General features: G+C 34.3%; 7 protein-coding genes across 7 annotated transcripts; 2 read left to right on the top strand and 5 right to left on the bottom strand.

Annotated features, from left to right (window-relative positions):
- Positions 1-2,054: 2,054 nt before the first annotated feature.
- LOC139093684 (dynamin-1-like protein) lies at positions 2,055-3,360 on the top strand. The gene is made up of 3 exons (XM_070644487.1): positions 2,055-2,183; positions 2,292-2,645; positions 2,704-3,360. Exons 1-3 carry the CDS (start codon positions 2,076-2,078, stop codon positions 3,229-3,231), a joined length of 990 nt encoding a protein of 329 aa, XP_070500588.1. The 5' UTR covers positions 2,055-2,075; the 3' UTR covers positions 3,232-3,360.
- Positions 3,361-3,963: 603 nt separating this feature from the next.
- LOC139093695 (dynamin-1-like protein) lies at positions 3,964-5,069 on the top strand. The gene has a single exon (XM_070644499.1). It carries the CDS (start codon positions 3,989-3,991, stop codon positions 4,937-4,939), a length of 951 nt encoding a protein of 316 aa, XP_070500600.1. The 5' UTR covers positions 3,964-3,988; the 3' UTR covers positions 4,940-5,069.
- Positions 5,070-35,477: 30,408 nt separating this feature from the next.
- Positions 35,478-38,022, bottom strand: LOC139093636 (uncharacterized). The gene is made up of 2 exons (XM_070644410.1): positions 37,194-38,022; positions 35,478-37,135 (listed from the first exon to the last, which is right to left on the bottom strand). The coding sequence occupies exons 1-2, from the start codon at positions 37,490-37,492 to the stop codon at positions 36,478-36,480; spliced, it is 957 nt and encodes a 318-aa protein (XP_070500511.1). The 5' UTR covers positions 37,493-38,022; the 3' UTR covers positions 35,478-36,477.
- A 716-nt stretch (positions 38,023-38,738) lies between these two features.
- Positions 38,739-39,913, bottom strand: LOC139093645 (uncharacterized). Its single transcript, XM_070644422.1, has 2 exons — positions 39,559-39,913; positions 38,739-39,433 (listed from the first exon to the last, which is right to left on the bottom strand). The coding sequence occupies exons 1-2, from the start codon at positions 39,861-39,863 to the stop codon at positions 38,827-38,829; spliced, it is 912 nt and encodes a 303-aa protein (XP_070500523.1). The 5' UTR covers positions 39,864-39,913; the 3' UTR covers positions 38,739-38,826.
- A 913-nt stretch (positions 39,914-40,826) lies between these two features.
- LOC139093700 (dentin sialophosphoprotein-like) lies at positions 40,827-43,255 on the bottom strand. The gene is made up of 2 exons (XM_070644512.1): positions 42,914-43,255; positions 40,827-42,853 (listed from the first exon to the last, which is right to left on the bottom strand). Exons 1-2 carry the CDS (start codon positions 43,083-43,085, stop codon positions 40,827-40,829), a joined length of 2,199 nt encoding a protein of 732 aa, XP_070500613.1. The 5' UTR covers positions 43,086-43,255.
- A 70-nt stretch (positions 43,256-43,325) lies between these two features.
- Positions 43,326-47,281, bottom strand: LOC139093676 (uncharacterized). The gene is made up of 2 exons (XM_070644475.1): positions 47,018-47,281; positions 43,326-46,959 (listed from the first exon to the last, which is right to left on the bottom strand). The coding sequence occupies exons 1-2, from the start codon at positions 47,187-47,189 to the stop codon at positions 44,627-44,629; spliced, it is 2,505 nt and encodes an 834-aa protein (XP_070500576.1). The 5' UTR covers positions 47,190-47,281; the 3' UTR covers positions 43,326-44,626.
- Positions 47,282-61,149: 13,868 nt separating this feature from the next.
- Positions 61,150-69,811, bottom strand: LOC139093610 (collagen alpha-1(IX) chain-like). The gene is made up of 23 exons (XM_070644379.1): positions 69,512-69,811; positions 68,028-68,446; positions 65,121-65,312; positions 65,042-65,053; positions 64,909-64,980; positions 64,745-64,846; positions 64,635-64,644; positions 64,390-64,429; positions 64,256-64,313; positions 63,621-63,720; positions 63,342-63,438; positions 63,103-63,118; positions 62,898-63,029; positions 62,817-62,830; positions 62,712-62,743; positions 62,630-62,654; positions 62,539-62,567; positions 62,450-62,476; positions 62,353-62,388; positions 62,109-62,167; positions 61,710-61,752; positions 61,465-61,510; positions 61,150-61,405 (listed from the first exon to the last, which is right to left on the bottom strand). Exons 1-23 carry the CDS (start codon positions 69,582-69,584, stop codon positions 61,300-61,302), a joined length of 1,740 nt encoding a protein of 579 aa, XP_070500480.1. The 5' UTR covers positions 69,585-69,811; the 3' UTR covers positions 61,150-61,299.
- Positions 69,812-71,941: the final 2,130 nt, after the last annotated feature.

Raw genomic sequence — 71,941 nt, forward strand, 5'->3', positions numbered from 1 at the left:
GTTAAATAAATGGATGTGTGGTCTTTTGTTAAATAAATGGATGGAACTGATGAATATGAGTATGGTGGATATAAAAGATTATGGTATAAATTGAATTTAATTTGAGGAATTACAAAATCATAATGTGTTGTGAGACGTGAGATAATAGCTTAAAAACATGGGTTACGACAGCAAATTAGCGTGTACTAGTGTAATAGCTAGCTATAGGGTGTATTGAGGATTCATAGGAAGGGGATCTTGCAGGTCAATACCATCCACTTCTGTTTCAAAAGGCATTATTCAATTAGCTTACGTTTTTTGAGTCTGGAGACAAAAAGCTCAACTTCTACGCCTGCCTCTGACTACACTCCTGTACTAGCTGTTTGAGTAGCCTCAATCAACGAGTAATCATGGCCAATACCGGTAATATTCATCCATATCCACTCAATTTTAAGAATTCTCCATTAAACCCCAAATATACAAAGAAATTCAAATCAAAAAACTATGCACAACTTTAACCATTAATGAATCTTCAAAAACTTCATAGATTTTCCAATTCCTATTCAGCATAGCAGCACCGAAAGTGCAATGAATAAAACAAAAATTCCTTTCCACTTCTTCATCTTCAAAAATGCCCTAAATGAATGAATATACAGAATAAGAGACTGAGGGATGCACAGGATTGAGTGAAGAAATGCAAGTAGCAAGTCTTCACCTAGTCTGAAACGATTAAATGTTTATACGTATAAATTTTTTTTTTTTTTGGTGTTTGCTGCTTTGTGGATTTTGTGGCAATATCTCCTCTTCTCATAGATTAATAAATCATGAGCAATGAAATTTATTTGCTGTTATGTGAGGATGAAAGTGTTGGTGCATAGCTGAGAAAATAACTGAGGATGTTTGCTACGGAATTGCCTTGAATAATTAAAATTTTGTGAAATTAAAAATTAATTTATTCTTTTATCTTAGTTGTCTCTATTTTAACAATTTTTAGTTTTGTATGTGTGTGTGGATGTGTTGTTGAAACAGAACAGAGACATGCATTTATTCATTTTTGGAGTTAGAATTTGAGGATCCTTGAGTGGAATTAGTCCGAAATAAAGAACTAACAGGTTAAGGCATAAGTGGTCTGAATGGAAGTATGTTGGTCTTACGTGCCGTAGGTCCTGGGTTCAATCCCAGGGTATGAGTCATTTCTGAGGCCTGTTTTCCATTTCACGGTTCCTTGGTTCTTGTGTTGAATGCAGTTTTGATGTTTTTGGCAGATAATCTCTAACAAGCAAAGTCCCTGCGATGTGCAGTGCTTGCAAGAGTTTCTGATCTCACAATAAACTGTAGTTTAAAATAGATATGGTAGAAAAGATTATAAATCAGTTCACAAGAGTGATTCCCCCAAATATTTATAACATTATAAAATGGCCTGATTACTAATCAAGTAGTTTGATTTTTTATCAGCGTATCAAATGATTCATTTTAATGGGTAAAACTAAGTACCGAGCAGTTCAAATTAAAACGGTTTTAAAGTCTTCGTTAAAGCTCTGTCAGGGAGGTAACTTCATTTAAGGTGGTGAATTTGTAAGGACTTCGATAAGGGTCCATCTTAAATCTTCCAGACAACACCATAGCAATGTCGAGATGGCTCCATCTAAAATGCTTAACTAAAGAACCCCAAATGAAGCAGTGACAGAACTTAATTGATTTGTGCTACCCAGAATAATCACTTTCAAATTTCACTGATTAAATAATATCAATGAATAAGAAGTATTTCAGCATTTCCGTAAAGGTTTTTATCATATCACTTAACTCTGCTATAATTTTCAATCTATATCCGAATTGTTATCAGATTTCATTTCCTCAGTGCAATAAATAAATTAAGTGATTTCCCAGAAATTTATCTTATCGAAAGTTATAAGATAGTGCTATCACATTCAAATCGACCCGCCTTAAATTCTAAAGCATATAAAGGCAGTGCTAATTTTTATCAGTTAAACTGTTCTAGTTGAACTGTGAGGTTGTGAAGAATATAAGTCAAATATCGAATATAAGTATCTATTTAAGTGAAATTGCATGCTATGGATTCCTTAAAAGTGCCTGATATGATGACCAACTTAATTGTTGCCATCAATAAGATTCAAGATATTTTCAACACATTAAAAATACAGAATTCTATTAAATTACCACAGATTGTGATGCTTGGTGCCCAGGTAAATATTATTTCAAGACATGATCTTAGTTCCTTCCTCAAAAAAGCCCAAAAATCTCAAAAAAAAGCCAATAATTCATAAATAACAAACAAAATTTTAACTTTTCAGAGTTCAGGCAAAAGCTCAGTTTTGGAATCAATTGTTCATCGACCATTTTTACCTCGTGGATCAGGTATTGTCACTCGATGTCCACTCGTCCTCCAGCTTATAGATTATAAAGTAAATGGCATGAAATATCGCGATGATGAAAATGATTCTACAAAATTTCAAGAATGGGGTGAATTCCTGCACATGCCAGACAACAAGTTCACGGATTTTGAAGAAATTCGAAAGGAAATTGAAAGACGAACAGACGAACTTGCTGGAAGTAATAAAGGAATTTGTCATGAGCCAATCAATTTAAAGATTTATTCGCCGAATGTTGTGACATTGACACTTGTGGATTTGCCTGGTATTACTAAGGTAAAGACACTCATGGTTCAACTTTAGGACAAACTAATTCCTTAATATTTTTCAACAGATTCCTGTTGGTGATCAACCTGCTGATATTGAAGCTCAAATTAAAAAGCTAATAATGCAATACATCAAAAATCCAAATTCAATCATTTTGAGTGTCAGTGCTGCAAATGCTGATCTAGCAACAAGTGAAAGTATCAAGTACGCAAAGCTAGTCGATCCTCAAGGTATACGAACACTTTCAGTACTGACAAAATTAGACTTAATGGACAAAGGAACAAATGCATATGATATGTTAGCTGGCAAGGTTATACCAGTGAAGCTAGGAACTATAGGAACCATAAATCGATCACAACAAGATATTAACGATCTAAAATCAATTGATCAGCAAGTTGTGGATGAAAGAGAATTTTTCGATACTTATTACAAAGATATTGCACACCAAAACGGAGTCGCGTATCTATCAAAACTAGGGGTGTCGATTATTTGGGTTTTCAGGATTTGTACAAATCCCAAATACCCAAATCCCAGGACCCCAAGTACTTGTACAAATCCCAAATCCCCAATAAGAACAAAATATCATTATGAATAGGCGTATTTTCTGGGATTTTAGGCCAACGCATCTAGATGCAAGTCAAATTTTAACCATATATTGTTATTTACTATTGTAAATCTTGTTTAAAATCCCTAAAACTGCGATTTTTCACTTGATTGAATTTTCTCAAATGGGTTATAAAACTCTCGAAAAACTCTCTTTATCTTGATTTTTTTTAATTGCAAAATATGGCAATTTTGGCCAAAATTTTCTTAAAAATTTCAAAAATCCTGGAAAGTTATGGCTTTTCACCTCAAATTTCTTTTATCAAGGTGAAAATTTATGGAAAATTGTAATTTTTGACAGGATTTTCCTACATTAAATTGAAAAAGTCTCGTAAATGGAATTTTCACTATGATATACTTAAAATTAACCAAAAAAAATTTTCATATATAATAAAAATGCATTTTTAACTACGGGTCGGCAAAAAAATGCCGATCTGTAGTTTTTTTGGCCAACCCTAAATTTTTCTTATCAAATATTTATGAAAATTGATGAAAATATTAATGAATAATAAAATTTTGAAGAACTAAAAAAATAATAATATGAAAAAATATAATAATATAGGAAAAATTCTATTTTATTAAGATTTGTACAAGTACTTGGGTCCAAAACCCAAGTACTTGGGGTACCCCAAATCCTTACAAAATACCCCAAATCCCAAATACTTGGGATTTGTAATCGACACCCCTAATCTAAACGTCTGAGTCAACTGCTTATGGATCACATTCATAAATGCCTTCCAGATTTAAAAATGGAAGTTGATGAAAGTTTAGATGAATATAAAAAGACTTTCGAGGCATGCGGGGAAGTTATAAAGGATAAAAATTTATTCATCATGACAATCGTCACTAAAATAATGCAAAGCATGTCTGATCTAATCAATGGCTTAATTTTAAAGAAGTATGAAGATACAAAGTCATTAATTGGTGGACCAAAAATTCGCAAAATCTTTGATGAATCATTTACCGCCGTTTTAAAGAATGTAAAGCCAGACCGAACTCCTTCGGATATTTTCCTATATCTTTTAAATCATGGAGGTCCAAGACCATCAGTTTTTGCATCCGAAAGTGTCTTTGAAAAACTCGTCAATAGCGAAATTGAAAAGTTACGAGTACCGTCAATTGAATGTGTTCATAACACCCACGATGAAATTAAAAAAGTAATTGCTAACGTAGTTCAAGGTCAGCAGGAATTTAATCGATATCCAATTATGGGAAAGAAGGTTAATTTCCATTTGAAGAAATTCCTTGAAGATCGACTGCCTATAGCGAAGGAACTAGTAAACGAGTTGATTAATGTTGAGCTGTCATCAATTAATACAAATCATCCAGACTTCTCAATTGAAAATGCTCTGAAGATTGAAAATAATCTATTAAAAAATGCCAAAATAGCAAGCTCGTTCATGAATATTAAGACGGAAAGCAATGCTGAAGTTTTGTTTAATTTAATCGGAAATTACTTCCCAATTGTCAAAAAAACTATCCAAGATCAGGTTCCAAAAATTATTATGTACAAAATTATAAATTATATGAAGAGTGAAAATGTCCAAAATGAGCTATTAAACAATTTATTGAATGAAAATGAAGTCAATCTGCTGCAAGAATCCGAAGAGAATGAGCATCAACGTGAGTATGCTAAAGCTATGATGCAGGCATTATTAGTTGCACAAGAAGCAATCGAGGAAATCAAAATGGGAGTTTAAGGTTGGATTTTCGTTCTTTTGGGAATTACTTTTAATGACTAAAGACCACAAGTGTCTGAATTAGGCATAATTTTTATTATACTTTAAAGCAGTTTTTGATTAAATTCTAAGAAATACAAGTGTGACGTGCTCAACCGCAACTTATCATAAACACTGATTAAAGAATAAGAGTTGTAATTATCGCAATTTACAATCATTTTATAATATATGTAAGGTAATAAATATTAGATATGAGTTGTTGGAATAATAAAGCAATAAAATATATTCAAGTTTTATAAAGTTTTAGATTTTTGGAGTTTAATTCAAAAAGTGTCAATTCTTTGGCGCAAGTCTAAAGCTCTAAATGGAATCGAATACTGTATTTAAACAGTAATGTCGTCTTCATACAAAATACGAATCAAAGCATCAAATCCATGGTAGAGTCAGATTTTTAACCCGAACCTAAAAGAAGCTAATCATAAGTATACTCACGAAATTGAGCATGCCTGACTATAAATAATGAATATACTCATGAACACGATCATTGAAGTGAGTATACTCTTTGTGTATTAGAGTAAGAAGATCACTCTATTGCATCCAAAATCCTAATCGACCATGAGACATAAACTCACAAAAACCGAAGATCATAGTATCTAGTTCAATGATGGGCATCCTTTGAGTAGCCTGTGTTTCCAAAAATTCTTGGAATTACAATGAACTGTGTGTTGTGTGAGGTTTCAGTTCAGTCTTACCACCAAGTTGTACCGTGAAAAATAAAAGGTTCCGACCACTGATCTAGTCACACCATAAAATCTACCCAAATTCTCTACAAGAGCAAAATAATTCTTTTCTCAAAAAGACTTTCAACAGAAGCTAAAAATTCATATCTTCTACTTTTACAAATATATTTGTCTTTGTTACTTCTCCACTCCGACACAAAATTTCCAAATTATTGCCATTGTTTTCCAAAAGATTCTTGTTGTTGGACACAAAAAAATGCAATAAAAATTTTTTCTTTTCGACAATAAATTTTTGTCAACAATTTTTTACTTTTTTTTCGAACGATAATAAATATTTGTCGTGATGCTATTGAAAGTTTAATGTCCTCATGGTTTATGGCAATAAAATTTAGTAGATGATAAATTTTTAATTTATATTATTATGTTGAGATTAGATTGAGGAGGTGTTGGGCATTATGTTTGAGACATAAAATGCAACAGTTGTGGGATGGAGTGATACTTAAAAATACTTTTCTTACTCCCGGCCCTACAGATCAATTGTGAGGCATTGTATACCTCAGATGATGCTTGTCTGCTCTATCGTTGACTTCCGTCTGCCAATTTCTAATACCAAGTGCAATACTGTCTCTATTAGTATGCTCTTTCAAAGTAAATTCAAGTACAGGGTATATCAATGCAACGTACCTAACCACAATTTGAATGTCATGAATCATACAAACCGAGTTGGTGTGACTAGAACAGCAAATAAGCACCCGAATCCAACTTAACTTTCTCTGGGATCGAACCCGGGACTTTTGAGTCGATTGCCCGACTTCCTAACCAACTTGATCATTGTCGCTTTTTCGCTGCTTCGAGACCGTGACCAAGACTACCCATTCTTAAGACAGCGACCAAAACTTCGAAAAATTCGTCAAAATCTCGACGTCGGGAAGCTTTACTTCCAAATCCGAATCTCATTTCAGAGCATCAAACATTTTTCATTCAAAATTACATTAAATTATAAATCTCTCAATATCCATTAATAATCAATTTCCCAATCAAAATTACCTAACCTGAAAATCATATTTAATTTAAAATCCTATCAAAATCCGTTACACAACTCCCCCAATCACTTTAAAATTCAAATCAGTAACTTGAATATTCTTAAGCAAAATTTTCACAACAAGCCATTCAAAATTTCATTTCTTATTTATTTCCCATAGCTTAAAAAAAAGAGTAGTAAGAATATTCAACAACATCAAATTCCATCATCTCATGCTCACATGTACATGGAAGGCATACACACAATATCACACATGAGGAAGTGAAATGGAGAGAAAATGAAATGATTTTCATGTGCAAAATAATTTTAATGGAATGTTTAATAATAAATGACATGAATATAAATAAATACAATTTCTACTAAAATTTTAGTTTGTTGCCTTGAAAGTGGTTATTGCTGTTTTTCTGTTACGTAGACGTAGATGGGAGGATATATGCATCCGCATGACAAAATTGTTTTGAATTATTAATTGTTGAAAATAGCAATAGGGACATCTCAAAATTTTACTAAATTGCCTTTAACATACACAACATAGATGTGTATATAGTCATAGATACTTACAAATTTATTAAGATATCCTTTTGATTAGTCATTCCATTTAAGAAAACGTTGGCTTGAGTTACATGTCTCATTGCTCATCTGTGGTATATATACAAGATGATAGTACAGATGGGGTGATGATTTTCGCACTCTAATGATGTTGATGGTGACCAATTTTGTTGTTATGTCACAACTTACATGAATTACACAAACCAATAAAACCATTGAATGTCTGACTTGATGTTGTTGATTGAGGGTTTTTTTTTGGGGGCAGAGATGTTACAACAGATGTTGAACATTGTTTAAGACTGAGACGTTGGTGGGGGATGTATTTGACTCCCAAAACAACTCGCTCTCCCCTAAATATGCCCCTGGTTTAAGAAGTGCTGGCTTAATTTCCGATATCAAGACAAGACTAAAGCTCTGAGCAGCAATATACCAAGAATGAATCAGAACTTTGAAGTTATGTGGGGTTTTACGTCTCTAAAATCAAAACCATTGTTTGCAGCTTCCCAATGCTTAGATTCTCCAAATCATTCCCATTCCAAGACCCCAATCTGCAAAAATCATTCAACAATTGAATCATTAGCCAAACAATATTCAATATCCTAATTTTCCGACTCCTTAAACACTCAAAAAAACATAAAGCAACAACTTTTAAAATGCTCATTCAAATCAAAATAATCATTAAAACATGACCACCGGCACCTTTTTATACCGCAAACAACCAGAAAAGAAGAAGAAAAAATTAAATATAAATGAAATGCGAAAAACAATAAAAATAAAAATAAAAATAATGAGGATAAAGAAAGGAAGGTACGAAAAAAAGTTTGAGGGAGGATACATTTTCATGTCAAAACCATAAACACTTAAACATGAAAACAATAACAGCAAGAGCAAAAATACGAGAGGGCAAAGGCAAATGATGTGATAGGGAAGGAGGAGAAAGACACAAAAAAAAAGTAAACGATTTGTGATAAGTGTTTGTTAGGTCTCGGCCTACATCAAACGCCCGTGCACACATAAAGACACGAAGAATGAAAATAAATGAGAAAAGAAGCTTAATGGCTTCACTTGACAACTTCTTAACATTAAGCATTAAACATTTAATCTTTCGTACAGATTGTATAAAGAGAATATTCTACCTTGACTGGATGGCACTTCACTTTTGCTTTTACGGGTTTTAATGTATTTTTATGCTGCTTTTTTTTGCAAGTAGAATTAATGGGAGTGGTTGTGGTTTAGCCTTGCTCTTTGTCTGTTTGTTTTACTCTTTATGCAGCATTTTTAAAGATTTGCATGAATTTAAAATAGGTTTTGAATCGGTTCAATCCAGTTTGACCTCAATTTGATTTATTTTGAACCAGTTCAATTCGTTTTGAACTCTGTTTGATTTATTTTGAACCGGTTCAATCCATTATGAACTCAACTTGATTTATTTTGACCAATCTATTAAATTTTGAACACAATTTGATCTATTTTGAACCGGTTCAATCCGTTATGAACTCAATTTAATCTATTTTGAACAGGTTCAATCCGCTTTGAACTCAATTTGATTTATTTTGAACCGGTTCAATCCGTTTTGAACTCAATTTGATTAATTTTGAACCGGTTCAATCCATTTTGAACTCTGTTTGATTTATTTGAACCAATCTTAAATTTTGAAAACAATTTGATTTATTTTGAACCGGTTCAATCCTGTTTGAACTCAATTTGATTTATTTTGAACCGGTTCAATCCGTTTTGAACTCAATTTGATTAATTTTGAACCACTTCATCGAAAATCTTCGTTTATCCAGCTTAAAAAACGCTTCTGTCATCTGCTGTCGTCAATTTCACACTTCCATCTCTTCAAATGCTCACTACAGAATCAAAGTCGTCATCATCATCACCCTTTTATGTTGATACTTGAGGAACATTTTTACGGTTAATTGTGTCATTAAAATTAATTGCATGAATGTTCGTATGTGAATTATTTTTACTTTGATTTTTAATCCTAAAATTTCTTATTTTTCTTAAACTTTCTCTCCCAATGAGTCATGAATGCATATTTTATACTTTAAATACATGCAAGATTTATTAGATTTTCTGCATCTTCATTAAATAATTTAAATTATGTGCATCGCATTCGACTAATCTTTTGCGATGTGATGTGATTTCTTTTCTTTTATTTATGCAACACAATGAGATGATTAAAGGAAGGAATGAGATTTTTGCTTGCGTGTAAATATTTAATTTAAACATACTTAAAGTGAGGAATTTTTGTGCACATACTGAAAATTCTTGGAGGTTTTATTGTTGTTTAGAGTTGGTTTGTTTACAGCTTGTTGTTGCAATTGAAGATTATTGGCTGTAAAAGTTGAAATTTTAAGCTATTTTTGGAAATTTGACGTTTTTTCAATCAATAGCTGGTTGTTAGATTGTAAAAAGTGTATAATCAAATATACAGTGACTTCCTCAAACTTTACAAGCAATATTCCGTAACTGACTGTCTTTCTGAACTATCCATAATAAACTGTTGATTCCAATAAGTTCAATTTATAACCCAAACTCCAAAAAATCATCAATAAATAACCCAAAATCTATGAAAAGTCTCTCGACAGTTAGAAAATCCACCAATAAATATTGTACAGACTAATTAAAACTTTTTTTTTTCTCGCTGATATTTTGTTCACACCTTTTCACCCATTGTTTTATAGACGTAGACAATAACAGCATAGACGCTTATTCCTTCTACTTTTTTCCTATAATTTTCTTTATAAACCCGCTAATAAATACACAATACAAAGATCTCATTTCAAATCGAGTGCCTTCTTTTTCATCATCATGAACTATTTTTATGGTTCATTTTACCTGCACGATGAATGAAAAAGAAGAAAATTAAAAGAATAGAGAAAGTTAAGGGCTAGACACTCAATGAAAATTGCGAATATTTTACGAATTTTTAACAAGTTGAAAAATTTTGTTCAGAAAAATTTTAGAAAATTGGACAATTTTCACATATTAATGTTTGAGTCCCGAGTTACCAAAAGGCTTCCATCGTTTGGCGTCCCTATGGCTGTCAAAAATAGACGGATTCCGTATAGTGTTAATAAAAGAGGGTTATAGGAGCCTTAAAAGCTCCGTGGTAGAGCCTTCTTCATTTGTGCCGTTCCAGAGTGTCTGAGCCTTGTATAGACGAGAAAAAGAAATTGGGCATAATGCCAAACGAATTTTTCCTGACTTTTTCAACTAGACTGTAGATGGTTTTAGATGAAAAGGTTTTGGTGATGCACTTTGGGGCTGAAGATTAGTCGACTAGTCTCATCAATGACTTAGAGTTCAAAAGCAATTATTACAAAACTGCGTGTAAGATTGAAGACAAAGATAGATACTTTATCGATTAAGGCATGGAATTTCCATGTTTTACTAAAAATAGCAGATTCAAATTGGCAGCCTAATTACTTCACTTTCGAAAGGAGCAGACTTGCATTAGTTAACATTATGTCTAGTTAAAAACTTGATATTTCTTAAATTTGCCATAATTGTCAAGTTAATTACAGGACGTACAGTCAAATAATCGCAACCTGTAGAACTCATCCATACAACTGTCTTGAATTTGTTAAAAATCCGACGAATGCATGGATAATCAAAAAATGCGCCTTATGTCCTCCCAACAGCATCAAATGCAATCCAATCCCTCTTGTATTTGTACATACATCTTCGACTTCTAATCACCACACGATGAAATAAAAATTGAAACCAGAAATTAAGCAAAGAATGTAAAGAATGAACTTAATTTATGAGGTTTACCGCTGTTTGTTGAATGGTGATTATTAAGCACACAGCAAATTCCTTCTTATTATTTGAAAGAAAATCCCGTCTAACCGACTCATGAACACGTCTGATTCACAAAATCTGTACAAAAAAAAGGCCAATTTACTCTGTGTGATTCTCATTCTGTCTATTTGAATGACTAAATAGAGGATATAAATTTGCTTACTGGCTATAGTCATAACAGTCAGTGGCATAATATTTTTTTCTATCTATATATTTCCATAAAAATCTTTTTAATTGAAAAATGGACCCTCGAGATATGCTTTGATATCGGTTTTGCGATAGTTCCTTTTATCAACTATTCAGCATGTACAATTTTTTTTTATTTCACTGTTGTGTTAGGTTTTTATATGCATTTTATTTCCATCCTTTACACAGCATTCTCTACTCTCTATATCTATCTACATCTGACTGACTGTATGAATGTCAAAAGGAATTTCGTTCTTTAAAAAAATATTTTTATTTCACAGACAAGGAATAAAAGAAAAATTATGTTTAACGAGAGTTTATAGAAGAATAAGGAAGCTTTATGGAATGATAACTTAATGGTCAATTTGTAAGAGGCGCATTTGGAGCTTACTTATATGTAGGAGCTCATTTCTCAAAGTCAGGGAACTCATATTTCCAAGCAGAGTTGGCAAAAGCCGTGTTTTTTCGTTTGCCAGTCAAACTTCCGTCGATGACCCCTTCCATAGACTACTGACTTTCGCCGATGGCCGCTTCCGAAAGATATCACTTTCCGCCAAAGGCTCATTTCGCAGGTTCCAATCTTCCGACGATGGCTCCTTTTTTAAATTCCCACCTTCCGACAATAACCCCTACCATAGGTTCCCGTCTTCCATAGGTTCCCGTCTTCCGAAGATAGTTTCTTTTGCAAATTCGTCCGCTTTTTAACAATAACCCCTACCACAGGTTCCCGTCTTCCCACGATGGCTCCTTCCACCATCTTCTGCAGATGGCCTTCTGATGTGCTTTTGCCGATATCGGCAAGCTTTTAAATAATTATTGGCTTTTTTAACAGAATTTTGTAAAATGTAATTAAAAGGTCCAAGAGCGGAAACCAATAGCCAGTCTCAAGGAGCAGGAGTCTATATTTACAGTTTCACTAGATCGAATAACAGATCCTTAAAGCCAAGCATCTAATAAATAATTCAGCCAGTAACTAGAATCACATCTTAAAGTTAGAAGATCCCTAATATGGAATATTAACGGAACACAACATCCGGTACATAAGAACTCACATCTCAAAGTCAGCAGATCCATAAAATGGAGAAAAATTGCAACCACAAAAACTTCCCATTCCTTGACAAAAACACAAAAATTTAAAAGAAATCTCTCTATAAGTAAATTGAAGTGCTTGAAGCATAAAGCAAGGAAGATACACAGATTATTATTATTTTTCTATCTGTTCCTTTCTTTTGATTATTTATGACACATAATTATGATGATATTCCTCATGAGAAAGAAAAAAAGGAAATTTTTCTTCTGTAATTTGACTAAAATGAGAAGGAAGACAAAAAAAAGTTGAAATGAAATTTCCCGAGTACATAAAAATAAAAGTTGGGGTTAAAAAAGCATGAAAGTGAAAGGAGGTAGATGAGAAATTACTTTGCAATTCAATGATGAAGCATAAAATGGTAAACGAAATTAGGTATTATCATCGTCAAGAGCATTTAACATAAAATTACATCAGAAAATGCGACAATCTTGTGAATGTTTCATGTTCACCTTTTTTTCCATAACTTCCCTTTGATGTTTTTTCGTTCCTTTTGAAGCCTTTCAATTGCGAAAAAAAAAATAATTTCACGTCTTGTTGAGCGCGTAAAAAAAAGAATTTCTGCACGTAATGCGTTGAATTTCCATAAGCAGGAAAAACACTCAACTCATCTTACATAAACGATATATGTGGTATATGATGTTGATGGTATTTATGCATGCAAAGCCGCTGTTGTTGAGGCTTTACACAAAATTAATTTTGAAAGTTGTCTCTTCAGGTGGTTCATGTTGTGTTTCTCTCCTCGGTTTCCTCATTTTGCTTATTGAAATATCGATTTTTTTTGTAACTGCGATAACATTTTTGTTTGGATGCACTGTAAGATCATAAACAATTTATGCGATGGAGCTTTTTTGGTAGTTGTCATAAAAATTTGTACACTAAGTTCCGTGGAAGGTTTTTTGAATAAATGTTTATTGTTTTTGTCAGATTGCCTACTCTCATCCATGTTTAGATCTGATATTGATATTAAGTCAAATTTCAGCACTTACTTACTTTGCTGTCCATCCCAATACTAAGTGCAATACTGTCTCTATTGACATTTTCCTTCCAAGAGTTCTTTGGTCGTAAACGAACTCTTTTATCATCTAAAAAGTTAGATTTTAAGACCAAATTTAACGAAGCTTCTGCAGATCATCTAATAACATGTCCAGCCCCTCGATGCCTGTTCATTTTGACTCGGTTTATAACATCATCCTAACAGGCAAAGAGCATGCTTTCATGGTACAGAAATACCATTGCGGTAGCTAGAGTTGACACAATTCTGCGTTGTTCCTATATTCATACTGATCTTTATTTCTCTTGAGTTCAGAAAATGACTCTAAGGAACCTCCTCTCAAAGACACCAATTGCATGTTAGTCTGCAGCAGTTAATTCCACGATGTTTTAACACAATTCTATCTTTTGTTGATTACCATGTGAATAGCCAGGTGTAACTTGATAGGTCAAAACTTCAGTATTCCTCTTTAAACAAAATTATCTTCGTCCATATTTCGATAATAATTTTAATATCTAACCTCAAAAATTTCCTAGAATTCAAACTGATTTATTTCAATTTTTCGATATTTTTTGGCGGTTGTTGAGGATACACCAAAACAGCGCTATTTGGACATTGTTGGTTTTATCAAGGACATAGGCATTTTGTAGAGAATTTGGGATGGTACAACAGATCATTGATCGCAGTGCAGTTGCTATAAGTAAACCCAACAATTCTATTCTATGATGCTTCTTAATTCATTCCATGCAATATTTACATTCCTTGAAGAGTAGCAACCTCTTCTAGATAAAGAGATAAGTTCCACATATCCAATCATTAATCACAATAAATGCACCTCAGTCAACATATTCCATACATCACTTCCCCAACTTTCCATTTCTCTCAAATGAATTTGCATTTTACATCACAATTGAAATTTTACGTTTTTCCCTCCCTCAAATTTTCTCATACATAGTTTTGAAAAATAGAGATAGAAAATCGAGTAAATTTTCAGCTCATGAAAATCTGCACAGCCACACACAAATGACAACAACAAGCATGCAATGGGTATCAAATTGAAATGCATTGTTGCTACTTTTTTTATGTTATAAAATTTGAAACAAATATTCATTAATTATGCAATGAGGTAGAAAAATAGAATAAATTTTTTTTGAGGTTGATTTTACTACAAATTTTATATCCCCTCACCTCAACTCGTACTCGATGTTTTATTGTTGCTGTCATTGCATATTTTAAAATCAGAGTTGGCAATCGGTTGTCCATTTTGTTGTCTTCTACAATCGGTAATCAACGACGATTGACGGCAGGTGGCAGGTGAAAACGACCACCGTTGACTTCCGCTGGTGCATGTGACAACCGACAATGTTGACCGCCGTAGGTGGCAGGTGACAATGACCACCGTTGACCGCCGCAGGTGACAGGTGACAACGACCACCGTTGACCGCCGCAGGTGACAGGTGACAACGACCACTGTTGACTACCGGTGATGATATTCGCGAATTGTCGTCAACCAATTGCCAACCCTGTTTAAAATTGAAATGAATTACCGTGAGAGACAATTGAAACAACAAACAAACTGAATGTACACGAGGAAGCGTTGAGATGAAGAGTGAAAATAAATGAGATAAATAAAATTCAATTTTTCATATCTACATAACCAGCATCAGCATTGCCAACAGTTTGCACATGAGAGAATACGAAAAATAATATAAATAAAAAAATCCTCGGCTATTTTACGTCGATCAAAAAGAAGTTAAAGGCATTTAATCTGTAGATGATGTAGGCGGACAATAGGATGATCATTATAAGCAATTGAAATCTTTCATGTTTTGTGGCTTTTGAGAGAATTTTTTTTGTTGTTTTAATCTGATTTGTCACATAATGAGATGTGGGATATAAATTAAATTTTTATTGTTGAACATATGGATTATTTGACTATGAACATTCTGTCTAGAGTCATTAAACAATTAGGAAATGATTATGAAGTTATTTGGCAATAAAGTTGATAGCTTAATTGAAATTAAGTTGGATTATCAAGAAATTAATTTAATGGTCGTAATTATTTTTTATTTTTATAAGAAAGTGTTGAATATTGAGAACAGTCTGGTTATTAATGGTGTTGAGACTACTTCATGCTTTTATACTACTTAACCCGATTAACAGCCGTATAATTTTTCAATAACTGCTGTTTTGCATTAACCGCATTTTAAGTTATAAACCGATTTTATGCTGTTAACGGTTAACCGCTATCCTAAACCCTACTCATGAGACTACTTCATGTGTACTTCCCGAACAACACAAGTCAGTAAATTGATCTTAAATCTGGGATTGAGTTGGCGTGACTCTGACATGGTGTTAAATTCACACTGCGTTCCGCAATCAGTTACGCCGACCTGAATCCGAATTTTTGATCACTTAACCGATTTGTGCTATTCGAGTATATGCTAAATTCCTCATATAAATCTGTTTGGGTCGTTTATTAAATGCATTATGCAATAATCCGTTTTTAGTCCCTACATCTGTTGTAATAACAAATCCTTAAATTATTGCAAAACTACAGACCCATCCTAAAAGCATAATAAGTGAACGAATCTTCAGTTAACAAAATAGTATATTCGAATATCCTTGAATCATTCATTATTCGAATGATCATTCATCACACACACACACACACATATATTAACTTTTCATCATTTAAATATTACGAAAAGTAAAAATCAACAATTATTATTGTCTGGTATGCTGACAACAGTCGCTGCTATTTTTGTGTAAAGTCTGACAAGTCTAGAGATGCAAAATAAAATGTCATCGAGTAAAATTGTTTTATTAATAACAGAAAAAGCAACAAAAATTGGAAAGTTTAAAATGTCATCTTTGATGATATTATGAAGAGTTTTTTGGCGCATATTTTATTAAGGATGTTGACTTTAAATGATGTTGCTAAAGATGCTGATCAGACATTTTGAATTTCGTTCAAACAATACAAGTCTTTCAATTGATCCGAAATGCAGCACCATGCCAGGATTATGCCGGACTGGGGCAAAAAAGACAAAACGGTTAGAAAATAAATGATCAGCACATAAAGCAGTGTTACTTAAGCTACGATCTCCGATGGGAATCTTGAATCAAAGCAATCCTTAAAATATGCAATATTTTTGGATTTTGGACTCAATTTTTCACCAAAATGAGGTCTTCATTACTAAAATAAGTATTTAAGACTCTTGCTTTCTGGAAAGTATTGCTACCACTGATCTACAGCAATACTTCAGCAGTATCATCACCCACCAAAATCAGCACAAACATTTCTCATCATCATTATTCGTTACTTTTTCCCTGTCTCATTTCATTGTCAAATTAAATTGGTCAGTGAATTTTTAATTTGACATCGCGAAATACGAGAAAAAAAATAAATCATGCAAATGTGCATATTCATGCATGAAAACAGACGCAGATGACAACGTGAAAAAAAAGATGAAAAATAATGAAAAGTTGTGAAAATTGAAAAAAAATATTACATTGTTCAACATTCGCACTACATCAGTCAATGTGTGTCAACAGCTTGGTGCAGCTGATAGTCCCACAAGTCGAGATGTGCAGGCATGAGGCAGCAAGAATTAATTAAAAATGAAAAATGTATAATTTTTTTTTATTTGTATCATCATGAGGCATTCCCTTAATCTATCACTCGACGATGATCTCAAAAAAGATATATTTTTAAACCATTTTGGCATCAAGACTGGGGATCGTTTGGATGTCATGTGACATATTTTAGGGATATTAAGTCAGAGTATTGTTGAGTTGCATACTTTGTATGAATGACATGGCATTCTCGAGGTTGACAAAGAATTGATAAGATTGTTGTGAGCAACGATGCAAAAGTGCTCAGAATTATAAACTGTGCAGAAGTTATCTAAAGACAGATCCAGCTTCCGACGAATTCTGAATGCGGTCCCGTGCGCCTTCACTAAGGAAGTAAATAAGTAAGAGATCTCAAAGAAGACCAAATAATTTTTGGATTGGATATGTAGAAAAGGACGCTAGTTTTTAAAATTACGCACTGGCTGAAGTTCTCGAAGGTTAGAGCCTGCTTTAGACATTCTAAATGGACGGCAATGGACTTCGTTTGTCCCAACCAAGAAAGTATATGTCATACAACACACAGACAGTCCCCATGGCAAATTAAAGAAGATTCTTTTCGTTTCACACAAAAAAAAACTTTTCATCTCGCAAAATTTCATTTCAACAAAGCAAAAGGAAATTTTTCTAATTGACCTTCCTCATCCGTATCGTGTGTCGTCGAACAATATGTCGTCTTGCTCATCATCGATATTTTTATTGATTGTGGTTTTGGTCGTCGTGTCATGTTTTCATTTTATTTAATTTCTCTTTTCTTTTATTGATCTTATTCCTTCATTTTTTTCTCGTGAATTTTGTGTCTTTTTCTTTTTTTATTTATAAAACTGGTGGTTTAAGATGCGAGAAAAGAGGCACCGATGATGACGAAAATCAAATGAACTTCGGATGATTGTTTGTTTTGACATTAATGAAACAACATGAAGAAAAATCGAGAAATAAATTATTTGCTACATCTGCAAAAAGTGCAGACGATGTTAATGAAAATTGTCAGTTGGTTGAAATTATCGTGATTTTTTTTAGGTAATTGGTGCCAAGACTAATAAAAATAAAGTGAATGATATAAAAAGTCAATTGTCGAAGATGAAAAGAAAATTGAATAATTAAGAGAAGTAAATGTTATGGAATTATTAACGTTCTTAAAATCGTTAAACGCAGAATAACAAGTTTGATATCATTTTTAAAAATAAACTGAACTTAGATGCCCCAAAAACCGACCCAAATAGAGTTTACTAACTCTAGCATGTATAAACGTGCTCTCAAGAGCAGAGTAAGGTAAGAACAGCACTCACGAGTATGTTTTTTGTCTGTTTGGTTAAAATGAATTTACAGCTCTCGTATTTTTCTAATTCTAACAACATCATTCATGACCCGTTCTTAGATCTCACATTGCCTAATTCTTGGTTTTCATCATTAAACTGCTATCATCTATATTTATTTTTAAAAGGTTTTAATTGTGATTTGGAAACTATAGTATTAGGAACTTTAATCATCCTTTCTCTACACCTAGTTCTTGTCATTTTTCTGTTTTTATCATCAAATATACAAACTTTCTAAAGACATTAATTAAAAACGTAATAAAATCTAATTTATCGCTTAAGATGGATGCAAAACGACAAATGATGCTCCAGTTCTTGGCGAGAGATGCGGATGGCAAGAGATCGCAAGGAAAACCAAAGAATTCGTGGATATGTTGAAAAAGACACTAGAGACTGTCATACTGACAGAATTGTAAATGATTGCAAAGGATAGAGCTGTCTTAAGACATTTCATACGCGCGGCAATAGACCCCCGTACTCCCCAGCCTTACTTCCTTGGTAATAAAGCAATATCTAATTAATTTGATAAAATTTTATGTCAAATAATCGAAAAAAAAATTAAAATAAAGCTAGCGATTGTCAAAAAGTCAATAAAATTGTTAAAGTGAATATTTTCACCTCGAAAAAGACAACAACCTCTTATTGACTTTTTTTTAAAAACAGAATATATTCAATAAAGTCACGAACAATTTTCATTGGTCATAAAAATTATATTTTATCTGACAAGACCGAGGACACAAAAATTAAACGAAAAATATCACGAAAAAATATTAAAAATTTCAATTAATTAATTATAGCTTAAATCACTCCAATAATTATTAAACATTTTTCAAGGAACATATTTTAATCAACATCATTCCGATTCGATATTTTTTTCATTATTAACAAGAAAAATTCTTTTTTGCGATTGCATTTTTTGCACATTAAAATGAGAAGAAAATGCCCAAGCATGACAGCAATTAAACGAAATTAAATTAATAATCACACAATTATAATCAAGATTTATATCTTGATGTCTTTTTACACTCTTTATGACATTTTGTATAAGCATTAATTAACAGTAAAAAATTGTCATAGTCGCCATAATGAATATTGTAATGATTTAGAGTTGGGTCATATGAAATTGAACTTTTCGAGAATTTTTGTAAAGAAAATTGAGCAATTATCAAGAAAATTTGGGAAATTATGGATAAATTTGACACAAGTAATGACATTTGTGTCTAAAGCGCATTTTCCAATCAATACATCCAAAATTCATGACCATAACCCCAAAAACACCACTTAAATGCACTTAATTACTCACTTATGTCCCTCACCCAATTTCCTTAAAAAACATGAAATATTTCCCAATTCTTATTAACACACCATACACAAATTTCATTCCTGCCACAAAACCACATCAATCATCTTGACGAAATGGCTATTTTTGTAAATTTCCATATCAAAGATTCGTGATGAAAATGAAAACAACATAAAGTATGAAGCAAAAAGTTTGTCAAGATTTTTATCCGCTAATTATTTCTGTTATTGATATTACGACATTTTGTACTGTATAGGAACTGTAAAAAAACTATATACATCCGGGTGTGTAAAATAATAAAGAAATATAAGGGAAATTATTATTACGCTATGAATGAAAATGAAATGAATGTGGAGTGGAATTAAAAAAAGGATAGGATGGAAATGTTATATTGCCCTTATTGCCTGTAATTCTTTTAAGTTTATGATGGGTTGTAAAAAAGAATTTCACAGGGGGGAAAAAAGTCTTGTCGAGGGAAATTGGGTGAGAAAAATGTTGAAGTAGGGATTAAAAATGATTCGGAGTAAGTGTTGAAGTATTAATAAGGTAGAGTACTGACCTGTAAGTTGTTTGAAGGACGGTTCTTTTGATTTTGTTTGATTTTATAGCATTTTTTGTATATTTCATCAAAATTTCACAATTTTTGATATTTTTCCTCGTAAGTTAAATTAATTTCATCAATCTACACTGTTTTACTGTCTTTTAAGTCACTTTTTCACATCATTCAACACTTAAAAGACATTTCTTCTAAATATTTTTGAGTTTAGACAATTTTTTGCAAATTTCATCAAAATTTCACAATTTTTGTTATTTTCACTAGTGAATTAAATTAATTTTATTAATCTACACTGTTTAATTGTCTAATAAGTCACTATTTCACATAATTTACCACTTATTTATTAAAATTTTAATAATTTCCCACTTTTCAATTAAAATTCTTTGTTTACTTTGATTTTTCACAACAAAAATTCAACTGAACGCTCAAAAGTTCGTTCAGTGTGTTAAAAAATTCAAAATTCAAAAAATTTCCGTTAAAAAACTGTCAAAACGCATAAAATCCAATCCACAACTCTACGCACATGCAAAATTCAAATAATTTAGACACATGTGTTGCAATAAAAAAATTTCTCTTTAAAAACAGGAATTTCCTTTCATTTAAATCATTGTAAAATACGAGTAGAGTGTTTAAATGAAACCAAATAGTTTACTTAATAAATTTACTGTAGAACATGCACGAATTAGTGAGTAAAATTAGCGATATTTCTTTCAAAAGCACTCAGCAATAAATCAAACTCATTTCTTACATTTTTTTGCTACTTTCTTGCTTTTTTATTTCATAGAAATAATATTTTATAGTCATGTATCATGTTATATGAGTCATCAAATCATCATTTTTATTGTCATTTGTTTTCACCAACCTTGAATTTTTTAAATTTTTATTTCGTATTCTGTTTTATCATCATAAAGTCATTGGGGATATGGATGGACGATATGTAGGCAACATTTTATGATGTTTTATGATTTATTTATGTTGTAAACTTTTGCTTTAAGGTCTAAATGTTGGAGATTTTGTTGTTTTTTGCTGTGATTGAGGAAGGGTTTGGAAATGAGGTCATGATGGAATAATTGAAGAGGTTTTATGGGAATTTGTTAGGATTTACCTTTTTAGGGAGGTGGTCTTGGTTACTTATCAGGATTGTGAAGTGATACATCCTATTTTTTGTTAGATTTTAAGGGATTGTCCAAAAATTGTAGGCTTACATGTCCTACGTTTTAGATGCGCATATCTGCAGTTTATTAGCGAACCCTTCCGAACAGCACAGTGTGTTTGCTAGGTCATTACTACGTCATCGTAGTAGGACATAAATTTTCCCAAAACCACGACGATATCATAAAAGCTGACTTTGACACATTTTTAATTCAAAGGTCGTCGTATTGTTCTGCCGAGTATACGATATTTTGTTAGAATTTGCCCAAAATCTCTGGGTTCCCTTGTATGTATAATTATGAAATTGGATTAAGTGTGTCAAACTTTGACAAAATCATAACTTCAGGGTATTGTTTGTCTATAACTGGAGGCTTGCATGCAAAAAATCAAGGCCTGTAGCTTCGGACGAACTATAACATACATCTAAACACTGCAGTTATTGACCAAATCCTACTACAGAGTCTATTATAGCTGCAAGTGACACATAGTCTAACATAGTCACTAGGGCACAACTGCGTCGTCCTGTGGACGGCAAAATGGCCTCAAAAGCAAGTTGACATCTGTTTTTCCTCAACTGACAACAAAAAAGAAATTTTCGGCAGCATGCAGCCTAGAATCTTTGCTTAAAATGGACAATTTCTATGAATTCATTATATTTTATCCCTAATTTCCTCAACATCCTCACATCCTCATCCAAAAATTCTTTAATTAAACCAAAATTCACACATTACATTAAGTTAACAACATCCTTAAACCCTTTAAAACTCATCACTAAACGACTTCAACTCATTAAACATTCATCAAACTATAAAAAGCATCAACACTTTCCAAGAGGAAATCCAATCAAAAATTATCGTAATAATGCTGAATAATTAATAAACTAAGTTTAATGCATCAATGAACATTAGATTGTGTATGATTAACACTTAACATTTTGGCATATCCAACCCACAAAAAAAGGGTCAATGTTTGAATAACTCATTACATTTAATTAAATGCTCAATTTTGGGTATATGACTTAAAAGATCAATTTCAAATGCAAACATTAAAAGGATTAAATATTTTATTAATTCACAAAGTGAAAGGTGTATAGGATGGAGAAGTTAATCCGCTCAATTTCACATTTTCAAATTTTATGTTCCTCTCTTTTCATGAACATTTTTGTATTCTCCCCTTTTTGCTGTAACTTCTCATGTCGCTCAAATGCTCATCGCGTTTTAGAAAGAAAATGTTTTGTAGACTTTTGAGTGCTGTGTGCTGTGTATTAAATGAAAATTTTGTGTTTATTTAGTTGTCAACTCATGTTTGGGGAATGCGCACGTGGATTTTTTGGGGAAATGAAAAATTAGAAGGAATTTTGAATTTTACGTAAGATTCTGACTTAACTGTTGCTTGATAGGAGGCAGGGAAAAGGTAGCAGCGGCGTAGTGGCAGGAGTGTCGGCCTACCGACCCTACCGACCTGGGTTTGATCCCAAGGATAGTCGGTTGGCGAAAACAACCGGATTTGCCAAGTGGCAGCCACTTGGCTTTAAGTACACGACCGACTCGTCGCCGTGGTGGCAACATTTCAATTTGTGTCGATCGGGCTAATCGGATTTGGGTGATTATTCGCTGTTTCTGGTCACACCAACTAGACAGCGAAAGAGCGGCAATGGTCAAGTAGTTAGAGTGTCGAACTACCGTTCTAACGACCCGGGTTCGATCCCAGAGAAAATCTAGTCGAATTCAGGTGCTTTTTTGCTGTTTCTAGTCACACCAACTCGGTTTGTGTATTCGCGACACACAAATTATGACTATATTGAATTTCATTCTATCATAGGTATCCCAGATATCCTTGGAGCCTAGACCATGCAACCGTGTAGAGTTGGAAGAAAGCAAATTGTCATTAATGGCAAATAAATCATAATTCATTGTACTACGTAACGCTCGAAAAGGGGAGGGAGAGAGGATGGGTGGTTGGGGTTTTGTTTGCGTTCCGTAATAAGTGAACGGCTCCTGAATTAATGTTAAAAGTAGGTAGCTTAAGTTCTTACTATTCCGATTTCGCAGAAGGTTTTGAATGATACAATCAAAGTTGAGAACTAGTCTTACTTACTTCGCTGGTGGTATGTATCAATTGTAATCCATTAGAGTGTACAATTTGACATAATGTCTAGTTAATAACTAAAAACTACGCTCGACTAATTCTATGGAACATTCCGAGGAAACTGCCATTAGTCGACCGTAGGTCTAGTTATCAACAAGACAAACTTGACACTATGCCAAGTTGTCTACTCGACCAATGACCAGTTTCCAATACCAAGTGCAATGCTTTCTCAATCGACAACATCTCTCAACGAGCTCTTTGGCAGCACACGTGAGAGAATAAGCACAAATTTGACTTTTTTTCAAACAATTTTCCAAGAAGTCTTATAAAGTCACACACCTTACCACTTACTGTCTTTTATATAAACCTTATAAAGCATAAGAAATCACTTCAATAATCCTCACATTCAATTATTATTATTATTTGTACAAAGCATCTTCTATTCTCAAATATTCTTAAATAAGAAAAAAGTCTCAATTCTATTTCTCTCCTCTAGGTCCTCATAATAGATATAAATGGTAATTGATTCGAACAATTGAATACTTGAATGTCATTCTTGTTAGATATTGTATAACAATAATAATAAAAAATCATCTTTTGAATAAGAAATCTGTTCAATTCAACTAATGAATAAAATATTTTCGATGGCAGTGTTGAATGTTCAAGGGAGCTGCTTCCTTATTCAGAAAAAAAGGAATCATATAACAGGTATGAAGTGAGTACAATATAATTTTTATTAGATTTTCAGGGTAAAAAAAATGTGAGATAAGATCACATGTCGGTAAATTGAATTAGACATCGTGATTGTCAGCTGATTATGGAGCAGATTGAGATTTAGATAGGGATGTTTTGTTATGAATAAGTGATTATATCAGGAGATGTCTAACTTGAACTCTACTCTTAACCCGATTGTCACAAATTTGGTTGTTTTCGCTTAGTGGTTGCCATTTGGTTCTAAGTATACTTTCACCCATAGTAGCAATATTTCAATATGTGCCGATCGAGTTCCTTCCTTACTTACTGGAACCATGCTCCGACTTGGAGCCTTGATTGCTACATCTATCTGGCTTTCTGTCTGACTTTATTTCTGGCCGAAAATAAAAGCCAGAATGTGTCTTTCTCAAAAACGACCGTTAGTTTTTTCCAAAAAATATTATTTGCCGTTAACATTCAAATTTTTTTTGGCCGTTACTTTTATTTTTCTTCGAAAAGTTCGAATTTGACACGGCCACACTCTGATAAAAGCTTGATATACTAAGCTTGGGTAACTTCACCCGGTTACAACACTATTCCGCTTTCGGAGTTATTAAAATACTATTATTAGTGTTATTTCATGTCAGTCACTTAATTCTAACAAATAATGGCATTAAAGCTAGGGTGGCCATCTGCTGTATTTTTGCCGGGACGCTGCCATACTTTTTTACCTTGCTGCTGTGTCCCTACAAAGTCTCAAAAAGTCCCGATTTTTCAACAAGTCGAAAACTTCATACAAATATTAGAATTTTTGACAAATTTTGAACATTTTCCATTTGAAGGTCCGAGTTCAAGCCCAGGATTGAAAATATTTTTTTCGGAATTTCAATTATTTTCTGCACTTTTTTGAAAGTTTCGTACGTAATTTAAGTAGTTCTTTGAATATTAAGACTCAAAACAGTCCAAAAGAACCCAAAATGTGCCAAACATAGAAATGTTCCGATTTTTCTCAAAAGTGTCCCGATATTTTGCAAAAATCCTCTGGTCACCCTACTAAAATCCAACAAATAATAGAATTAAAGCTGATCAGCATCCTAAGTGCATCTCAAGTAATTAAACAGAGTTTCTTGAACTGTCTACAAAAAAAGTACAAAACTCATAAAAATAGTATTTTAAAATTTATTTTATGCCATTTTCTCCTCTAAATCAAGAAAAAATTTCATGACTTATTCTCTATAAATCTTGATGTAAATAAGTATGTAAAAAGAAGTCTAGATGTAGGCTATAAAAATATCCTACATAATAAAAAATTCTAAATTCACAAAAACTACAGCAGAATAGAACAGGAAAAAAGTGAAAACACAAATTTTCCACTACAAATGAACATGAAAACAACATGATGAAGAGTAACAAGTAACAGAAATGAGAAATAGTAAGGCAGTAAGGCACAGTAACTCTCTAATTATAATTTATTTTATCCTGTCTCTTTACTACTGCTGCTGCCTCTTTACGGCTGTATATGTGTATATTAATACTTTACAAACCAAACAGGCAGCATAACGCAGTCGAATAACCTTTTGTGTAGACACTCATAATTATGATTTATTACATATTTTACAGACTGATTTATTTTGTGGCTTTTTATATTCATATATATACACAGTTACTAGAGTACTCAGCAGCTAAGTTGTTTGTTATATCATTTTTCAAAATATTCATTTTGCAGGCTGTTTCGCACATTTTTTGAGGCATAAAAATTACTGTTACAGTCGTGGCATTTTAAATAATAACTCAATAATTAATTAATAGGTTAATTAAGTAACAACACATAAATCTGTCCGTGATTTTTCGCACTTATTCCTCATAATGATGAAAAATTAATGAAAATTATTTAAAAATTTTTTCTCTCTCTCATGTCATGAGTTAAAAAGGCAGCACAGTGGGAAATGGCAAAAAATAATGATTGTGGATTGTTGGTGTGAGGCTGCGGATGAAAATATGTTGATGTGGTTTCTACACAGTGGTAATTTGTGAATGGAGAGTTTTCATTTACTGACAACTGAACGTTGTGGAGTTGACTTGTTGGTTGCATACCTAGGAGGGAGAGTGCTGTGGATTACTTGTCAGTTTGAGTTGAATTTTAGATCATTTGTTTTATTTTGAAATAAAGTATGTAGTTTTTTATGAATAATTTATTTAATATACAGCTGCTTTGTACCAAAATATGAAGTCTAACCTTCAAATGTAGATATTTGCCTCAAAATGTCAATCTTAACCTAAAAGTCTAAAGAGTCTAACCTCAAAACGTCATACTTAACCTCAAAGTGTCATACTTAACCTCAAAATGTCAAGCTTAACCTCAAAGTGTCAATCTTAACCTCAAAGTGTTGATTCAAAATCAAAAATATTGATTTTAGTCTTGAAATGTGAATTCAAACCTCAAAATGTAACTTCTTATCTCAAAATAAGGTTTTTAACCCCAAAATGTACATCTTAACCTTAAAATAATGATCCTAACCTCAAATTGTGGATCTCAAATTCAAAATGTAGTTCCTAATTTCAAAATGCACATTCTAAATTCAAAAATATCGATTTTAACCTCAAAATATGAAATTTAATGCAAGATTAACTTCAAAATGTTGATGCTAAATTAAAAAACGATTGATTTCGTAAATAAGGATTCTTACCTTAAAAAATCTTAACCTCAAAATATACATCTCAACCTCAAAATGTTGAACTTAACCTAAAAATATTGATTTCATTCTTAAAATGTAGTTCATAACTGTCAAAATGTTGACCCGAACTTAATATTGCTTTTAATCTAAAAATGTAAATCTTAACCTTAAAATTTGAGTCCTAACCTCAAAATAGAGTTGTCAGGAAAGTGGAGTCCGACTACATGAAGTTCGACTTTTTTTCCTGCCAACTCTGCCTCAAAATGAAGTTATTAACCTCAAAAAGTGGAACTAAACAATCAAAAAATTTGATCTAACCTCAAAATGTGGATGTTAGCCACAAAATGTGCATCTTAACCTCAAAAATATACATCCTTATATAACCAACAATCTTCATTCCATCGTGCAAAAACCATCCAATCATAAAAACCAAACAAACTTCAAATTACAGTTATTAACACAAACTACATAATATTCAGTTAGAAATCGAATTTCATGTTCTTGCTGACCCGCCTGCAATTTACGCTGTCATAATTTTTAAAGGCTGAAAATTATGGCATGCAGCAAATCACTAACATTAAAGAAATGTAAACAAATGAACTTTAATTTCCTTCATACAATATGCAATTTAAAGCAACAAAAAAATGCATCACTTCCTCTCCTATCATTCTTCTATGTCTGACTAGCTTCTTCTCTCCTCGTTTTGTGCTGTGTTATTTCACTTTGTGTTGAATGGATTAAGGTAAATTGTATTCACACCAAAGCATTAAATATTCATGATTATCGACTTTTCTTTTTACCTATTCAACATATTTATGTTGGCTTTTGCCCACCCTCATCCCCCTTTTACACTTCTTTCTTGCTTTTCACTTTTATCTTTCAAAAGAAATCATGCAATGTAATGCAACAAAAGCAGAGAAAAAACTTTTAACCTTTACCACACAAATTTACATGTATGCAATGTGTAGCATTTTCTGTTATAGTTGTACAGATAAACATAGTTTGTAACTTAGAAGATTAAAGCATGAGGAACAAATTGTTTACCAACTATTGCTTTTGTTGGTTGTTGCAAACCCGAGTGATGCAATATAGTCAGTGATGTATCGCTTCTCTCTCTCTCTCTCTCTCTCTCTCTCTCTCTCTCTCTCTCTCTCTCTCTCTCTCTCTCTTCTCTCTCTTCTCTCTCTCTCTCTCTCTCTCTCTTCTCTCTCTCTCTCTCTCTCTCTCTCTCTCTCTCTCTCTCTCTCTCTCTCTCTCTCTCTCTCTCTCTCTCTCTCTCTCTCTCTCTCTCTCTCTCTCTCCTGACCAAGACCTGAACCAGAACTAAAAAGAGAATTCTTCGAAGACTGAACAAATCTCGAGAATAGGAATCCCTCGTCTCGGTCTCGAGAACCCTCGGGGGACATGCCACTCGGGAAGGCACTTTGTGCACTTTTGAAGATTTTTTGACAAAATCCAGTACACAATACCTTTAACAATATTGAAAGCATTACATCACTCAAGTAAGCAGCTGAAAAATTTGTGTCATTTAAAGATTCAATTCCTCTCGTCATGCGTTCGTTAAACTTTTTTTCATATTTTCTTCTCATCCTTCAAAACAACAAAAAATGCTATAAAATCTCTCGCAGATTATGATTATGATAATGCTTAAATTATTCATAAAACATATTGAAATTTAATGGCGTAAGAAATGAGTCTTCTCTTCTCCAACAGAACTAGACGAAAATCAATGAATATGATTGACTCATAAATCATCGTTAATTTTCATGATGAGAAATGACAGCATATTAGAATAATGTCGCTTTATATCATCAATAATTTTCATATTTGAAATTTATTCTTGGAAAATGAGAGGAAGTGAGGAGACACAAAGTGATAAAGAAATGCGTTAAGTCATGAAGAAGCAACAGCGAGATTGAATTGAGGCAATAAAGGGAGAGATTTTGAGTGTCATGGCTTTAATCCATCCGAAAAAATTTGGTTTAAATCGTTCCGAAACTAATCTGATCGAATTTGACGAAAACTGACTCGACTGACGAAGATTGACTCGACCGACGAAGACTGACGAAGATTGACGAAGACTGACTCGACCGAGGAAGAATGATGAAGACTGACTCGACTGACGAAGACTGACTCGATCGACGAAGATTGACGATGACTGACACGACTGACGAAGAATGACTCGACCGACGAAGATTGACGAAGACTGACTCGACCGACGAAGATTGACGAAGACTGACTCGACCGACGAAGATTGACGAAAACTGACTCGACTGACGAAGACTGACTCGACTGACGAAGACTGACTCGACCGACGAAGACTGACTCGACTGACGAAGACTGACGATGGTTGACGAAGAATGACTCGACTGACGAAGACTGACTCGATCGACGAAGATTGACGATGGTTGACGAAGAATGACTCGACTGACGAAGACTGACTCGACCGACGAAGACTGACGATGGTTGACGAAGAATGACTCGACAGACAAAGACTGACTCGATCGACGAAATTAACTCGACTGACGACTGAAGACTATCGACGACTGACGAAGACTGACGAAGATTGACGAAGAATGACGAAGGCTGACGAAGACTGACGATAATTGACGAAGATTGTTGAAGTACCTAGTCGATAACTCCAAAGAAGCACTTGATTGCCATGAATGGCAAACGATGACTTCTAACTTTACTTTTAAAAATCCTCAATACTTCAACATCTTTAGAATTTACTGACCAACTTTAAAACACCCAAACATTCAATCCAACCACCCCAACCCCAAACAACTTTAAATCTAATCACCAAGAATCTCGCCAATTCAATCCGAAACCGACGACCAAAAAAAAAGTAGCAAGTCAAATAAATACAATTACTTCCATTCAATGTATGGATAATTGGAAATTTATTGCAATGGATCTATAATTTTCAATCACAACTCGTGATGTGATTTTAAAGTTTGTACAAGAATTGAATCTACAAACAGCATAAAGCAAAGTCAGTAAGAGAATCCGTGTCTACGGCCAATATAATTTATGTCTGGGATTACAATCAACAATTTCCTCAATTTCTAATTTTTTTTTTAACATCGTTTTTCCATATCATTCCTTGCCGTTTTATGCTTGTCGTGTCCCTCGTGAGAGGATTTTTTCTTATGTGAGGAGCAATAATGTACATGAGAAACAAGAACAGACGAGAGTAAGTGAGAGGAATTGAGGAAAGAAGGTGAAATGTGTATATTGATACGAGGAGATGAAAATACTGCACGACTTCGAACGTGCTGAAAATATTTAAAAACATAATTGTTTTTTCACATTCTCACATCTTCTTCGACATTCTATCCCATTTTCTGCGATTATGGAGTGTTGTGCTTGTGGCGATTGAAACGTTTTTCATGTGGATGAGGGAAAGATTAAAGTCATGCCAGCCACAATCAAAAATTAAATTTAAGATTCAACTGCTGGTAAGTTTTTTTTTTGTGATTTTTCTTTTGTTCTGTGGAACTTTAAGGAACTTCCACACAGATGTGTGGAAAAGATGCGTCAGCAGAAAATTGTCAAGTTTCTATTGACTGAAAATAATTATTTTTTGATTTTTGGGGTTTGAAAAATTTGGGGAGAGGGGGAGATAATGGAATTGTTGATGGAGGTGGAAAATTGCAGATTCTTGAAGTGGCTGACTTTGACCCCCACCCCTAAAAGCTAAGAACGTTACATAATAAGTGAACGGTTCCTTTCTGAATTAAATTACACTAAGTTAAATTATACTAAGTTCACGTTAATAAGAGCAGCAAAAAGGCAGCAATGGCGTAGTGGTTAGAGAGTCGGCCTACCGATTCCAACGACCCGGGTTCGATCCCAGGTAAAGTCTACTCAAATTTTAGTGCTTTTTTGCTGTTCCTAGCCACAATATTATTTAGTTGTTGATAAATAAGGATAAAACTAAGCTCTTGATAGTTGCTGCGTCAGAAAGAACTAAGCAGCGAGTAGGTAGTTATCTAAATGTCGAGAGTAAACGTTTTGAAGTAGTAAACAGCACAGCAGAAGTCACAATCGAAGTACGAAAACGGATTCACTCGGTATATGTAGCGAAAGGCTCTGTTCTAAAAAGATTGATTCCACGAATGTCTCAAGACATTCCTGATCAGCACAATGTGTTCACTAGGGCACCGTTACATCGCCGTATTAACAGTAAGATGCAAAAATGCGCTGATGGCTGATTTTGACTTCATTTTTACGGAATCCATCACATTGTGCCGCTTGAAATCGTTTAATATTCTTTGTGTACAATATCCAGTATGTCCAATAAATCGACAGTAGTCCAAAAAATAACATAAAATCACCTAAATCTTTTATTCATCACTAAAAGACTCAATCTAGACTCATTTATCCTCCTTAACAAGATTTAATCCACCTACATAAATCAATAAACCAAAAAAACCTTTACAACTTCATTCAATATTCAAATTATGCAGTTCCATCAACAACATCATCCAGCACAAAGCAGCAAGCATCATCTCCATCAACACCAAAGAAAAAACTTTTCAATCAATCTTTCAGTAAAACTTTTCTTTCATTCACTCCTCAAATGTCTGTCATGATTTTCAATTTTTTTGTACTCCTCTTCATTGAAAACTTTTTTTTCTCACATCCAAAATAAGTATTTTACCAGGGGGCTGTTCGTTAAGGATGTAACGACAAATTGACTTTTTGAATACTCGACCCCCGGGTTCACATTCCATCTCTTACCCTCCCTCCTGTCACCTCTGCCCCACTGCCATCTCAGTCTCCTCAGTCCTCTCTGTCCTCTCTGTCCTCTCTCTCCTCTCTGTCCTCTCTGTCCTCTCTGTCCTCTCTGTCCTCTCTGTCCTCTCTGTCCTCTCTGTCCTCTCTGTCCTCTCTGTCCTCTCTGTCCTCTCTGTCCTCTCTGTCCTCTCTGTCCTCTCTGTCCTCTCTGTCCTCTCTGTCCTCTCTGTCCTCTCTGTCCTCTCTGTCCTCTCTGTGCTCTCTGTCCTCTCTGTCCTCTCTGTCCTCTCTGTCCTCTCTGTCCTCTCTGTCCTCTCTGTCCTCTCTGTCCTCTCTGTCCTCTCTGTCCTCTCTGTCCTCTCTGTCCTCTCTGTCCTCTCTGTCCTCTCTGTCCTCTCTGTCCTCTCTGTCCTCTCTGTCCTCTCTGTCCTCTCTGTCCTCTCTGTCCTCTCTGTCCTCTCTGTCCTCTCTGTCCTCTCTGTCCTCTCTGTCCTCTCTGTCCTCTCTGTCCTCTCTGTCCTCTCTGTCCTCTCTGTCCTCTCTGTCCTCTCTGTCCTCTCTGTCCTCTCTGTCCTCCCTGTCCTCTCTGTACTCCCCCGTCCAAGAGCGCTACGTAATAAGTGAACGACCCCCTCAAGCAAGCAAATAACAATTTGTCTTAGATGCGGCAATATTTTTGCATGTCTGATGTGATATTTAAGATAGATAGAAAAGTTTTGAGGTGTTGATGAGCAATAAAAATAAAAATTTTTTTTTTCCAATATTCAGCATGAAAAAAAAAGAATCCTAAGAGCATTCCGATGTTCTTCAAACTTATGCTTATGACTTTTGCTAATAAAAAATGCGTAAGCAAAACTCCCAAAACTCAAATTTATGTGAATTGGCATAAAAGAAAGTTTCTCATTGGAAATAGCAATGCAAAGTCAAAAAAATATTATATTTTATGACAGCAAATTGGCACCTTCCGAGATTCTACTTAATATAAAGTTTTGTAAAATATTGCCGTAACTTCTTCCTTTTGTTCCTCATTGTATATATTTTTAGGCAAAGTAAGGTGAAAAAAGTTTATTGGAAAATATTGTGAAATACAAATTTAGTGAAAAGGAATTCATTGTTTGGGGGAGAAAAAGAAGGTGGGAAAGTGACAGTGTCAATGGATATAATAATTTATTAAATTAAGAGATAAAAGTTTTGATTTTTAGAGATAATGGAAATTTGGATAGTTGTAGATTAAATTGAATGAAACTTTCATTTGATTTTTGATTCAATATAAAATAACGCGCATTATGTGTCAATACTTTTTAATGAAATATGCGTGGTATGTACAAATATTTCGATTAACATATTTGAGGTATCTGAAGATGTTCGTTACATAATACGCGTATTATAATTTGCATTCGGCAAAACTCATTTTTATGATTCATTAATCCAACGGACGCGCATTATGACTTAAAAAAATTCTTTTATAATACGCGTACTATGTAAATGTGTTTTGTATAGTACGCATATTACATGAAATTTTTTGTGTATAATGCGCGCATTATGTGAAAATATTCTTGATGAAATTTTAATTTGTAATTTTAGATACATAGTACGCGTATTAAGCTGTAACTGAAAATATTTAATCAAAAATTAATTATAATTTTAATTTCTAAATTGAATTATCAATAAATCATGGAAAATTAAACGGAGCTTTAGAAGCTTCGCAGAGCAAATAATTTGTTCAACCTTTAATACCTCAACTAATTCCTTAATTTTATTTTCTCATTCTCAAAAGGATTTAGCATCTCAATTTCAATAATCATCATTTACTTGTGCATTGATAGATTCCTATATTTTACGTAACAACAGCACCAGCAGCAACATTTTGAGATGAAAATGCTCTATGAATTCCTTTCATACTTAACAATTATGTCACGTTTCGATTATCACGTTCCATTTTATGTATATTTATATCCATTTCTTTTCTATTTCTGAGTGACTTTTCATCTTTCTCTCTATAAAGAAAGTATTTATCATCGTAGAAGAAGCAACACAAAAAAAATATATTCTCAATTTTGCAAAAGTCCTCATGAAGTCATGACAACAACAAATCCGTTTCATGTCATATAGTCTGAATGGATTTATTGAATTAAGTGCTGCATGCCATATTTTACGATTAGAGGAATATAAATGGAATGAACAGAAAAGGAGAGAAGAGAGATAAATGGAAGATTAGATATGAATTTTGAAATAAATAAATAAATATGTATTGTAGGATCATTAAATAAATTAGGGAGTAAGTGGGGATATAAGAAGTGACAAATTATGTTGGGTAAATATTTGGTCATGATGATTAATTTGTGGAATAGCCAGGAATGTTTTGAGGAGAAGTTGGAGTCAAATTGATATCGTCACAATTGCTTAGAACTGATTGAAGTTTGTATGAAATGATATACTTCACAAGCATAAGCAGAAAACATTCATCGAGTTTTTAATCGGTTTTCGGTGATCAGGATCAATTTTGAGGAATTGAAGACAAATTCAGGACTTTTCAAATGCAAATTCTGTAAAAATTCTCAAATTTTGTAGATTTTTTCTGTAACTGTCGTTTAATATTTAAATTATTCATATGTAGCTAACTTCAACTCGTTGAAAATTCTAGAATGAGTGAAAATTTTTGCGATTTTGTTAAATTTTTCTGTAACTGTCGTATAAAATTTGAATTTTATTCATCTGTAACTAACTGGTTTATTCATCTGTAACTAACTAACTCGGTTCAGGTTGTTGAAAATACAAGAATGAGCAAAAATTCTGAAATTTTGTTGATTTTTTCTGTAACGATCGGTTTAAATTTGAATTTTATTCATCAGTAGCTAACTTCAAGTTGATGAAAATTTGAATAAATTTTAGAACTAAAGATTTTAAACAGCCAATTTTGTCTAAGTGTTTACAGCAAGTCCATCACAGCCATATCTCAACCATCCTCAATCCCATCCTTAATCCCATCCTCAAAACTTTTTTCAAAATTCAATTAATTTTTCAATCATCTCAAAAAATTAATCACCTCAATTTCACAAACAAGAACAATTTCACCCAACAAAACGTCTATTCGTGTCGCAAGAAAAACAACAAGTCAACTCGAAACTTTATCCATGCATACAAAGAAAGCAAGAAGCAAGACGCAAAAAAATATAAAATAAAATAAAATCACAGTCAGTGACTGAAAAACGAAAAAGTAATTTAACTTTCTGCAAAAATTTTCTAAATCAAAAACTTTTACCTTACTACTTCCACATATTCTCTTACTTATTTCCATTAACATTTTACACACAGCTATGCTGATGATGCTGATGCAAAAGGAATGAAAAGTTTAACATTTTTTTTTTTTTGGGATTTCTTCTTCTGTTTTAAATACCGGAAGGGATTCTTGACGATACTTTTAGTTATGGGAAGTAAAATCGCTTTTAGCGCATTTTTGGAACTTGTTTTCAAAAAGGTAGCTTAATAAGACACAATGTTCGGTCGGCTTATTACTATATCTTATTTATTGGAAGTGATCTGGATCTGGTTTTTAGGCCTTTAAATGATCTGGATCTTGTTTTTTTGGACTGGAAGTGAGCTGGATCTTGCTGGATCTTGTTTTTACGCCTGGGAATAATCTGGATCTTGATTTTTGGACTAGAAGTGATCTGGATCTTACTTTATCTTGTTTTTAGGCCTGGGAATAATCTGGATCTTATTTTTTGGGTCTGGAAGATATCTGGATCTTACTGGATCTTGTTTTTAGGCCTGAAAATGATCTGGATCTTAATTTTTTGGACTGGAAATGAGCTGGATCTTACTAGATCTTGTTTTGCAAGTTACGGAACTAACTTATCAATTACTGAACGTTGGAACAATAATGCGCTTAAATCCCTCTGTCAATAACACGAGGACTTTTGTAATTCTTTGAATTTTATTTAAATTTAATTTCTGTTTTTCGACATAAGAAATAGTTTTATGAGAACCGACAGGTATGGAAATGAAATGAAGTTGAAGTTTTAAGATGGAAAAGTTCCTTTTTTGGCGATGAATTAATTAAAATGCAAAAAAAACTTTTCGAGGAACGATTCAAAAATTAAATTGATGATTAAACAATTTTGGATGAGTTTTTTGGGTGGAAATTGATAGTCAGCAATTTTATAGACATCAATCAAATGATTGAGCATTTGGGGATTGAATTTTGATCAATTGAAAATAAAGGATAATGAAATGACATGCTTGATTTGGCTTTGATTTGATCCTATTGGGCTTTCTTTTGACTGTTTTAGATTGTTTAGGCTGATGAGTGTAGAGATGTATGAAGCACGTGTCAGGGTTGTATGTTGGAAGGAAGGAGGTGGAGGGATCTGGTTCACCAATTTGGTAGGGAAAACTTTCATTAAAATTGGACATTCATCTCAAACCACACTAACCCTCTCCCTAAATTTGGGAGAACAAGCAAAAATCTCAAGCTTGACCCTAGAGGCGTAGCTAGAGGAAGTGTCATAAGAAGAGCTGGTCGCCCCATCCGTGAATCGGAAAACAGTTTAACAAACGGATGCCTCTGTTTAATTTTCTGGATGCCTCTGACCCTCACCCCTCTTCCTTCAAATGCTCCATCCACGTGTACTATGGTTTCCGGTCTGATTCTAGAGATACACACCAATGAAAATAATCCATAATTATTCAATATTTTAATTATTTTATTTAAAAATTCGTTCATTTATAGCAGTGGTGGGCAACCTTTTGTTTCTCGCGGCACTTCTTGTTGGTCAGCCTCAATCAAAACGGTACAAGACATATGGTTCATGGCATTTCCAATTATTTTTACGTCACCCTAATGCACCGCGGCACGTAGGTTGTCCACCACTGATTTATAGTCTAGGAATCGTTCATAAATTACGTCCATCAAAAAATGGACATTTCTATACTTCTAATTAATCTACCTCTATAATATCAATATCCATTCCTTGAAATCAACCCCAAAACTCAAAGTTCATCACTTCCTTTCGCAATAGAATTCCTAAACTCGCAAACCATCCAAGCTGCACCATGACATTCAGCACCTAACCCATAAAACTGTCGATCTGGTGAAAAATGTCGTGTATACATCAAACAAGGTCCTGTATGTCTTCCTACTAATGTTAAACTCTGCACCCAATGAATGAAATTAGGCAGTAATCTTCGTTCTGGATTGAAGCTGTACCAATTCTGGCATTCATCATCAACACGTCCATTAATCCATAAGAAACTTCGCGGATCACTTTCCATTATTTCACTGACTGTGGATTGGAATTGATATTGTGTATGTGGATCGTCAATGACAAACAGTTCCATTCCATTATCTCTGCACATTTGTTCTGCTGGATCATAGCTAAGCATCTCATCAACTATACACAATGACTTAAGATACCTTCCATTATGAAATAAATCAGCGTGATTCCAACAAATTGTTAAATTTGGTCCTGGTCCAGGTGGAGGTAAAATTGTTGTTGTTGTCCTGTCACCTGGATTGTCAGGATTTATGACTGTACGATTATCACAAACAACTTCATCCCAGTGATTGCACCATCTATATCGGACATCAAACCATAATCCAGGTGCACATTCACGTTGAATTGGTCTTCCCAAATGGCATAAGTAGTAACTGTAAAGGAAGTAATGAGAAATTAGTCAAAAATAGTCAAATCAAGTCAGCAACTTACATCCCACAATCATAAGAGTTAGGCAGGAATGTCAAATTGGTTTCATTTTGTGGACACAAATAATTTACATGACATCGTGCTAGGTTTGGTGCCATACATCTCAATTCTGTCGGACTAAAGTGCAAACCAGGTGCACAGCCCAAAATGTGCGCTTCCCCTAATGCACAAATGATAAAAGATTCACAATCATGTGGATGTGCAAAAAACTCGACCCTTCCTGGATCGCACACCGGAAATTGAGCTTCTGTAGCTGCAAAGAAGCTTAAAAATACCAAAAATATTTTCAGTCTGTTGTTCATGTTTTGACTTTTAGTTATTGACTGACTTTAAAAATATAGAATCAAAGCTTATGACCTTGAGTTATACAGATACTGCAATCTTATCTATGGGATGTCTTGTAATCCTGATGGAATAGATTAATAGATTCAGTCGTGAATATTCTGTGCAAAAAAAATCTTATCTATGAGGTCATTTCAATGCAGTATTGTAAAATTGGACAGTCAAAATCTATCATGACTTGACATAATCTACAATAGCTTTGATAATTTACAAGTGCATACCTCATATCCCCATCGGCACATATTGAAATGTTACTCTCACGGCGACGAGGCAGCAAAATTGGATGTTTTCATCAAATGGCTGCCACTTGGTTCTCAGCATACTGACAACTCGTTGCCGTGGTAACAACATTTCAATATATGCCGATCGGGTATGTTATTGCTTGATATTGGTAATTGGTACACGAAAGTCAGCGATAGAATTAGCTTGAGGTACCATCTGAGGAAGGCCATGTATCACAATTGATCTGTATGCAAAGAAAGTGAGCTGCTCATATTTTGATGAAGATGAGTAGAGACTATAAGAAGTTTCATCTCGAGAATACCTAATAAATAGGCAGATTGGATGGGATTTGATCCCAAAATCCAATCTGTGTATGCTTCAAATGTCACGCAAAGCATCTTACTTACTTACTTACTTACTTCGCTGGTCGTACATATCAGTTGTGATCCATGACCTCCCACTGGTTTGTTATCAAGTTGTTAAGGGTGGCGGCTTGCTAGGCCAACGCACACTGTATTAACTACAGCCTCATTTGACTCCACCCTACTATGTGGCTTGGATTAACGGTCTCCACCGCGAGAAGGTGAGGTTGGAACTTTTGAAGACGCAAAGCATCTAGTCTAATCAAATTAGAATGAAAAATCTTGAAAAAGAACTAGAATTTATTCAGACAATTCCTGGAACTGCTGTTATTTGCGTAAAATCCATCATTAATGTGGTTTTGGCAGACCTTCATTAATGCTACCAAAATCCTGGCAACCTAAATTTTTTGGTTACTATCTCGAAAAGCACACGATGTTGGAATGGTCAAAAATTCGACTCATTTCGGACTCCTTTCTGGTTTAAGGCTGGATTTCATCAAATTTGCCTTTAACCTGAATCATAGGACCAGAATAATGCCAGTCTGGGACCTGATTTCCAGCCATTTTAACGTTGTGTGCCTTCCAGGTATGTATGTTTGTCCACTAAATAATAACATGTACATCATTTTATCAAATTCCTTTTTAATTTTATTCTGATTTTTCACTTAATTTAAACAAAAGTGCATCCTAACTGCATCTCGAAATCTCACTTATCGTGAAAATTCACATGCCATCCATGAAAATTGATCACACTCTACACCCATGGCAAAATAGTCAGGAGAAAATTGTTGTGTGTATCTTAAGCAAGGTCCAGTATTACGTCCAACAAACTCTGGAGCCTGAACCCAATGAATGAAAGGAGGCAACATATTTGGTTCTGGACTAAAGCTGTACCAATTATCACAGCTATCGAAAACACGACCATTAATCCATAAGAAATTTCGAGGCTCATTGCCCATCAATTGCCTTACTGTAGTTCGGAGCTGGAATTGCGTGTTTGGATCATCGATGATAAATAGTTCCATTCTATTGGCTCTGCACATTTGTTCTGCCTGGGAATATTGAACCGTTGCATTAACAATACAAACTGACTTCAAGTAATTTCCATTGTGGAACAAGTCAGCTCGCTGTCCACAAACTGACAAATTTGGTCCTGATGATGGTGTTGTTGTACTTCCTGGATTTCCTGGATTTATGACAGTTCGATTGTCACAAACGAGATCATTTCCGGATGTACACCAATTATTACGGATATCCCACCACAATCCAGGTGCACATTCTCGTCGAATTGGTGTGCCACGGGAACAGATGTAGTAGCTGTGAGGAAATTGTTAGGCATAAAGTCAAAACCTTATAAAGAGACGGAAGTGGACATAAATACGTTATAACTAGTTGATGTCCAGTTGATGACGTATTTGTGTCCACTCGACGGATTTACTTACATGCTACAATCGTAAGGATCAGGAAGGAATACAGGATTATTAACATCATCTTCTGCTGGACATAAATAATTCACATGACATCTTGCCTCAGCTGGAGGCATACATCTCATTTCTGTTGGACTAAAGTGCAATCCTGGTGCACAAGGGAAGTTATTAAGAATCCCATGGAAGCAAATGATGTAAGATTCACAGTCATGTGGATGTGCGAACCACTCAATTGTGTCTGGATTGCAAGTTGGAAATTGAGCTTCTGTGAGTGCAAGGAAGCTCAAAAATACTAGAAATATTTTCACTTTCGTGTCCATGTCTACCTTAATGGAATCACTTTTAACAAAAGACTGAATTTTTTTTGTAAATTAAATTATGAACTTTAGGTATCAAGAAATTGCTGTTATCTTATCACAATCCTTTTTACCGGGAAAAAGATAAAATGAAGAGATTAGCAGCTATCGTGTGGATCTACAAAAATATATTAAGTTTATAATTAATATTGCATCGGAAAGTGATGACAATTTTAATCACAATAAAGTCATATCCGTCTTCAAAGTGCTCCTGTATTTAGAGAATGTTCGAAAATGATGTAAAGCTTTAAAATAACTATGCTCTATAGCAAAATCAGGAACCTCAATTTATACTCCTTGACAAGTTGTAAACCATTCTCCCCCTTGAGCGTTGCGTAATCTCGGAATGTCCTCTTAATACTCGACATGTATCCATATATGATTTATTCAATAACACTGTCTATATAGAGTCGGCCTATTCGTAAGGTAGTCTTAAGAGTCATAGTCCAATTTCCCAGTTCTTCAATTTCGTCTTGATTCCGTTCGTCCTGACTGTAGAGTATGGAATCGAATAATACTGACATACTTCCTTGGCAATGACAAATGAAGGCCCATTGACGCATTTAGAGTTCAACGGAAGCTGGGGCTGAGTTTCGAATCCATGACTGATGAGTAGGTGTGCAATGAATAAGTTCAGAAGAACGAAACCACCACGCCAACATGCCACTTTGACTCAATACTACTTAATGGCAAGTTAGTGTCAAGTTGATGTCTAATTCTGATTCTAATTTTTTGTCTACTAGTACTTATAATGATTTTTGTCAAGTGGCTAGCCTTTTATTTTTCGTGACACACCTTGAAAGTAAGCCTCGACTGAAACCGCTAACGGAATACCCAAATTTTTTGGGAAAATACTAGGGTGCCGGAGCACAAAAGGCACTGTGTTAATGCTACATAATTATTTTATTGGACTTCTTAAAAATGATACTAAATTTGTTCTGGATTAGTGAATACCTGAGTAAATCTCAATACAATTAAGATAAGTATAATCACAAGAACTGTCAATATTATCCCAGAATCGATAACTAGGGGATAAAATGTTGCCACATCCCTTGATTCTAATTCAACTCTCTTTCCCAAAAATTGACTTTTGGAAGTGATTGTTGAATTTTCATCACATTTTGAGTTAGTGAGGTTTGAATCAGCTGTAGCTCGTTTTCTAAGTGAATTTTCTTTGTTTTGAGTCTCCTCACTTGCCGTTCCATCTCTATTATCTAAATCTCCTTTGATCTCTTCACTCAATTGATGTTCCTCAAGTGGATTACTAGCATCTAGTGGATGTTCAATAATTGTCTTATCAGGTTTAGAAGAGTTGTCATTTTCATTGATATTTTGATTGATAAAGTTTGTTTGTTTATTACTGGAACTACTTTCAAGTACATTATATGACATATCTCCGGCTTCCTTATCTTCCGAATTATCAACACGTGTGCGTGAATCACTGTTGTTTGTAGATAATGATTGACTATTGTTTGGCGAATTTTCTTTCGAAGGAACTTCCATGCTAGCGATTACCTTTGATACTAAGGAGCTCAATTTCTCTAAATCATGACTTAATTCATTGTTTTCGGAATCATGAGAAGTTATTGGATCAATTTTCGATGTCGAAGGCTTTCGGGTTAATCTAGATGTTGATGGTTCTGGTGATTCTTGAGTTTCAAGATCAAGGTTGTTTGGAGGTTCAATTGGTAAGTTATCAAGAGTTTCAGTAGCTTCTATAGGTAGCAATACATCAGATTGACCAGGAACTATTTCTTCATCAGGATTCTGAGCCTCAATTAATAAATCATAGTCAATATTAACCAATAATGGAGTTGATTCATCATTTGAGGCAATATCCATGTTTTCTGAGGAATTTGAATCATCATGTTGGTTTGAATCAATTCCTGGCAAGTCCGTAGAATCATTGGAATCTCCTTTCATGTTACAAACTGATTCTTCAGATGGAATTCCTTGCATTTGATTCTCTTCCTTCTCTTGTTCTTCATCTTTTGAGTCATTTACTGGATTCTTATGTCCAGCTAAACGATCATATGAGCTTTGTAGCTGTGAGCTGAAGCCTGTGAACATTCCTTTAAGTTTCTGGTCGAAAGATTCAGAAGCATCCACATTTGTGTTCAGATTTTGTGGTAGCTGAACATCTTGCTGTTGTTTAATGTTCTTCAAATTGTAAGGCTTGATATTATCTTGCAAATCTGGATCTGATACTTTGATGTCTTGCCTCTTTGCTGTTGCTTGATCTCCCTTGAGCTTTGTATCTTTAGGATAAGTCTCAACATGTCTTTTTTCACGTTTCACAATGCTGTGCTTCTTATTATGAGAATCAGCAATTTTAACTTCTATTTGTTTTGTTACGGATGTACTAACTTCAGCTGTTGTAGCCAACACCATTTTTCCAGTTGTGTTCAGTATCAGTTTTTGAGGATTTACAGTTCCATTCTGTATAAGTTGAACGCCAGCATCAGTCACAGCTGTTGAACTTCCTTGAACAGCAATTCTCGTAGCTGCTCGTCCTATTTCATTTGTGAGAGGTTTTGTGACTCCGAGTGCAATTTGCGTAGATGCGCCACCGATTGTTCCCACAGCCGCACCGACAACTGCTGAATGTGTTAAAGATTTGATTGTTACTTCCTCACCTTGCATTGCTTTGGCTCCTTCTGATAAAACACCAGTGACCGCACCGGTACTAGATCCAGCCAAAATTCTAGCACCAATTTGTACAGCTGCTGATGCTCCTTTTGATGCTATTGATCCAATTGCACCTATTGGTCCTGTAATGCCACCTATTGTGGCACCTATTGCCACTTCCTTTGCTGATTCCTTAAGTGTGACACACTCTTTTGACATATATTTTTGAATTGGAGAGAAAACAAGTGAAGTTCCACTTCCAGCTATAGCTGCACCAGCGATTATTGCAGCTATACCTCCAGTAGCGACTGTAAGACCAATTCCAGCTGGAAATTTTCATGTAAGTTGAGTAACATTTGAAGAAGCTATAATGAAATACAACCAACCTGCAGTTACAGCCACCCCAGTTCCAATGGATATTGCAGAAGATAATATAGCCTCATTATGTGTTATTCTGCATATGCACGTACACTCTATGCCTTCTTGTTCACCGACACATTTATCACGATGCTCATATTTGCCTTCACATTCATTATTTTCACATGCTGAACACTTCATTTTTCCATTAATTGCGTTATTTAAAGATCTACTTAGATTGGAACTAGATTGTGTAACATAAATGCGTAAATTCTTGAATTATTTACAAATTGCTTATTTTATTCAATTTTACTTCCCGGTAATATTTGATAATTTTACTATTCTTACTTTTACTATTATACTAATCAAGATTAATTTGATCAGTTCCAAAATCTTTAAAAATCACTAAAAATGTAAACTAAATAATTTTTAAACCAGTAATTTTTATAACCTGAATACAAGCTTGTTTATTTGGTAATTGAATTTGAAGTATTAAATTCGAAAATCACAATCTATTGTTATCTTTTACATATGTACATAGGTACTTAAATGTATAATACCTTACAATTTAATTTACTTCTTCATCTGTCTTAGAAGTAATGGCAGAGGTCGAAATCGAATGATTGTTAGTCGACAATGGTCTATAGAGTCTATGGAGTTAGGGAAATCGACTAACAATCATCCGACTTTGATCTCTGGCAATGTATACTAAATTCATAACCCGATTGAACAGACATTAAGCATGCATATGTCAATTAGATGTCGAAACAGAGAATTTGCACAAGCTTTGTGATGTGTGAAGCAATAGAGTCTGTTAGAAAGCCTTCTGTAATAACCTAGGCTCCAAGTCGGATCATGGTAAGTATGAGTATGATTACAAAGTTAAACATTGATTGATACTCATTTCAGCGAGTGTGCTCATTGTCTGTTAGGTTAAAAAAGCGCCTTAATAGTTTAATTGAGTACTTTTACTTATCTTCAAGATAAGATTTCAAAGTCATAGTATGAGTCACATTACTATTTGCTGATTGGATTTTAAAAACATAAACAAATTAAGCTGTTTACAAACAGTCTTGAAATAATCAAGACATAAGGTCTACAACTTTAGAGCAAATGATTTTTCGTGAGCAATTTTTGAAATTTTGAAACTTGAATTCTCGAGCTATATAAATTCCGTGGCCAAGCCTTCTTCATTTAATGTCGCTCGAGTTACATTCAAAGATAGGTCATATTCGAAGATGAAAGCAAAAGCGTATTTTTATATTTTCAGCCAATCGAACTTAACAACCCAGTTTTGATCCCAGAGAGAGTTTAGTCAAATTTGAGAATATTGCAATATCATAAAAGCTCGATGCGTATTCGTATTCGCGACCCACAAATTGCGGCTACGGAAATTGCTTTGTGTACCCTCGGTCATGCAACTGAACAGACTTGGAGCGTTTATTTCGTTTATTAACAGCCTGAGTGGAAGAAGCTTTCTATAGAGAAAGTATTGGTCTTGGTATCGAAAATTGGCAAGTGGAAGTCAGCGATAGAGCCAGCTTCAGGCGACTCCTGTGGGAGGTCATGGATCACAACCGATCTGTATGATCAGCGTAAGGAATTAAGTAAGTAATAACCCGAGTAGACAAAAATACGCTATAACTAGTTAAAGGCAAGTTAATGTCTAGTTTATGACAAGTTCAAACCTTTTTATGATCTCCGAACCCCAACAGGCAAATAACATGCTCTCGAGAACTTGCCTATTTCTTTTTCTTATCATTTGAATCATCTTTTTTATCATCATCAGGCAACAGACCACTTTTCCCATACATCTTTTTGTATATATTTGAAAAAATCAAAAGACTTTTCGGTGAAAATGGGAAAGTCTTAAAGGAAGGTTTAAGTGTAAATTTAGCAATTTCTTTAAGTATGTAATTAGCTTGTTCTTGACTAATGATTTTCAGCTGGCGATAATAAGCAACAATGCTTCTTTGCCATTCATGCAAGATATCAAGCTCTTCTTTTAATGTTAGAGGATACATAATATATCTAAAAGTATTGCGGATATTAACTGTAGTGTTATGATGATCTTCAAATATCATATGTAAAGCTACATGAAGTATATTCCTCTCAACGGCATCTCTTAAAATTCCACAATAGGCCATTGTGTCAATGGAGAAGCCAGTTGTCTGCAAATTACGATGAACAAGTCCCGGAAGTATGATGCATGGAAACTTCTTCTTAACAAGTGCTTGCAATTCAGTGTCAGTTAAATTTGTTGGATTTTTAAGGCCCGTTAATTTTTGAAAAAGGTTTAAAAGCCTTTCATGTGGATGTCCTAATTTTTTCAATTTTTGGAGATACTTGAATAAATTAACCCAAACATTCACAGGAAGTACATGATCAATTTCAAATGGAAACTTGTACTTATCGCCAAATCGTTTTGGAAAGTCTTGATCAATTGATTCATAGCTGTGATTTCTTCCCATTGGATTCCTTAATAATTCCAAAATGTTTTTCCAAAAGTTTTCCAGTACTTCCTTTTGTTCATCTAATTTTTCCTCATCAGATTCACGTTCTGCCTGTCGTCCACCATACAATCCAATATCTATGTAAAATGTGTGACATTTATGCATTATAATGTTCCTCATACGTTCATTACTCTTTATTACATTAGATATATTTCGACGCATATCAGCTGGAGTCATTATTAATATATCCGAGAACTGTTCAGCTATTGCGTAATAGAAGCAATCATTATAGTAAGCAGATTCTCCATCTTGAAGTTGATTAATAAAATGTCCATCAACAAGATCTAACCGGATTGTTTTTGCATTTTTACGTGCTGTATCTCCAAAAATGTATTTACTGTCATCAAACTCAACTTCAATATTGATATTTACTTCAAATATTTGCTCTAGCATCAATCGAGTAGCTTCAATTCCAACCGAGTCTAATGGGATATTGTATTGCAATAGATTTGCGTATAGTTCAGGATCATTAGTATTTTTTAAGATTTCCAGAGCTCTTGCTATTGATCTTCTGTTTATAGTCCTTTTGTTGACTGAATTACTATTATTGAATAAGTCAACAAGACATTGAAGGCTTTTTGGTAAATCCGTCGATTCTTCCTTATGATTCTCATTCAAGTTCTTCATAAGAGTATCATATCTTACATAATTTTGTGATTCTATGTTACTGAAACTGGTGTCAACATTGTTTTTTACAGACTGACTAGATAAATAAAAATTTTTTTCCTGCCCGGAAGGATACAAAATAACTTTGATACTGCCACTTTCAGAGGAAATGATTTCATAGTCTATACCATATTCCAAATGACTCAATGGACCAGCATCTGGATTTAAATTTGCTTTTCCAAACTTATCATAACTTCCGGGCGAATTTCCAGGCTGGTTATCAGGTTGGTCTGGCCTACCATTGTCATTTGGTTCAGTTCTTTGCTGATTAGTTTGTTCATTTGGTAATGACATGGATGATGCAACTTCGGCTGCAGTTCCACAAACTAATTGTCCCGTTGTATTAGCAATCAATCGTTTATGATCAATTTCTCCTGTTGTTGTCAATTGAACACCTGCATCTGCTGCCATTGATGCACTAGCTTGAGTAATTACACGCGTCGCAGGTTTTCCAATTGCATCAGCAACAGGTTTTAAAACACTGCTATTAGCTAAGCATGCTGATGCTCCACCTACTGAACCAGCAACTACACCAATCGCAATTGATTTTCCTAATGATTCCAGTGACACTTCTTCACCTTTTACTAATTTAGCACCTTCACTAATTACTCCACTTGCTGCACCTGCTGCCGATCCGGCTGCCATTCTAGCACCAACTTGTACAGCTACTGTTGCACCTTTAGATGTTACTGCTCCCAATGCTCCAATAGGTCCAGTTACTGCACCAATTACGACACCCAATGCTGCGTCCTTTACAGAATCTTCAAATGTAACGCATTCATTTGTAACTATTTTTTGGATTGGAGATGTAATAAGTGATGTACCACCGCCAGCAACTGCAAATCCAGCGACAACAGCAGCAAGTCCACCGGTAGACATGGTCAAACCAATTCCAGCTGGAAAATGAAAATTTTTTAATGATTTTAAGTTGTGGAATTTTAATTTTTTTTATACCAGCAACAGCAGCGACTCCAGCTCCAATTGAAAATATAGAGGTTATGAATACATCTTCTCCTGTTATTTTGCAATAACATGAACAATCGATTCCTTCTTTAGCGCCTTTGCATCTATCACGATATTCAAATTTACCCTCACATTCGTTATTAGCACATGCTGAACATTTCATGATGTACTTTAGATTTTATTATCTTTAGTATTTTCTGTAGATAAGAAAATACCGAAAAATGAGTTTTAAATTTCAGTATATAATTTTGTTTGAGCTACGTCTTTATCACAGTGAAGCTTACTTCCAAATGAAAAAATTCAGTGTAATTTTAATCAAACTTGCCGTACGTTTCACTAAAGTGGATTATCCTGATTTTCGGAGAATTACACAATTTTTCAACATTTAACATTTTTTATACTCTTGAAATGTTGGACATATTTCCAAAAATCTGAAGTGGATACATCCAGTGGATACATCCACTTTAGTGCAACAGGCCAAAAAAGATTTTCGAAGCTCACAGAAATTTATTGATAATATTTTAAAGTCTGTTTAAAGAAAGAAAGAAAAAAAATCTAGTATAGACGTGGCCACTCGTGGCCGACAGTAGCGCATTTTCCCTGAATAAAAACACAACATTTAAAGTCAATGATTTAAGAACAAAATTCTGTCATAAATAGGGCGGCCATCTGCTGTATTTTTGCCGGGACGCTGCTGTACTTTTCAGCCTTGCTGCTGTGTACCGACAAAGCCTCAAAATGTGTCTTCCAAACACATTTTGAAATTTTTGACAAATTTTGAACATTTTCGTTTTGAAGGTCCAGGTTCAAGCCCAGAACTGAAAATATTTTTCTCGAAATTTTTGAAAAAAGTTAATTTAATTAACCTTCCACTGCACAATTCATTTTGGTTTTTCGGCAGTCGTTTAGGGGTCGTTCACTTATTACGTTACGCAAAAAAACGAATTTCCAGACCCCCTCCCTCCCTCGTTACAAAATATCCGCGGAAAAATTTTTTTTTGTTTAGGCTGTTACAAAATCGTAGACCCCATCTCCCACCTAAAAAGCGAACGTGAACCCCTTATCATAACAAGCAAAAAAATTGCATCGAAAAAGCTTAAACTGGAGGAGTACTTCGGCGACAGACGGACAAAGTGAAATTATAAGCGTAACCTTCTTATCTCAAAAATATACAAAAAATGAAAATGTGAAAATTGTGAAAAGCTATTTTTAGACATTTACTGTAATTCTAGGAAACAATCAAATTCATTTTAAATAGCTCATTGAACCAGTGTAGCTTGAAAATTTCATTAAGCAGGGCCCAACCGTTGTTTTTTTTGAATTTTTTTAAAATCAAAATAAAAAAATACGTTACAAAATAAACGAGTCTTTCAATTCTTGGAGAGGGGGCCTTTAACCCCCCTGGCTACGACTCTGGCTCACTGACTCACAGCTTTTGTCACTATTGAATCAAATTTACTCAGAAAAAAGATAATGATAAATAACACAGTAATGTACTTGATTATTAATAGAGTATAACATTGTTATTATTCATACACATCAATATAAATCTTATGTTGCTTTCTTTGTACAAGTTGATATCGGAAATGGTCGGTTGTTAGGCCTACCATCTTTTGCTTGATTGTGGGGCTGCCACCTTTCAGACAAGGTGGTTTGGATCTACTTATTCTATACTTTATAAATCAAATAGCATGTTATATTTTTGTGCATAACTTGTTATCTTTATTTAAAATATTTTGCATAAGTTTAGGGGATTTGGTGGCTTTGTATTACATATCGTATCTTAGAATAGAATATATTGTAGGATTTGCTTATAGCAACAGCACTGCGATCGGTGATCTGATGGACCATCCCAAATTCTCTACAAAATTGATAAAGCCAACAACTTATCTTAGGGCACAGTCAGGAGGAGTGGTTAACCAGGAGAGGGCATAAACAGGAAGAGGGCTATTAAGGGCACGTTACATCGTAGCTGTACCTCTATAGCTAAATATTAATTTATAGATTCATAGTAATTGCTTATAATCAACAGATTCTTACTTCTCACTTAATTATTTTCAGAAAAATATCTCTTTTGTGTTCCTTAAAAACTAAAGCTATTTCTGTTTCTTATCTTTTGATTCATCTTTAGAATCATCTTTAGAATCATCTTTAGAATCATCTTTAGAATCATCTTTAGAATCATCTTTAGAATCATCTTTAGAATCATCTTTAGAATCATCTTTAGAATCATCTTTAGAATCATCTTTAGAATCATCTTTAGAATCATCTTTAGAATCATCTTTAGAATCATCTTTAGAATCATCTTTAGAATCATCTTTAGAATCATCTTTAGAATCATCTTTAGAATCATCTTTAGAATCATCTTTAGAATCATCTTTAGAATCATCACCAAGCAACAGACCTCTTTTACCATACATTTCTTTGTATCTGTTTGGAAAAATCAAAAGACTTTTCCGTGCAAATGGGAAAGTCTTAAAGGAAGGTTCAAGTGTAAATTTAGCAATTTTTTTAAGCAAATTATTGGCTCGTTTTTGACTAATGACTTTTAGCTGACGATAATAATCAACTATGCTTTTTTGCCATTCATGCAAGATATCAAGCTCTTCTTTTAATGTTAGAGGAAATTTTATGTTTGTAAAACTATTGTGGACATTAATTGAAGTGTTATGATGATCTTCAAATATCATAAGTAAAGCTACATGAATAGTATTGTCCTTAACGGCATCTTTTAAAAATATTAAAAATACCAATGTGTCAGTGGAGAAGCCTGTGGTCTGTAAATTACGATGAACAAGTCCCGGAAGTATAATGCATGGAAACTTCTTCTTTACGAGTGCTTGCAATTCAGTGTCAGTTAAATTTGTAGGATTTTTAAGGCCCGTTAATTTTTGAAATAGTTTTAAAAGCTTTTTATCTGGATGTCCTGATCTTTTCAATTTTTGGAGATCCTTGAATAAACGAACCCAAACATTCACAGGAAGTACATGATCAATTTCAAGTGGAAACTTGTACTTATCGCCAAATCGTTTTGGAAAGTCTTGATCAACTGATTCATAGCTGTGATTTCTTCCCATTGGATTCCTTAATAATTTTAAAACATTTTTCCAAAAGTTTTCCCGTTCTTCCTTTTGTTTATCTAATTTTTCCTCATCAGATCCACCTTCTGCCTGTCGTCCACCATACAATCCAATATCTATGAAAAATGAGTGACATTTATGCATTATAATGTTCCTCATACGTTCATTAGTCTTTATTACATTAGATATATTTCGACGCATATCAGCTGGATTCATTATTAATATATCCGAGAACTGTTCAGCTATTGCATAATAAAGGCAATCATTGTAAGAAGCAGATTCACCATCTTGAAGTTGATTTTTAAAATGTCCATCGACAAGCTCTAACCGGATTGTTTTTGCATTTTTACGTGCTGTATCTCCAAAAATGTATTTACTGTCATCAAACTCAACTTCTATATTGATATTTACTTCAAATATTTGCTCTAGCATCAATCGAGTAGCTTCAATTCCAACCGAGTCTAATGGGATATTGTATTGCAATAGATTTGCGTATAGTTCAGGATCATTAGTATTTTTTAAGATTTCCAGAGCTCTTGCTATTGATCTTCTGTTTATAGTCCTTTTGGTGACTGAATTATTATTATTGAATAAGTCAACAAGACATTGAAGGCTTTTTGGTAAATCCGTAGAATCTTCCTTATGATTCTCATTCAAGTTCTTCATAAAAGGAACATATTTTAAATAGTTTTGTGCTACTATGTTATCTGGATTTAAATTTGCTTTTTTAAACTTATCATAATTTCCTGGTGAATTTCCAGGTTTGAGATCAGTTAGGTCTAGTCTATCAATGTCACTTGGTTTAGTCTTATGCTGTTTAGTTTGTTCATTTGATAATGACATGGATGATGCAACTTCGGCTGCAGTTCCACAAACTATTTGTTCTGTTGTATTAGCAATCAACCGTTTTGGATCAATTCCTCCTGTTTTTGTAAATTTGACACTTGCATCTGCTGCCAATGATGCACCAGCTTGAGTAATTACACGCGTCGCAGGTTTTCCAATTGCATCAGCAACAGGTTTTAAAGCACTGCTATGACCTAAGCTCGTTGATGCTCCACCCACACAACCAGCAACTGCCCCAATCGCAATTGCTTTTCCTACAGGTCCGGTTGCAATTCTAGAACCAATTCGTACAGCCTTAGTTGCTCCTTTTGATATTCCTGGACCAATAGGTCCGGTAGCTGCACCCACTTTTGCATCTTTTATTGAGCTTTTTAATGTAAAACATTCCTTTTTAAATAGTTGTTGGAATGGAGATGCAACAAGTGATGAGCCAGCACTAACTGCTGTAGCAACTGTATTACCGATTCCAGCTGGAAAAAAAATTGTTTAATTAATTTGTATTATTTGAATTTTAATTTATTTATATACCAGCAACAGCAGCGACTCCAGCTCCAATTGAAAATAAAGAGGTTAGGATTTTACATTCTCTTTTCTTTTTGCAACAACATGAGCAATCGATTCCTTCTTCAACACCTTTGCATCTATCACGGTATTCAAATTTACCCTCACATTCGTTATTAGCACATGCTGAACACTTCATGATGTACTTTATATTGTATTATTTTCTGTACCGAGAAATGAGTTTTAATCTTTCAAATTTCAGAATATAATTTTATTTGAGCAATGTCTTTATTACAGTGAAGCTTACTACCAAATGAAACTTAAAACTATTTTAGAGCTTACAGAATTTTTTTTGATAAAATTTATTGTAGTTCTAGGAAACAGATTTTCAGATTTACAGAAAGAATAAATTTTTAAATCGCTCACTGAACCAGCGTAGTCTCCCACCCACCATGGTACGCCTGGCTCACTGACACACTGCTTGTGTTATTATTGAATCAAATTTACTCAGAAAAGATATAATTATGATTAATAACACAGCAATGCACTTGATTTGTAATAGAGTATAACTTTGTTATTATTCATACACTTCAATATAAATCTTATGTTGCTTTCTTTGTACAAGTTGATATCGGATATGGTCGGTTGTAAACCCTACCATCCCACGCATGACTTCTGTGTATCTAACAAGATTCTGTGTATAGACAAGTTTCAAAAATGCGCTAAAAATCAGTTAATTAACTCGAAATCTTATAAAATGCTACATCCGCTATAAAGCCTATTAAAAGATTCAATGAGTTATTACCCAGTTATTACTGATAGCTGAATTCTAGGAGTTTACAGAAAAAAAATGAAATCATCACATTTCCGTTTTAGTGAATATTTCATAAAATCATGAAATATATTTGAAATTTATTATAACATAATTGCAGAGTTGTCAGATAGGTGCCTGTGGATAGCTGTATCATGGTAGCTTTTGACTTTGTCTAGACATTACCGATGGAAAGGCAAACAAATTTGACTTCGTAAGGCAAATGTCAATAGTTTTTGCCTTTGCCTAGACACTGCCTATAACAGGGATGCCTAGGCCTAGGCAAGCAAACCAAGCGTAGATTTAAGGAAGTAATTGGTGGTTTTTGAAGAAAAAATCACATACCTACTCTCAAATCTACGTTAGGTTTGCCTACGAAAAGGCATGTCTATCATAGACAGGTCCTAGTCATAGACATTGCCTTTGTCTACGTATTGCCTTTGATCAATAGGTGACAACTTTGATATTATATATAACAACTCTGATATATAACAAATATTCAACAGATTCTTAATGATTTCTCACTTAATTATTTCGAAACACATTTCCAGAATAATATCTCTTTTTGTGTTCCTTAAAAACTCCATTAACACAGCTTTTATATCCCTCCAAAATTAAATTCTATTTAAAATTTCTTTGTTGCCATAAGCAAATAATAAAAAGTAAGGTGAGATGTAAACAGTCATTGAAATCAACACGGAAAACAAAACAAAAAAAGGAATAAAGGCATGAAAAGGAACTTCCAACACATTATGAGTGTTTCTCTTTTTGTGGATTGAATAAAATTTACATTTTTTCCATATAAACGGCTGTTTTCTGGTATTTTACTCCCGACATGCGGTTTACTGAAATAGAAATTATTTTCCTACAAGAGACTTTACTTCCACAATGATAAAATAACATCATGAATAACTTATCATAAATAACTGGAAAGGAAGAATGTGGTTGTTAAGGCGCATTTTGATGTTGCAAATTGATAACAAAACCCCATTTTGCTAGCATTTTTCGTGGTTTGAATTAGCATCAGTAGCCTAAATGGTAGAGCATTGGTCTTACGTGTCAAAGGTGCTAGATTCAATCCCAGATCATGTCTAATTTTCGAAAAACTTTTAAATTTCACTGTTCTAGTAATAAAGCTCGATTAGTGTGTTACTTCCTTACTTCCTTAGGGAAGACGCACGAATGCCCATTGCCCAACCATTGCCGCATTTAGAGCTCGTCAAAAGCTAAGTCTGTCTTCAGATAACTTCTGCCAGTTACTAATTTTAGGCACATTTGCATCATCGTGTCTCACACAATAATTCCATGAAGTTTTTGGGTGTGGTACAATAGATTATTAATCGCAGTGACTCCAAAGATTCCCCCAAAATTTAGACAATCTATACAAAAAAAAATGTCTCAAAAGCTCTTCGTGCATATGCCCGTAATATCAACTTAGTGAAAGATATATAGGGACGATTCACTTATTACGTTCGCTTTTTAGAGGGGAAGGGGTGGTGGTCTAGAAATTCGTTTTTTTTGTAACGTAATAAGTGAACGGCCCCATAATAGTTGCAAATATGCTGTATTATTCCTGCTATCATCTTACTATAATACCAACTTTCAATATGTTCCTATCCTCTATGAAAGAAATTGTATACAAAAAGTACAAAATAAGCATAAAAAGCGCCGAAACATTAAACACAAAATAATGAAATAAAAGGAGAAGAGGCAAAAGTGGCAGCAAAAAACACGCACAGAAGAAGGCACAAAACATTTTTTCCTACCACTAACTTGTTGAATTTTCCTTTCGACACAATACAATATACTCCAACTTCAATGTGTATAGTCAGTCGACACACAAAAAAAGAGGAAGAGGAGGAAGAGAAAAAACTCTCGAGTAGCATCCGAAGCAGCAGCAAAAGAGGAAAAAGGCATTTAAATAAAAGCACAAAATCCATTTGTTTGTGAGATAAAAAAAAAATTTCTTCTCTTTGCATAATTTTTCATTATATTCATTCCATTGCTTACCGCTGTTGTTTGCTACTTTTCGCTATTTATTTTTGTTATCTCTTCCACCTGCCTTGTGCCTTAAAATAAAATAAAACCTAAGGAACAACATTTTTTTTTGCCTTTTTTTGTGTGAATTAATGAAACAGAAAAAAAAGTTATTTTAAATTTGTAGAAAAAGCAGTTCTTATAGTCTATTATGTACCTGTTGGATTTACAGTTCTCACACTCTTGTGCTGCTTCATATGACTTTGCAAATCTCAACAGAAATTTTCTTTGGATTTTTTTTTTTGTTCTATTTGAACGTGCTGAAATTTTTATGAAAATTATTCACCCGAGCAGCACAAGTTATTTATGACGGTCAGAAGGCTGTCCAAGTGTTCAATTTTCATGCCTCCTTACGTTTGGAATGTTAAGGGCTTTAGTGTCCTTTTCTAGAGTGCAAAATGTAGTGATACGCAATACAGGTGTACATAGTCATTCAGCATGTCCTACCCAAGTACCTACTCCTCGTGGTGCGTTCTGACTATGCCAAACAGAAGGTTAATTATGACCATGAGGCCAACCTCGTTAAACAATCAATAGCTTCGGAACCTACATTTTCATGCTACCTGCCATAAAAATGTGGCCTCTAATTGGATGCCATGTGATTTCTACCTGGATGCCATGTGGCTACCACTTGGATGAAATGTAGCTCCCACTTGGATGCCATGTAGCTCCCACTTGGATGCTATGTGGTTACCACTTGGATGCCGTGTGGCCAACACATGAACGCCCAGTGGCCACCACCTGGATCCCATATTGTCACCACATGTATGTCATGTTGCAACCATCTAGATGTCATGTAGCCACCACCTGGCTGCGATGCAAAACTTGTGCAGTTCGGATTACACACAAAAAAATGTGAATAAATATAAAGAAAAAGAGAAAATGCTTTATGTGCATAATAGAGAAGGATAAATGGAATAGTAAGGTATAAATCACTGTCAGATCATAGGTAGTTTAAATGTCTGTTATGTAGTAGATGTGTGTCTTAAAAAATGCATCAGGAAGGAGTGAGTGAGTGAAGTTTTGGCATGGATAATGTAAATATTTAGAAGGAATCTGATTCGTTTTTAAGGTTAGGAATAAAATTTAAATGTGCTTATTTGTAGGGGGAATCAATGTGTTAAGCACATAGTGCAAGGACAAGACAGCATAATTCAAGGACAAAACTACATAATGTTTGGGGAATTGTGGAAGCCGAAGTCTTACTCCCAAGCTGACCAAATGTCAATCACATACCTTATCGTTGTACACGCTGTTACCACTAAATGCATCGCTGTTAACTGAGCTCTGACTTCTTTACCGAACTCGTATTACATTATCTTCTAACGTCCATCGCAAGCCTTATTACTACAATTAATATATTTTATATGTTCCTTAATGGTCTTTGATATATCATTGTTTTACCTACATATTCTATCAAATCATTAAAAATATCTCTTCTGTCCAGCCCAACTACAAATCCCCGTTATCAGCAAAACTACAAAGCAAATCAGAACAAACAAATTCATGCATTTACAGTAAGTAAAGGAGCACAAAAAAAATTAACCAAAAATTTTCATTCCACACCAAAAAAAAAAGTAGTAGCAGACATAAGAAATCAAATGTCGAAAGGCAGGAAACGACATGAAATAAAAAGGAGGGTCGGAAATGTTCTACTAAACACCCTCCCCTAACATTCCACTCATTTCGCGGCACATGAAAAATAAAAATATGCGTAAGTAAAAAATAAATCAAGAATTTCTTAGCGCTACACTCATTCTCATTCAGCATTGCTGTAAGAAGTAGAAAAGCATTTATTTACGAGTTAATCTTTTGAGGAATATCTAACAAGTAAAGCTTATTATTGCGATCAGAATATTCTCTGTGGATTATTGCGGGAATATTTTTAATTCTTCTGTATTTTTTTGATATTTATTGCTTGATATTCAGTCGGAATAATGTGAATTATATTCATAATGTCTTGGGATTAATAAATCTATGAAATTTGTTGGAAGTAATTGGTTCAAAGTAAATAAAATTGAGAATTCTTGAGCGTTATTTATTGGGTAATGAAGGATATGCTGCAAATGTTAAATAAATGGATGTTAGCAATGCTATTTTGATGAAAAATTATGTCGGTTAAATTAAATTTTTGAATTTTGAAGCTAACTTCAAGTCGTACAAAAATCTTTGTTTATATTCTTTTAAATTTGGATTTTAAATTATTAATCATCCTTAAAATCCATAATAAACATCAAAATCATTGTCATTGGATCCACCAATCAGTTCCAACAGTAAGTAAAGTGAATTTAATCAACATCCAGCTTTAATTCCTTCAAAATCAGCAATTTTCTTAATCAATTTAATCAAAATTCTCAAAATAATCCCAAAAAAATCACCCTAAACAGCCTTTCAACAGCTCCCACTACTTCCAACAGTACACAGCCGATGAAAATAAAAGTAATTAAATTTCCACCACTTCTTATATCCAACTAAAATTGCGTTAATTTTTAATACCAAATTACTAACATTTATTTCACTTCAGTCAGTCTTTCCACTCTATCAATTCAGCATTTCCATCCAATCTCATGCAAATGAAATTTATTGAAGTGCCTCAGTTGCCTTCTTTATGGATGTTGAAATCACTTTACCGAAAGAATTTCAGAGGATAAAAAATTTAAATTTAATAAGAGAAGATTACGCATTTCCATCAGAATATTCATCGTACCTTTCGCATGTATCGATGCTTAATTCACAATTGTTATTTTTACCCATTTTTTGATACATTAAATCCCATATAAGTGAGTAATTGTATTTTCCGTAAATGAAGTTAATTTATTACCTCAAATTTATTTCCACCGAAACATGCCATTTCCAATAGAAAAAAGGCATAAAGCCAACAAGCAGCTAACAGCGAAACAATAAAAAAAAAGAAGGAAGAAAAAAAAATTAAATTCAAGATTAAAAACAATAAATTAGATTGAAAAGCATATGAAAGTGGCTTATGTATCGTGCATGTGAGCAATTTGTGCTTGCTTCTCTCTTCTGTTTCTATTCTTGTTTTATTTATCTTTATTCTTGGGTTGTTTCGAGTATAATTGTTAGGGACTGAAGATTTAGTGCATTTTGGGTTGGTGTCTGATAGTAATTAAATATGCTTAGTGTCAGTCTCGAATAGGACGAATCGATTAATACATCAAAAATCCGGCACTAGTTAGACTGACTCTAATTGTGCCGTATTCGATTTAAGTCAAATCCGACCACAAGTCAGAGTCACGACTGGTTAATCTATCAAAAATCGAACATCATTCCGCTTGACTCTGTTTTGGTGATGGATTGGATTTAAACCGAATCTCACCCCAAGTCAGATTACGCTGGACTGAAGCTGGACTTTAAATTGATTAGCTGATTTGTATTATTCGGAAGAGCTGATATGAAAAGTAAGCTCATGGAAAGAAGCTGTTTTTCGAGATAGGCTTGCATTTGGAATCGAGAATTTACATGTAGAAGCCACAGATATAGTCAGCTTTAGACGACTTCTATGAGATGCCATATTTCACAATTGATACATTCGGCCTTGGAAGTTAGTAAGTAAAAGGTGAAAGATCTGGCGACTCCTCACTAGTTAAACTATCAATAGCCATGCGCAGCTATGGAAATTAAGGTCTGAATAGCTAATGTTTATTTAATTTTGTAAGGTCAAAGTAATTAAGTTAAAGTTGGCATTGATCAATTCTTGGGAATCTTGGATTTTGACTACGGTTCGGCTAAGAACTACATGCCTGCATTTAATGCATTTTAGATCAGGCCTGCGTTTTTTGTCTGCAGCCCTGCAATTTCAGACAAACCTTAGTATTGAGCCATATTTACCCAAATCTGCATCTGCGAGAGTAAGACTTGTGTGGTTGAATATCTATTGTTAGTGCGTGTGTTCGATTCCCACAAGAGACCTTCGATTCCTATAAAAGGAAAATCATAGCTTACAATTCCTAGCAAATTGAAGCATTTCCGCCCGGATTTGTGTACGATTCCTTAAATTACCAACATTCATATCTTACAAAGTCTGCTTGTTATTCAATAATCCTCAATAACTCTCCTTACTTTCTCAACACAAGAATCCAATGCTTCACTGTTGTTATTTTTATTATTGCCATTATTGTTCGTCTGAAATTCCTGCAATTGATGTGAGGATATAAATGATTCCAATGAAAAGATTTTTAATTGAACTTTTAATTCGTTTAAAATTTATAGCTTTCGATACGTCCTCAACATACACCCAAAGTTCTCATAAAAATTTATGCAAATTAAAGGAACAAAATGTAATCACATCCATTTGATGCTGTAAAAGACAAGTCCGTGATTGCTGTAGAAAGCGATTATATCGCTCAAAATATTTTAAATGAACATTTTCAATATTTTATTAAATGTGAAACGTGATTCAATTTTCCTTCCTTAAAGATTATGTTGTGTCTTACCTTCCACCCTTAGTCGTCCGCCCTACTTCTGATGACATTTAAATATCGTATCGTTACAGGAAGGTCGTGAGTAATTTTAGTTCTTCTTGTGCTCTCAATTGCAATAAATTGTAATTAAATTTGAAAAGGAACTTTAATTTTGTGAAAGAGTCTTTATGCTGTATAATCATCTGATGAGTGCTTGAGACTTTTCACCTTTAAGGATGAAACTTAATGTCCTTAAAGTATTCTTTGTTAAAGGATGAAAAAATTTAGTTCTTTAGGTCATTAAATCCAATTTCAATCATCACGCATTGACAAAATTGTATCCAGCACGATTCTTGCTGAAAATGGATTAAATCGAATGGGCTTATGGGTTGTCGGCAAGTGATGTCCAGTTATTATTGACGAATAGACAGAAAAAAATAGTTTGGTACGGCAATTTTGAAGAAAATTCTATTTTATTATGATAAGAGGCAGAAGGAGGGGTCTGAACATTCAACCACATCATTCGAGTTTGGTCCGGGTTGTTTCTGACGATCTTCTATTCTTTTTAATTAATCTAAGACAAAGTTCATGCTTGTCAACTGGTTGCACGAGGGAATAGCAGGCCAGGCTCTTGAAAAGATCCTATTTCCTTCTTCTGATCAATTGCCAAGTGTATGCCTTCTCTTAGTAATCCCTGATACCGCTAAATCGATGGTAGGCAACCTTTTTTTCGTGGCAGATCTTGGTGGTAAGCCTCGACAAAAACCGCACACGGCATACAGTTCATGGCATTTCTTAAAGTATTTGGTGGCAAACAGATTACTCACGATTGTTGTAAATACATCGCTTGCATGAAACAGGAAATAAGAATACTAAGGACTTATCCAGGAGAGGTTCCGGGGTCAACTTCCTTTTTTAAAAAGAATTCTTCAATTTGCCGGATTTTTTTCATAGAAAAATCATAAAACATCCCTTAGAAAGGTTCAACTTTATCGTAATATCCCCAAATCACACAACATATATCACTTGTAAACGAACCCCACCTACATAAGATTCACTCAATCTATGTCCATCCGACTAAAATATTTCACGATAAAAACCCAAAAAAAAGGAACGCAATGAATGCGAAAAAAATAAGAAGAAGTTCAGCACAAAAACAAGAAAATCTACTTTTAGAAATAAAGAAATTGGAACTGTAGTGATGGGGTAAGTACGCAAGCAAGCAAAAGAAAAAGAAAATATAATGGCCCAAAGCGGAAAATCAAATAACAGTGAAATTGCATTAGTCGAAGGAAGAAAAGGAATGAAACTTCTCATTTTGTGAGCATCGAAATCAAATAAAATGTATTATATTTATTTATTTCTACTTTATGATCATTGCTGGCCAATTCATTTCATTTTCATCTTCATCGCTTCTCATCTCGATGAAAAACGGAAGCAAGAAATGTGGAAAATTTAGTTATTGAACATATCTCGTTAGTATTAATAAAGGAAACTTTGTGTCCCTTGGATTGAAATTTGGAGGATTTCAATTTGTTGGGAAGCATGCCCGAGTGACAGTCAAAGAAATGTAGACAGTCACAAAGGTTTTAAGACTCCGTCATGGAGCCTTTAAGGCTCCGTTAAAGCTCTTTTAATAACACCAAATGAAAACCATCACCATGTGGTCTTTAAAGCTCCGTAACGAAATCTTCTTCATTTTTGTCACTCGAGACGGAACTATACTGAGTTGAACATGCTTTGGGGTTTGGGGTTATTGTGATGAAAATCTTAGAAAATTGAAAAATTCTGTCAGAAAGGAAATTTGAACCTAACCTTTAGCAGGATTTTGGGATTTTTTACGAAAAACTCTAGTAAATTTTGAGTAAATTAATGAATTTTTACCCAATAGTGGAGGTTTGCACAATGCTTTCTTGAAATTCCGGTCCCGATAAATTTTCGGAAGCCCGCAGCCACAGCACTAACCCAGGAAATCCCAATCCCGATAGCGAAAAAGCATAGTTTGTACCAAAAAACTCCTGGAAGGAAGCTATAAATAGAGACAGTACTGCATTTGGTACTGACAATTGGCAGGCGGAAGCTGGCAATAGAGCCAGCTTTAAGCGATATCTGAGTAAGACCATGAATCACAGTTTATCTGTATGGCCATTGAAGTAAGTAAGTAAGTATGGGAGGTTTACCCCCAATGCATTACGAGCATATTCTTGGGAATTGACCCTCTTTCCTCCTAAATACTCTTGTAATCAGGAAATATGGGTCATGCGCGCGTAATCAGGAGAATTGACCCCACTGGATGCACACCCTGCCAAGCTAAATCTGACGATTTTCCCCACAAAGAAACATTCGATTTCCTACATCATCATTATAAGATAGTAAAAAAGTAGATAATGAGATTTGTATCAGATTTTCAACTTAATAAAAACTCAATTTTTTCCTCTTTTTTTTTCATTTTTCCAGTCATGTCGGAAAATTTTTGCAACAAATTTTTTTATTTCTTCAAGTTTTTTTCACATTATTTCCTCATATATCAGTTTCAAATTCGATATTTTCTCAATAAGAGTTTAATTTTACAGCAGTTTATGGTCCTTTTTGGTTTCCTTGAACGCGATTATAGTAGAGCGCGTTTGCTTGAGTCATTGCATGATAGCAATCATTTGGACATTGACCGGGTGTGCCAGGTGGTCTGTAATGAGGAATGTATGAGAATATGATTGGCATAGTGAATTAAGATGATGAGCTTACCCTCGTGGACCAACTTCACCATTTCTACCAGGTTCTCCATTCACACCTAGTTAATTTTAGAAATATTGTTAAGATATTTCGGTTATATACTAGAGAGGAACAGGATGTGATTAGACGATCGTATGTCTAATTGTAAACTGCGGATGCTTACATGATGCATCCTGCTTGTGACTATACGATTGACTGTTCGCAGTCTGTTCCACTAAGGACATTCGCTTAGAATGTTCATTAATTATTTAAATTACCTGCAGATCCTCTTGGACCTTGTTCGCCAATTCCAGGTGGACCCTAGAAAATTTAAATTTTGTTTTTATAATAATTATATCCTTAAAAATCGTTAATTAGATCAGTGGTGGGCAACCTGTATGCCGCGGTACACTAGAAAGGCCATAAACCATATGTCCTGTGGATTTTCAGTCGAGGCTTACCACCAAGGTGTACCGCGAAAAAAAGGTTGCCCCCCATTGAACTAGATTATATTTTTTGTTGCCTTCCTAATCTTCACATAGTGAAATGTTGCCTTCATACCATCTAAGTGGCAATATAATTAGCACCAAATGGCTGGTACTTGACTCAAATTATACAACCATCTCGCAGCTGTGGTGTCAAAATTTCAACATATATGAATTGAACGTGATACTTACAGGAGGTCCTTGTGGACCTTGGGGTCCTGGTCTGCCTTCTCCATCTTCTCCTTTGTCTCCTGTAAATGTAAAAGAGTCATTAATAGTAGAATTTGAAGTTGATACAATTTGAGTCGACACGACTTGAGTTTGTTCCTTAAGAAGAATACATAGACACAAGACGAGAGCCATAAGTGCCATATTGGCTTCTCTAGACTGAATCCAACATATTATTCCAATATTATCGATAATACTGAATACATACCCTTTTCACCTCTCTCTCCACGATCACCTTGATGACCTAAATATCAAAAAAATCAAGTTTAATTCCTCAACAGTTCCTTTAAGTAACTCTAATTAACCTTGATGTCCTTTAACTCCAGGTAAGCCTAATGAAGAGAAATTAATATTTAAAACTAATGGCATTAATTTATTAATTTGTATTCATCACCTGGCATGCCTGGAACTCCTTGATATCCTCTAAGATGAATAAATATTGTCAATTTAATTAATTTTTTTAAATAGCATGTAAAGCTTCATACCTGCCACCCTTTTCACCTTGTCTTCCTGAAATTTAATTTCATTGAATATTTTAATTTATGGAAAAATTGAGCTAGACATTACCTTCAGGTCCAGGTGGTCCTGGTTTTCCTGGTCTGGATAATTTATAAATATTCATTAAAATTGCATAAAATTGAGAAATTCTATGTCTAGATTCTATGTCCTTACCTTCCTTGTTGACCCTATTTGTTTCCAAAAATAATCATTAATCCTTCAATAATAGTTCCTGAATTTTAAAATATTTCATACCGGAGCTCCCTGTGGTCCTTGTAAATTAGCAGTCAAATCAACTAACTGTTCGCGAAGAACATTGTAACAAATATCCCTAATTTCATCGTCAGTCACGCTTCTTCCTGGACTACCATTCATTCCAGGTTCACCCTAAGAAAGAGCATGCATTTTTTATTATTTAATATTCAGGCCTGTAGCTTTAGGAGATTTATATTAAACTTACAGGTGCTCCTCTTGGTCTGGAATGTTAAAAATAATATTAATAAGCATAAATATCGTGAACTAATTAGGACTCAAAGTTGTGTAAAGGGCCATGTCAAGTATAATGGCAAGGATATAAACACACAACCGATCGATTTATCGCAACCTGTTCCCCTGCACTTAAAACTGCTTGGGACTGTTGCGTACGAAATATTAGTTGACTTCGAGCTCTGAAATTTAACATTATCAATTTTAACTTACCCAGCGGTACCTGGTTCTCCTTGAGGGCCTCTTACACCTCCAACAAGATATTGAATTCCACCACCAACTCCAGAATGAACGACTTCACCAGGTGGACCTTAAAGTGTCATAAAATAGCCAGAAATATAGCATGCCTTTAGCTATTATTATCATTTATTGACTCTTTAAAAACAAAACGTTTGAAGATTATTCCATCTTACTACCAGAGCATGAAGTCCATACAAAATACGAGGAGACAAGCTCTACTTACTACATTAATAATGAACGTTTATTGCTTACCTGGTGGTCCTCTTAAACCAGTTTCACCCTTTTCTCCTTTTTGACCTCCACGAACTACAGTTCCTCCAGTGCCAGGAGTGCCAGGTGTTCCGGGAATACCCTAAATATGTATTTAACAAGATGTTGAGTATTGGAACGATTGAATCAAACTTAAACCCTAATAGCACATGGCGGTTAATCGATCCAAAACCAGACATCAAGTCGAGGTGAATCTGGTATTATGCCTGATTAAAGCCGAATATCAAGTGAACTGAGGTTACATTATTGATCGATTAACCGAGTTGTGTTATTTGGATATAATCATTCAAATAAAAATGAATTGATAACTTATCAAGAAGGTTTTCGGGTTGACAGATATTGAAATATTGCCACCACGGCGACGAGGCGGCAGTATACTTAGAACCAAGTGGCAAGCACTTTGTGAAAACACCTCGTCGCCATGGTGTCAACATTTCAATATGTGCCGATCAGGTTCATGACGTAGAAATCTCCAATAATCCGGCTCCATGCCAGCCTGACTGACCCAACAGGCTAAATTCAATGAATTCTGGTCGCAGATTAAAGTCAAGTAGGTCTGTACCCAAATTTTCGGCCATTTCCACACCATATGCTTTTTGTGCTGATCCTAGACTCACCTGAATACCACGTTCTCCCTTCTCTCCTTTCAATCCAGGCAGTCCATTGATTCCGTCTCTATTAAATTATTAAATTCATCAATAAATTCATCAAAACATTCCGCAAATGTCAATAAAAAAGAATTATTTCTCACCTTCCATCATATCCCCTCACTCCCTTTTCGCCTCTCTCACCTTGACAGGTATGAATGAAATGTTAAAAAATAAAAAAAATTGATGAAATCGAATAAAACTTTTTCACTTTGCACATTTATTACCCTTGGGTCCAGAACAATCCGATAAGAAATAAATTGTCAATTCGATTGGTTTTGTGAAAAAAATGGAAAAAATAAAAAGTATAAAGGAACAATAAAAAAGTTTGAGGATATAACAAATCTTACACGTTCACCCTGCATTATTTAAAGTCCAAAACAAGCAGCAACAACAAAAAAAGGAAAAGGAAATGTGAGAAAAAATTGCAAAAGTGACAAAAGCGATTATCTCCTTAACCTGTGTGCCATTAAATCCCTGTGGGCCTTGTGGACAAATTTGACATGTATTTGGGGATGGTCCCTCAACATATTCCGGTTCCGCTCCAGCACTATCATATCCCTGTCATGAAAATAAATTGACAATATTGATGGAACTGCTATTTTTCATCTCACATAACTTACAGGAATCTCATCACATGACTGACGTAATGCACGATCTGGGTCACAAGTCATGGCAAGCCATTGGAGGTCGATCTAATAAATGAGATAAAGTTAAGAGGCATGTATCTAAAAAGGCATCATATTTCATCCTTACAGGCGGTGCCGTCTGTGAAAATAGAAAAAAAAAATAAAGAATTAATCAGCATGAAGCTTCACATGACATAACATTTTACTTCATAATTCCTGTGATTGTCGACAATTTGTGCAATCGACAAGTATCCATTGTTAATGTCATATTGTCCACGTTGACGTAACGGACTTTCAATTTGTCCACTGACACTCTGCACTGGCTTACAGTCAACCCATAATTTAGCACGATTGTCTGTCACGCCAAGCATTATTTTATGCCAACGATCGTCAAAGAGCTGAAATGGATAAATATTTATGTATTGCAGATGATAAAAATGTAGAATGTGAAGGAACAATTAATCATAATTCTATCCACATGTGCCTTTGAATGACAAAAAACATTAAACACAAGTCAAGTTGACATTTAAGAGAAACTTCTTCTTGTTAGTGCTGTTATTAATCGCTTGGTGTGAATTATGGTGATGAAAAGAGGAGATGTGATGTAATGTTTGCATGTTTTTGAGGATTGGTGGAGATTGATAAGAGAAATTGAGGATTGAATGGAAAAGTTCAGAAAATTTGAGTTTTCATGGTTGCTATGAATAATTTTTGAGTAAAGAATCGAAAAAAAAGTCGAAATAAAACCCGAGTTAATTTATAGCACTGGCATCTTTTGTGTTTTCAATTCATATTCTTGATCAGGAACCAATCCCATGAAATCATGAAAGACACACGGTGTAGAAAAGGTGCAAATTTTGTCAATAGGAAATTTGGCATGATGAGAACCTGAGTCTAGATTAGTGTTGTCCAAATTTTGTTGTTTCTCAGCATATCGGCACATAGTTTGAACATTAAAATGCCAAGTGAATTCCCTCTAGTGGCATACCCTGATATCGCAAAATACACAACAAGCGACCGAGATATGTACCGGGATAAGGTCGTTAATGGATATAGTAAAAGCCTATCCAAAGCGCCTCCTCTGAAGGATTGCAGCCCTACAATCAGGCTGGAGATTTTAAGAGTTATAATTGTCCTTATCAGATGATTCTCGAAAAGCACACGGTATAGAAATGACAAAAAATCCGGTCTTTCCACTCAGACTGGATTGAAATCCTTGCCTGGTACCAGATTTTCTGCCTTTTCTACGCAGTGTACTTTTCAGGATTACTGTCAATTACATCCCGAATGGACAAAAAACCGTTAGAACCAGCAATTATCTGGACATTATCTAGTTATAACGTATTTATGTCAACCCGAGAATATATCAATTTACAAGCTGTAGCCACAATTGCTGACGATTTAGTAGGTCTTATGTCTATAAGGAAGCTTTCGAAAGAGACAGCATTGCATTTGGTATTGGCCATATAGCAGATGGAAGCTGGCGAAAGAAACAGCTTTAGGCGACATCTGAGGAAGGCTATGGATCACATTTGGTCTGGATGGGTAGCGTAGTTAGTAAGTAAGTATGTCTTTAAGGCTGATAGAAATAAGCCCATGTGTCCCCATTCCCATCTCCAATGAAGCAGAAAAAGGAACTTTATTGCAACATTAATTTAACTTTATAAAATTAAAATTGAATCACAAAACCAATTATTTTTCATATTATTAAATATCAACAGCACAGAAACTCAATAAAACTTTTCATTTTCCTGTTTTTCTTATCCCGCTCCTCACATCCTCACTCAGACTAAGAATAAATATAGCATAGGAAGGAGAATTTTCCCAAACAATTTTTCTTAAACTGTGAGAAAATAAAATTCTCGAAAAAAAGGAAGAACTTTAAACAAACAGGAAGGAATTGTGAGAAGTAACTAATAGCAAGTAAAAACTTTTATAATTTAGTTTAAAATCACTTCAACAAAATTTTTTTTTACTGTTTGCTGCTTTTCGCTGTTGTTACTGTTAAGTGTTCATCATGAATTAATTTTTAATTTTTTACAGAACAAAAGATAAGTTGGATTGAGTTTGAAATGCATCGGTGGGTGACTTTATAGCACGTTTTTGTGAGATAGTAGGTAATTTTAAGAATATTAAGCAAGATCTTAACAGGAACTAGGCTATAAATTGCTAAGGGTCCGTCACGTACTGACTTATTACGTTGCAAAATAAGGATCCTAAAACAATGAATTAACAAACTGAAACAAACGATAAGGCCAGCTTTAGACGTTATCTGAGAGAGGCCATGGTTCACTATTTGATCTGTACGGCCAGCGAAGGAAGTTTAACAATCGAACCCCCTCATGAATGTAATAAGTGGACGATCCCTAAACACGATTGATCAATTTCGTTCAACCCGAACAGCACACGTTTCACCAGCACGCATTTCATAGGTAAAAAAGTGAACGGTTTAGTTGGAGCCGAACGTGACCATTTATTTCGAAGCCGGCACATGGATAACTGTAGGCCATAAGGTTACCTAATAACATAAACCAAGCGGCGTTCGCTTTTGAATGCCAGTTACTTAGACGCCACTTAATTCAATCTATACAGTCATCAAAGTTGCTGTACGATCCAAGCAGCATTCAAATCACTCGCAAGTGGTTGTCATTGTCAACGAGATACCGCTTTGTTTAAATTTTACGGTCAGTTTAACTGCCATAACTTAATGGTGGCTAAGCGACTATCAAATGACTGTTAAGGGTCTATCAAATTTTAACCTCAAAATCTCATGCAAAAAGCATAAAAAGCGGCTATTCGATCATAACTTCGACCCCGACCAACATGACTCTGGCATGGTACTAGATTCTGTTTAATTAAGGAACCATGCCGGAGTCACGCTGGCCTAATGTCAAATTTTAGATCAATTACCCAAATAGCGCTATTCGGGTCGTAACTTTTCCAATAATTCATAAATTTTCCATTTAGTACCGAAAAACGCGCTCAAAAACTTTCACAACTCAATTCACATCCCACACTTATTCCTCATCTATCCATCACCAGCATACAAAAAAAAAATATAAATTTAAGCACCCATAAAAAATCTTTTCATTCTCCTCTTTATATCCACTTACACTCGAATGACGAAATTCAACAGTTTGCAGTTCACCATCAGATGCGGGCAATGACAAGGCTAATGTTTGACGATCAGGATTCATTGTAACGGTCAATTGTGACTCTTGATATTGATTAGTCAGATGAAACATATGCCATGAATTTGCCTGTTGCTGTCGCTGTCGATAAGTACACTCGAATGAGAATTGGAATGGTGTTCCCAATGGAAATGCTTCTTGTGCTAACATCGTCAAGTTGCTTTCACGTTCAACGCGATATGCTGTCTGATAATCATTGCTACCGACAATTTGTGTTATTGTCTCGTGATGCATCTCATAATTATCTAATTGAAAGTCTCGAATGATATCCCATGTTCCCAAGTCTGCATCGTGACTATCTACTTTCCATTGCCCGCAGGGATCATTTACATAATTTTGCTCTAGAAAAAATTTTAAATTTGATATAAGTGAATTTTCTCGCGAAAAGTAAGCGAGAATTGAAGTTTTGTGGGGTGTCTATATGTTTGCATGGGTGGCATAAGGCTCTTTTTAGAAGCTAGAAAGTAGTTCGGACGGAGAATTTGTACAAGCTTTGTGATTCAGCCAGCGAGAGAATCAGGTGGAAAACAATTTGTAGCAACCTAGGCTTCAAGTCGGTAAGTCGGTAGAGTCGGAGCATGGTTCCAGTAAGTAAGTAAAGAGGTTCGAAGTTAATATGAGCTCTGTATGGATTCTATGTCAGGAAAGGCATATGATGCATAAAAAGATAGAAATTATTGTCTCCAGGTTGGGGATACTTGATAAATTCAGTAGAATCCTGGTACATGCTAGCCTAAAGACACTTTTTCTCTCTTTTGTTGCTTGTTCCTTCTGGCTGTCTATTTTTAAGTTTGCTGCATTGTTCGTATTCATCAATTTAACTGTTGCGACTTCTCGAGTAGAACTAACTATGATTTTTCAACAGGATTTTCAGTTATAAATTTGGCATTAGAATTATTTGTCATAGATTGTCAAGTTTATAACCAGAACTCGAAGTGGACTCGGATATTGAATGGAAAAGTTGACTCGACTCAATATGAAAATTAAAGTCGACTTCGATGTTTGGATCTAACTAGACATATTTTCGACTATAAAAATTGGTGCTTTGGATGGAATTTGGCAGAAAAATTCTGACGAACGTGAACAGACGACCACAGGATGCTCCAGTATATAGAGTAACCGTTGCAGACTTTATGGATGGCAAAAGATCAAGAGGAAGATCGAGAATGTCCTGGATTGGTTGTGTGGATAAGGACGTTCTTAAAACGCAGCAACGGGCCCCGTGCGCCTTAGCCAAGGAAGTAAAAGTAAGTAAGTAATTCCGACGAACAATTCCGATGGTCCCATGCACCAGACTCTAGAAAAGCATCATTGTCCACCTTTAAAGCTTCATACTTTACATTTAACGCCATCAAAATAATCCTATGGACACCCCACCGAACATAAAAATGCAAAAGTATGCTTACGTCCAGTAGAAATATTAACAAGCACTACTAAGAGAATTAGCAACTCAATTTCCATGATTTTTCCCTTTTTCATCTCTTCAACAAGTTTTATTTTTTTTCACAATTTTTCTTTTCAGTTCCTTTTTTTATATCTGCTGCTGCTTCACAAACTTTTTATTCATTCACATCTCTTTTTTTGTTCAGCACATTCACTTCACAATTTCAAAAGGATTTAAGCTGCTTTAAAAATATTTTTTATATTTTTTGCGTTCTATCGACGATGAGACTGAAGTGGACAGCACGGAAACTACACGACAATTGAGATGCTTTTTAAAGAGATTAGCGTTCTAATAACCAAAAATATTTTCAATGCTAAATGGCTGTCTGTTAAACACATTTATGGAGAATATATATAAAAATAGAATTAAGCATTGAATCAAGCATATGATATGAGGGAGATAGAGACAGACATACATGGACATTATACAATGTCGACATATTTTAAATAGGAGAAAAGATTATGATTTATTTATCAGAATGGAAATGTGAAAACCATATGTTGGCAAAAAAAAGAGCAATGGAATTTTTTGAGAATTGATTCATGGTATGAAATGCTAGTGTGATGGTGTATGGTCATGCATTTTATTATTTATAACAATTGAATATTTTGGTGCTTTTAAAAATAATAAAAAAATATTTTAAAATTTCATGCAATTTTTGAAATTTATTTATTTTTATGGCTGGTGCTTGACTATCTGAATTTTTGAATCTAGGCAATTTCAAAGAAACTCTTGATTTCAACTTCTTCACAGTAAATCTAATCGAAGCGACAAAATATTATTAATACGATGACGTAGTGGTCCCAAGCGAATACGTTGTGCTTTCCAGTCTTACACTAAGATTAATTATATTCAATAGCTTAGACCAGCGCTTAACTTATCTTCCTTACTTTCGCGGCACACTTTGGTGGTAAGCTTCTACCGAAATCGCAAACGCTAGATGGTTCATAGCATTTCCAAAATGTTTCGGCTGCACACAGGTAGCCCATCACTGAACTAGACAGAGCATTCTGTTGCTTTCTTTGTGCAAGTTAAGAACGGAGATGGTAGGTGGTAAACCATACTCTTCCTATCCTGATAATGGTGCTATTATACTTTAGGCAGGGTTTTTTTTAAAAATAGGCTTTTAATCTATTTTTCTAAGTGCATATCCCTGTTCAAAGCTGTACATTTAGTGATAAAAAGGAATACTACGAGAAAATAGCGGAATCAGACTTCGGCATCTTCAATTCCCAGAACCTAAACAGTCAAAATACATCAATATTTTACACAAATGTCATCAATGCATCTTAGTTTCTCAGCATACTTACTAATATCTAATACTCAATAATTGACATTACTTGGCTTACTACAGGAGAGAAGGAGGTAGAACAACAACAAATGAAGTTAGCAGAAGTAGCCGTTATAACCCGGAACAGAGACCTGTTCAATCGCTTTATGCCCAACGATTCACAGTGGATCAATAGGAACCAATCATCATCAATAATTGACATAATACAGAACAGTGATGAAAGAATGTCAGCTCAATTGGCAGACAGACAATTTGTACAAACTAGGCAACAGAGCCAGCAGCAGATTCAGATGAGTTGTCTGATGTGGAACATAGTTACAGTAAGTAAGTAATTAAAATGATAATAACACATAATATAATGTCTACAAAAGTAGTAAATCAAGTAATATTACATTAGCGACTCTCAATATTTTCATTACACAAAACGTAAACACATAAGCCTGGTTATAATCTTTTTGACCTATCTGCATTGTTGTTGATGATGCTGAAGATGATACAAAATAATCATGACCATTTTTAATTCTCTGCCTTTAATTTTAATTAATCTCAAATGTTATTTAAAATTAATTGCTTAAAAATCATGAAACAAAAAATTGTCGATGAATGTATGAGGACAGATCATCACCAAAAATACAGTTCCAAAAATTATAATGGCGAGCAAATGTTCTTCTATTTTATTATTTAATATATTTTTTTATAAATTCATATCAGATGGGAACTTCATCCAGTATGTCTGTGTATGCATGCAAAAAATAAAATATAAAATTATAAAAATTTGATGATGAGAATTGAGAGATCTGTGCCTGTATCAGACACTTTTTTTTTCATTTCATGCAACATGTTGCTCGATTTTTTTGTATTCGTTCAGATGCTGAAAAATTTATGATGCTGACCTACATAATTGATAATCATGTTATGTGTATGTGAGCTGTGTGAAGATTTTAAGCTTTGTCTTATTAATTTTTGATGATTTGAATTGGTAATTGGATTTGATATTGGATTTTTTTAGTAGGTTTTAGTGTGGATAGTGGTATGGTCATGGTTAGGCTATGTGTGTGATGATTTTGATAGACTTGATGTCTATGAACTATGAACGATCGA

Source organism: Chironomus tepperi, unplaced genomic scaffold (assembly GCF_022539635.2).
Source record: "Chironomus tepperi strain 1889 unplaced genomic scaffold, CSIRO-AGI_Ctep_v1 contig_29, whole genome shotgun sequence".
Lineage (NCBI taxonomy): Eukaryota > Metazoa > Arthropoda > Insecta > Diptera > Chironomidae > Chironomus > Chironomus tepperi.

Excerpts from the sequence above, each read along its gene's own strand:
- LOC139093695 (XM_070644499.1), top strand. The coding sequence starts at position 3,989 with ATGGAAGTTGATGAAAGTTTAGATGAATATAAAAAGACTTTCGAGGCA.
- LOC139093684 (XM_070644487.1), top strand. The coding sequence starts at position 2,076 with ATGATGACCAACTTAATTGTTGCCATCAATAAGATTCAAGATATTTTC. Across the intron at positions 2,184-2,291 it reads TTGTGATGCTTGGTGCCCAG|AGTTCAGGCAAAAGCTCAGT; the intron begins GTAAATATTATT and ends TTAACTTTTCAG. Across the intron at positions 2,646-2,703 it reads ATTTGCCTGGTATTACTAAG|ATTCCTGTTGGTGATCAACC; the intron begins GTAAAGACACTC and ends ATTTTTCAACAG.
- LOC139093636 (XM_070644410.1), bottom strand. The coding sequence starts at position 37,492 with ATGAACAACAGACTGAAAATATTTTTGGTATTTTTAAGCTTCTTTGCA. Across the intron at positions 37,136-37,193 it reads AACTCTTATGATTGTGGGAT|TTACTACTTATGCCATTTGG; the intron begins GTAAGTTGCTGA and ends CTTCCTTTACAG.
- LOC139093676 (XM_070644475.1), bottom strand. The coding sequence starts at position 47,189 with ATGAAATGTTCAGCATGTGCTAATAACGAATGTGAGGGTAAATTTGAA. Across the intron at positions 46,960-47,017 it reads TGGAGTCGCTGCTGTTGCTG|CTGGAATTGGTTTGACCATG; the intron begins GTATAAAAAAAA and ends TTCATTTTCCAG.
- LOC139093645 (XM_070644422.1), bottom strand. The coding sequence starts at position 39,863 with ATGGACACGAAAGTGAAAATATTTCTAGTATTTTTGAGCTTCCTTGCA. Across the intron at positions 39,434-39,558 it reads GATCCTTACGATTGTAGCAT|CTACTACATCTGTTCCCGTG; the intron begins GTAAGTAAATCC and ends ATTTCCTCACAG.
- LOC139093610 (XM_070644379.1), bottom strand. The coding sequence starts at position 69,584 with ATGAAAAAGGGAAAAATCATGGAAATTGAGTTGCTAATTCTCTTAGTA. Across the intron at positions 64,314-64,389 it reads GTGAGGGGATATGATGGAAG|AGACGGAATCAATGGACTGC; the intron begins GTGAGAAATAAT and ends ATAATTTAATAG. Across the intron at positions 62,168-62,352 it reads TGGAGAGAGAGGTGAAAAGG|GAGACAAAGGAGAAGATGGA; the intron begins GTATGTATTCAG and ends TTACATTTACAG.
- LOC139093700 (XM_070644512.1), bottom strand. The coding sequence starts at position 43,085 with ATGAAGTGTTCAGCATGTGAAAATAATGAATGTGAAGGCAAATATGAG. Across the intron at positions 42,854-42,913 it reads TGGGGTGGCTGTAACTGCAG|CTGGAATTGGTCTTACAGTC; the intron begins GTTGGTTGTATT and ends GAAAATTTCCAG.